Source organism: Bidens hawaiensis, unplaced genomic scaffold (genome assembly GCF_021521415.1).
Source record: "Bidens hawaiensis isolate Kalapana, Puna unplaced genomic scaffold, B.hawaiensis_p1.1 tig00031541_1, whole genome shotgun sequence".
Classification (NCBI taxonomy): Eukaryota; Viridiplantae; Streptophyta; class Magnoliopsida; order Asterales; family Asteraceae; genus Bidens; species Bidens hawaiensis.
This window is the reverse complement of record NW_027495342.1, coordinates 129,120-201,208: the sequence shown is the minus strand read 5'-3', so window position 1 is coordinate 201,208 and position 72,089 is coordinate 129,120. Positions and strand designations below refer to the sequence as shown.

The 72,089-nt window shown below is 39.5% G+C and overlaps 4 protein-coding genes and 1 pseudogene across 4 annotated transcripts; 1 reads left to right on the top strand and 4 right to left on the bottom strand.

The window, feature by feature from the left end:
* Window positions 1-6,922: 6,922 nt before the first annotated feature.
* On the bottom strand, window positions 6,923-15,575 carry LOC143582378 (eukaryotic translation initiation factor 2 subunit gamma-like; annotated as a pseudogene).
* A 9,346-nt stretch (window positions 15,576-24,921) lies between these two features.
* LOC143582382 (beta-fructofuranosidase, soluble isoenzyme I-like) lies at window positions 24,922-33,309 on the top strand (the record flags this gene model as incomplete). Its single annotated transcript, XM_077064965.1, has 5 exons — window positions 24,922-25,326; window positions 25,838-26,002; window positions 32,408-32,640; window positions 32,730-32,817; window positions 32,935-33,309. Coding segments are annotated over 5 exons (1,083 nt in total), but the record flags the coding sequence as incomplete, so codon positions are not given.
* Window positions 33,310-51,242: 17,933 nt separating this feature from the next.
* On the bottom strand, window positions 51,243-52,500 carry LOC143582384 (transcription factor KUA1-like). The gene is made up of 2 exons (XM_077064967.1): window positions 51,759-52,500; window positions 51,243-51,597 (listed from the first exon to the last, which is right to left on the bottom strand). The coding sequence occupies exons 1-2, from the start codon at window positions 52,096-52,098 to the stop codon at window positions 51,311-51,313; spliced, it is 627 nt and encodes a 208-aa protein (XP_076921082.1). The 5' UTR covers window positions 52,099-52,500; the 3' UTR covers window positions 51,243-51,310.
* Window positions 52,501-56,299: 3,799 nt separating this feature from the next.
* LOC143582377 (putative acyl-[acyl-carrier-protein]--UDP-N-acetylglucosamine O-acyltransferase, mitochondrial) lies at window positions 56,300-60,107 on the bottom strand. Its single transcript, XM_077064961.1, has 10 exons — window positions 60,018-60,107; window positions 59,855-59,943; window positions 58,312-58,436; window positions 58,114-58,233; window positions 57,951-58,041; window positions 57,738-57,854; window positions 57,021-57,104; window positions 56,813-56,917; window positions 56,656-56,742; window positions 56,300-56,549 (listed from the first exon to the last, which is right to left on the bottom strand). Exons 1-10 carry the CDS (start codon window positions 60,103-60,105, stop codon window positions 56,424-56,426), a joined length of 1,032 nt encoding a protein of 343 aa, XP_076921076.1. The 5' UTR covers window positions 60,106-60,107; the 3' UTR covers window positions 56,300-56,423.
* A 1,997-nt stretch (window positions 60,108-62,104) lies between these two features.
* Window positions 62,105-66,179, bottom strand: LOC143582381 (inactive protein kinase SELMODRAFT_444075-like). Its single transcript, XM_077064964.1, has 5 exons — window positions 65,918-66,179; window positions 64,955-65,109; window positions 64,772-64,866; window positions 63,662-64,127; window positions 62,105-62,599 (listed from the first exon to the last, which is right to left on the bottom strand). The coding sequence occupies exons 1-5, from the start codon at window positions 66,093-66,095 to the stop codon at window positions 62,105-62,107; spliced, it is 1,389 nt and encodes a 462-aa protein (XP_076921079.1). The 5' UTR covers window positions 66,096-66,179.
* Window positions 66,180-72,089: the final 5,910 nt, after the last annotated feature.

Sequence of the window (72,089 nt, the reverse complement as noted above, 5' to 3'; positions counted from 1 at the left end):
TCTTTCTTTTTAACGAACAACACCGGAGCACCCCAGGGCGAAGAGCTAGGGCGAATGAATCCTTTAGCGGTCAACTCCTGAAGTTGGCTTGCCAATTCTTGCATCTCAGCGGGCGCAAGACGATAAGGAGATTTAGCTACGGGGGAAGCACCAGGGACAAGATCAATGCGGAACTCGACTTCACGAGCGGGAGGGATACCAGGAAGATCATCAGGAAAAACTTCAGGGAAATCACGCACAACAGGGATATCGCGAAGCTTCTTTTCTTCAGCAGGTTTAACCACATGGGCTAAGAATGCAACACACTTCTTCCGCATGAGTCTTTGGGCTTCGGCGCAAGACATAAGTTTAAGACCGCGGGAGGGTTTTTTGCCGTAGATGTGAACACCATTTTCTCGAGGAATGCGAATCAACTTCTTGGCGCAAATAACTTCGGCGCGATTCTTCGAGAGCCAGTCCATACCAATGATAACATCAAAGCTTCCAAGAGGCATGGGGATGAGGTCAATCAGAAAATCGTTTTCGTTAAGGTTAAGCGTGCAATCTTTAATCACTGAGTTTATTAAAACAGTTTCACCGTTAGCCAATTCAACTGAATCTTTTAAATTGTTGCGCGGTCGCGCAAGCTTCTGCTCGAAGGCGCGAGAGATAAAACTTCGATCGGCGCCAGTATCAAAAAGTATAGAGGCATAAAATCCGTTAAGCAAAAATGTACCATTAACTACGTCATTATTCGCTTGCGCTTGGTGCGCGGTTATGTTAAAAGCTCGTCCACGCGTCACTTGGTTTGAAATCTGGTTCACCGGATTCGCTTGTGTGATTTGCACTTGTAGTCTCGGGCACGCGTTCCGGAAATGACTGGGATCACCGCAGTTAAAGCACGATCTGGGTCGTGGGTTTTGGTAGATTGATTGTGGGTTCTGCGGGTAGACTGGTGGTGTTGGCGCAATTGGATTGGCGGGAAGGACTCTACAGTTCTCAGCAGTGTGACCAGTACGGCCACATCGGTTACAAAGTCGACACGGGGTTTGGGTTGGGTGGTGAAATCTACAGGTTGGGCAAAAGGGATGGTTTCCTGTGTAAGGTTTCTTAGTTGGCGGGGCAGGGAGTGCTGGATTGGTTAGGGCATAGTTGTGAACTACAGGGGGAGTTGGGTAAGCTGACAGAGGGTTAGGCGCGTAAACTGGGGGTTGGTATGCGGGTTGCTAGACAATGGGCGGGTTGGTAAGCGCATAGGCCTTGCGCCTGCGCTTGAGGTTGTTACGGTTTGAGGGTTCAGGTTTGGTTTCTGTTGGTTCAGGGACAGTCTTGGTGAGTTTGGTCTTTTCTGTTCCTCGCAGGAACAGGGTTCCTGCTCTGACATGGTTGTCGCTGAGCACAGCGGCCAATTCGATGGCGTCAGAGAGGGTAACTGGGTTTCTGGCCCACACAGAATCTTGAATTTCCATGGGGAGACCCCCAAGGAATTTCTCTATGGCTCGGCGGGAAGGGGTAACAAGGTGAGGGACAAGCAGGCTTAGTTCATGGAAGCGCGTCGCGTACTCGCGCGCTTCACCGCTGTATTGCTTAAGATTCCAAAATTCCTCCTCCAGGCGCTTAACTTCGTTGGGAGGGCAGAATTCTCGCGTAAGAATTTCCTTGAATTCCTCCCATGTCATGCTAGAAGCAGCCTCTGCGCCACGCGCATGAGCTACTCCATTCCACCATGTAAGCGCTCTGGATTCCAGGACACTGGAAGCATATAGGGTTCGTCTGTCTGAGGGGCATTGGGTATGGAGGAAAGTGTTTTCAATCTTTTCGAGCCATTGGAGCATCACGGTGGCTCCTTCAAGACCTGTGAACTTTGGAGGGTTACCCGCGTTAAAGGACTTAATGTTATAACTCGAGGTATTGTTTTGGCTCAAGGCTTGGGCTATCGCGGCGGCCATTTCCTGGGAACGTTGCTGTCTACGCATGCGCGAGGCTTCTCTTCTCTGAAATCGGCGAGATAGCAGAGGCATTCTATAAAAATTTTAATTTTAGTTAATATCTTGGTTTTTATCGCAAAGTTTTAATCTTATAAAGCTTGGTTTCACGGAGTTAGATGCTATCAAAAGTTAAAGTAGATTAAATGACCCTAAATGCAGACTTAATAAAGGTAACAATTTCGAATCAAGAATCGACAATTCATGTATCACCATGACTTTCCGAATTCCCAATTTAAAATATACGAGCAAACGAGTATTGGAGATTGACGATTCATGTATCACCATGACTTTTCAATCCTCAATATAAAACATACAAGAAAATGAGTATTGGAGGTTGACAATTCATGTATCACCATGACTTTTCAAGTCTCCAACCTCAGAACATAATCGTAAATGGAAATTGAAAATCAACTATTCATGTATCACCATGACTTTTCGGATTTTCAATCCCAACAAACGAATATGTAAGTAAAATCAATAAAAATCGAAATTCACAAAAATCGAAATATCGCGGAATAAAACATAAAATCATATACTGCGCAAGCGCGAGCATATTCATAAATAACGAGTAATTAACAATAAGCGCGCAAACATGAGATTTCTCTCATGCGCGAGAAGGGACTCTTAGGTATTCTAGGCCGTTACGTCTAACCACCTATCCTAAAGTCAACGAGCTCTGATACCAATCTGTAACACCCCGGCCCCTCGCACCACCAATATTGTCCGCTCTGCCCACAAAGAGCTCACGGATTTGTTTTTGGTTGCCCAAAACGCGTTGGTGATGTTAAGAGGCAGGACATTACTTATGAACCAAGGATCTCTCTTGTCCACGGCCGATGTGGGATAGCCTAAGAGTGGGACGATGTTGTGTTTGCCAAGAGTGTTACACTCCCCGTGCATGGTACACCAGATTTGCATCATTTATATTATCACAGGGTTTTCGCAGCAGCACTTGTGATAATTCGTTGTTCACTTTTTCACAGGGATCTCAAAGGGCTTATCTTCATTTATATGTTGATGATATTGTGTTGACAGCTTCAACCACTGATCTTTTATTGGATATTATTCGCATGCTCTCACGAGAGTTTGCTATGACAGATTTGGGTCAGTTGCATCATTTTTTGGGCATTAAGGTAACCAAAAAGTCCGACGGGTTATTCTTGGACCAATCGCAGTATGCGAAAGATATCCTTTCCCGTGCATCTATGTCATCTTGCAAACCCTGCACCACCCCAGTTGATTTATCCTCAAAACTTAGTGCTTCGGATGGTCCACTCTTTGCTGATCCTACTCTATATCGTAGTCTTGCTGGTTCCTTACAATATTTGACGTTCACTCGTCCCGACGTTTCTTATGCAGTTCAGCAGGTTTGCTTGTTTATGCATGAACCACGTGACCCACATTTGCGTTTTTGAAACGCATATTATGGTATTTACAAGGCACTATAGACTATGGCATTCGGCTTCGCAGATCGACAACTGATTCTTTGGTTGCTTACTCAGATGCTGATTGGGGTGGTTGTCCCGACTCTCGCCGCTCTACTAGTGGCTACTGTGTTTTTCTTGGGGATAATTTGGTCTCATGGTCCTCCAAGCGTCAACCCACCATCTCACGTTCTAGTGCCGAGGCAGAGTATAGGGGCGTCGCAAATGCTGTGGCAGAAGCTACTTGGCTACGCAATTTATTACTTGAGTTATATCTCCCGCTTCATCGAGCTACAGTGGTCTACTGCGACAACGTCTCAGCGGTATATATGTCGGATAACCCAGTCCAACACCAACGAACAAAGCACATTGAAATTGACATTCATTTTGTTCGCGGAAAAGTTCGTGTTGGGGATATTCGTGTTCTACATGTGCCTTCCTCTTTGCAATATGCCGATATTTTTACCAAAGGACTGTCTCGTCAATTATTTCAGTCTTTTTGGTCCAGCTTGAGCGTTTGTCCACCGCCCGCTCAAACTGCGGGGGAGTCTTAGCTGATATATTTAGAGGATATATATTATTTGTATAGATAGTCGTTATCTTATAAAATTGTATGGTGATTATGTTTCCTAATCAGAGGTAGGTTATGATAGATTATTATCAATAATGAAAGAAGTAAATCATTCACCATAAACTCTTTTAGTTTACTCCTCTTGTGACAGTCTACATAGCGGCTTTCTATACTGGCGTCGTTGGAGCTGCAATCACCGAGCAACTTTACAAGGTAATCTTCAATCTTTATGGGGTGTTTGGTATGCATTTTGAAAATCACTTGCAATTTAAATATGCTAAGTTTTCATTCATTTAATTAACAGGAAAAATACTGGGAAGATCATCCTGGCGAGGCGGTACCGATCATGAGACCAAAATTTTATGGTGGTCCTTGGAAGATTTACAAAGGAACCGTACTTCCACCGAACAGATAAATATCACAAAGTAATGGACTTTTCATACATGATCCTGGTATGTGTATCTAACATAGTTTGTACAATGAGTCAGTAACTACATTCTATTGTTTTCCTTTGTGTTAAAATAATTAAGATATGCATTTTACTTGTAAAACGACGCTTGAAAGTACAATAATGGTAGGATTCAATCCCTCTTTGTGTTATGAAGCTTCATGTTTAGTTTTTGTTTTATGTTTCATAAAATACCTATTATATTCACTTTTGTCCCCCTTCTGTCATTATATTTTGCGCACATTTTGAGTCATTAAATGAATGTTTTTTGTCCCGTTTGGGTAAACAGGATTCGAAGTTCGCATAATGACCGATAGGGGACAAAAAAACTAACTTTTAGCAACTCAAATATACAAAAGAATTACAATGACTAGAACAGGTTAAAAGTGAAAGTACATTGGTATTTTACAACGAAAAAAACCTTAATTAAGATAGATGATGATGTCTAAATGTCACTAGAAACCCTTTTGTGCGAGTTTATAAACACGAGTTATCCTGCTTTTTGCATAGCCGCAAGGGCATCTCCGGTAATCTTCCGTACCCAATCACCTAACTTCTTTACCTCAGCATCACCACCGCAGCCTATCTCATTAAAACAGTCGTTACACGTGTCTACATTGGTGGCAACCGCGCTAACATCAAAGTTGGCTTTTATTAGATTTAGGCTCTTGAGACTATCAAGTGTCTTTTTAATATCAGCAATGGCTGCACCAAACACCTCATCGCATTCTGAAACGCACTCGCGGGTCCTGTGCGATGATTTATGATGGCCCAGCCGTTTCTTGAGCGCTGCATTGAATTCATCGATTTTTTTCTGAACACATTGCATTTGTTTTGCCACCATGTTAGCCACCTCGGCTTTTCCTTTAGGTGGCGCGTCCTTGGCACCAGGAACCGGAAGTTCAGAAGGTTTTTCGGGCTTCGAAGCTTTTTCGGGCTTTGAAGGGTTTTCGGGTTTTTCGGGCTTTGAAGATTTTTCGGGCTTTGAAGTTTTGTCGGGCTTAACAGGTTTGTCGGGCTTAACAGGTTTGTCGGTCTTATTGGGCTTAGATTGTTTTTGTGGCGTCTTGCACGGCTTTGATGATTGTGTAAGATGTTGGTTAGCGTCCGTAAACGTTGAGAAAACGATACAGGTAGCGATTAAGATGAGGGCTATGGTTTGTTTTGCAAGAGCCATTGTGTTCTAAAAGAGGTAGAAGGTGAGGAAGAGCAAAAGAGGATGGTTTTATGCCATTAAGGATTGGTAATGCTTAAACATAGCTAATACTTTCTTAAAGTAGAAAGTTGTGGTTGCCATAAAAGGAAATTGGTTGAAGTTGCACAAAATAATATTAGTGGTTAAATTAAATAGATAAGCTTTCAACTGTATTTTTATCTGTTTAACCTAGAGGTGGGCAAATAAGCCGGTTAACTCGAAAACGAACTGGTTTAGAACCAATTATGTAGAAACCGGTTTGAAACTGATTGAAACCGTAGGTTCAGAACCGGTTTGTAATTTTCTCCACCAAAACCGGCTCCAAACCGAAACTGGCCAAAACCGGTTAAAACCCGAACTGACACCGATCAAAACCTGAACGGAAACCGATCGTAACCTTGTCAAGAAACTGGTTTCAACCTATGCAGTCAATCTCGGTGGTATCTTGGTTATCGGTCCTCATGTGAAATATCGGTCAGAATATCGGTACCGATAATATCGGCGATATTGACCGATATTTCACCGGTATATCACCGATATTCCCGATATCAGTGTTTTAAGTCTTAATTTTCAACTTGTTAGTGTTTAATGTTGGTGTTTTGAGTCTTAATCGGTTCAAATTTGCTACATTTGTTAGTGTTTTGCAAGTTGCCAAAGGATAATTTGTTAATAGTATGAGAGTATACTGAATTGTTAGCGTTAAAGTGCTATATATATGTATATAAATTCTGCATGATATTAAAGTTACCGATATCTCACCACGATAACCGATATCTCAAATATCGGTCCTCGACCGATATCCGATATTTTTCCGCATTAACTGCTTAGGTTTCAACCGATTGTAAACCGGTTTTGACTATTGCTTACTAAACCGAACCAGTTTCAACCCAAACCGCTTTGTACACCTCTTGTTTAACCCCTTGAATATCATCTGTTTAAATATAATTAAACTGGCAAAAACATATATTTAGATGCTCTTCTTATGTTAATCAATGTTATAAAATATTCAATACTGTAAAACATACAGTTTGGGTTATGCTTGAATCTTCATCATATTTAGATATTTGTTCTTATTTTAATAGATCTTATAAAAATATTCCATACTGTAATACATACAGTTTTGGGTTATGCTTGAATCTCCATCTTTGTGAAAATAATCGTGTCTCGCTGCAAGTTTTACAACAATTTTATCAATCTTCGTCTTGTTTGCGAAAATGCGCGTTTTTCTTACGGATAGTTTAACAACAAAAACGAGCGTTTATTTAATTTTTTGCTAGTTAAATAATCAAACAAGACTATAAATAACAAGATTTTGGTATCCAAAACCAAACATTTAATAAAAAGTAACCAAACATTAAAACATTCGTAGACAAAACTTTAGTTAAAAAATGTGTCTAAAACTCTAAACTGGACAGGGTGGGATCTCAAGAGTTAGACCGCCTCGAATCGTTCCCCAACCGATTAACCGCCAATGCCTCTCAACTCTCCTGCTCAGCGCAATCTTTTCGCCTTTCGCCGTGCACACGGGTGATGTCAGCTGCAGTTTCGCTACACCATTCCTTTTTGCTTCATCTTTCTTAACTTTCACTTCCATAACACGAGCCCCTGCGGACATTGATCCTATGTTCACCATCACTATTTCCGCCTTTAACAAGTCTGATATCTTCGCTTGTTGTTCCGTTCCTTCAGTCTTCACGCCCAACAACCGTCTCAAAAGACAAAATTTCACCTACATTTTTTATAAATAACTAACGCGTTAATTAACATTACAAAAACAATATTAAGTTATTAATAACTAAAAAAAAAAATTGTACCTCTAGTTCAACAAAGACATCAGGAAGTGACCCAACCTCCCCAAGAACTTGACCAACCAACCGGTCAGCTCGGGTCAACGTAGGGTCCATTGTCGTTCCAACACCGATAAGACCTCCGGGTACAGCAAACTGAAGCTTATTCTGCTCTGCGAATAGTGACACGATTCTTGAGTAAATCGGGCTGCATTTAACGTTTCCATTCTTATCTTTAACAATAATCCCCGGTCGCACCTCGATATTCTGGTTTACCTTCAACACACCCTACATAAGTACATAACAATTAACAAGCCATGTTAGTTGCATAATTGTTATAAATATATTTTAAATATTATTTAAAAAAATTAATATTAAAACATATTATGTAGAACAAACAAACCTTATGGATACTTCCACCAGCAACACCACCATGAATCTTATCAACTTCAGACCCGGGTTTATTAACATCAAACGAACGGATTATTATCATATTCGGAGGTGAAACGAAGTTCCTTATTGGAATGGGAATCCATTTTATTATGTACTCGCACACCACGTCAATATTATAGCCAAGCTGAGCAGAGACCGGGATCACTGGAGCACCGTCAGCAACTGTGCCTTGCATGAGTTTTTGAACCGCCTCGTATTGGTTAAGGGCTACATTTTCTTGAACTAGATCAACCTTATTTTGAAGGATAATAATATGTTTTAGTCTCATAAGATCAACAGCAGCCAAGTGTTCCTAAAGTTTGAGGTTGGGGACATGGTTCATTTGCGGCTATGAGAAGTAAAGCTCCGTACATTATAGCCGCTCCGTTAAGCATAGTCGCCATCAGAATATCGTGTCCCTGCGAATAGAGTAATAAAAATATTAGGGGTGTGAAACGGGTCTGAAGAAACACCAGTCGAACCCCGGCAGATTACGAGTAACCTGAGGGTTAGATAGACGTTTCCCACGAGGGGTTAATTCCGGCAAGATGGTTCTTCCGATAACCTGCAAAACAGACACCGTGAGCTCGTCACTAAGAAAGGGGGGGGTTCCTCCTTGTGACCACCCTCCGGCGTGAGAATCAGTCTATATTACTCTTTGAATATAAAAGTATATTATTAATACTAGAGCAGTTATCAGGTAAATTATACAAGATATTAGATGATGAAATGATAATACCATTTGATGTCTTTTATAGCCGAATGTGGGTTTCCAATGAGGTTTAGCCGGCCTAGTACTCTGCCAACTGTGGCCTACACACGTGCTCTGCTGGTAATTGGTGGATAGGCAGCGGCTGATAGTGACCAGGCGTGCTGTTCACTTTTCCTTTTCCACCAACTACAGGCTAGGCACGTGGTATGGCAGGAGTTGGTGAGTAGGCGGCGGCTATTGGTCACAGTGCTGTGGCGTGTTGTCTGCCATGCTGCTGTCAGTGAGCTGTCGTATCCTTGGTCAGATCTTTTGTCCATACCTCGTCAGGTATCACACAAAAGATCCTCCATTATTATACGGACTGGCTCATTTAGGCGGGAGTTTTCCCCCTCCCGCCTTTATGCGGGAATGTTCCCGGCTTTGCTCATTCCTTCTTCAGGTGACTACTGAATTATTATGAGTTTGAGCCTTATGCGTGTAGCCATGCTGCGCGGGTGGCCAGTCCCTAATGGCGGGTATCCGTACCTGCGGGAACAGGCGGATACTTGGAAACCATAGGGAGGCATTTCCTGCGAGACCAGCTTGCGTACCGCATGTGAGGTCGTCACAACTCTGAGCGTGGTGGGTCCTGCGGGTTTGGTAGGTCGCGGCGCAGACGTCCCTATGGTGAAGTCTGCGGGTTCAACTGCGCAGACGTCCGTTTAAGGAGTCTTGCGTGTTCAACTGCGCAGACGTCTCCTTTTAAGGGAGTCTTGCGGGTCCTAACCACCTCTGCTGGGACCTACCTCTTCAAGTCCCCCCAGTCCAATGTTCTTCTCATGAATGTTTAATAAAGTGAGGTGAAATTTTGGACTTAAGCAAGGGTTTTTGAAAAGGGTTTAGTTTTATGGGTTTTCCGCGGGAAGTCTTACCCACGGGTTTCCCAATGTCACGCAGAATTTCCCAATGTTCTGCTTGATCTATGGGATGATGCGGATATGTCTGTAACCTCCCCGCAAGTCAGGAGCTTTTAGAACCTTTTGTGTAGATTCTCCATGTGGTCTTGGTGGTTTTGAACATAGTGATCAATCATGTTATAACCACCAATTCCATCCTGAAGTTTCAAACAATCTAGTTCTTGACGTTCCCGCTATGCGGGGATGTTAATCCCGTTTCTGCAAGCATAGCCCAGAAGATCCTTCTTGGTTTCAATTCCCATGGAGTGCTCGGTATGCGAAGGGTTTTGCCTTGACGCTGTACCCGCACTTCGTCTTATTAGTTACTTTACTCCCAAGGTATCCCTGGCGTTAAATCCCTGCAGGGCTAGGTGCGTGAAGGGTTTTGCTTTAACACTGTACACGCACCTGACTTATGGTTGCCGAGGTGTTCCTGGCGTTTAATCCCCTGCGGGCGCTAGGTATGTGAAGGGTTTTGCCTTAACACTGTACCCGCGCCCGACTTACAATTGGGTGCCGAGGTATGACTTTTTACGGGTGTTAGGTATGTGGAGGGTTTTGCCTTAACACTACCTGTGCCCGTTTTGTAGTTGGGTGGAATGCCAAGATTTTCTCGGCTTCACTTCCCTGTGGGTGCTAGGTATGTGAAGGGTTTTGCCTTAACACTGTACCCGCACCCGGCCTTATAGTCGGGTTTTTTCCGGTTTCCGTTCCCTGCGGGTGCTAGGTATGTGAAGGGTTTTGCCTTAACACTGTACCCGCACCCGGCTTCATAATTGGGTTTTTCCGGTTTCCGTTCCCTGCGGGTGCTAGGTATGTGAAGGGTTTTGCCTTAACACTGTACCCGCACCCGACTTCATAGTTGGGTTTTTCCGGTTTCCGTGCCCTGCGGGTGCTAGGTATGTGAAGGGTTTTGCCTTAACACTGTACCCGCACCCGACTTCATAGTTGGGTTTTTCCGGTTTCCGTGCCCTGCGGGTGCTAGGTATGTGAAGGGTTTTGCCTTAACACTGTACCCGCAGCCGTCTTATGGTCAACTGGATAGCCAGGGTAAGGGGTTTTTCCCGCTTACTTTTCGAATCTTTGGGATTTGCGCATGCATATTTAAATTTATTCTAGCGCTTTTCCTCATATTCTAGATAGGTTAACCGTTCATCGCGTGGTTGTCAATATATCTAGGTACCTTTCATGATTTATGCGGTTAAAACCTGCATTTTCATTCAGTAGGGTGACCGACATATAACTATGACTGACCTGCGTGAAGGTTTTCTATTCTTTGGGTTAATGCGGGTTTTGCCGCTTTCCCCATGCAGCGAGTCTGCGTGAAGGTTTACCAATTGTTGGGTTTATGCGGGTTTGACCGCTTTCCCCATGCAACGACTTTTGCACTTAATGCGGTGAATACCGACATTAGTGTTCGAATCGACCGTTCAACGCGTGGTTGTTAATAGGTTAGTGTTCAGCTTCCTCTACCAGGATTCATGCGGATATACCGGCACTTTCACATAGTGGGATGGCTGAACCTTTCCCCTTTAACTAACCTGCGTGAAGGTCTTGTCATTTTCTGGGTTTATGCGGGTTTTGCCGCCTTCCCCACGCAACGATTCTTCACTTGATGCGGTGAATACCGGCATTAGTGTTCGAATCGACCGTTCAACGCGTGGTTGTTAATAGGTTAGTGTTCAGCTTCCTCTACCAGGATTCATGCGGATATACCGGCACTTTCACATAGTGGGATGGCTGAACCTTTCCCCTTTAACTAACCTGCGTGAAGGTCCTGTCGTTTTTTGGGTTTATGCGGGTTTTGCCGCCTTCCCCACGCAACGACTCTTTACTTGATGCGATGACTACCGGCATTAGTGTTCGAATCGACCGTTCAACGCGTGGTTGTTAATAGGTTAGTGTTCAGCTTCCTCTACCAGGATTCATGCGGATATACCGGCACTTTCACATAGTGGGATGGCTGAACCTTTCCCCTTTAACTGACCTGCGTGAAGGTTTGATGCTTTTGGGTTTGTGCGGGTTTTGCCGCCTTCCCTGCGCAACGATTCTTCACTTGATGCGGCGGATACCGGCATCTCCATGTGCAAAGTTCGTAAAATAAAAATGTATAATCATCAGCTTCAATTTGAAGGAGAATCGTTTCCATTAGAAGTGTCTCTAGGCCTTTTCTTTACAAATTTGGAATTGATCTACATAAACTGTATAATTGAGCTCCCATTAGACGTGGCTTGGATGGGAGCACCATCGAGCCGACATGTATCTTGTTCGGGATCTCGTTGTTTACGCAGTATGTAGTCTCCGTTGAAGCTGCGATTTTATTCGTGCGTTTACCCAGCTGGGGTTCACGCATCAGCCTGCTCGACGCTCACTTCGCCACAAGGTGCGCGAGTGTCCCATCCTTGACAAATGCTTCGACCAATTCCTTTACATCTAAGCATTCTTCAGTGTTGTGACCTTTGGTTTTGTGAAAATCACAATACTTTCTCCGGTCAGCATTGTGGCGATGTCGGATGTATGGAGCCTTCGGCCACGGGAGCTCCTCCGTGGCGAATATCTCGGACACACTCTTTGTGAGTGGCGTCCACCTGGAGTTCTTCTCCGGTTTCACGTTATCTCTTCCGCCCAACCGATGTTGGAAGCCGGACGGGGTGTCAAAGTTTACCCTTGACTGCCAAATGCCCAGCTTCCGTTTTTTGTTCAATCGGGCGGTAAGGACGTTGTTTTCCCTCGTCTTCTGGGTGTAGAGGTTCGTGCTCTGCGGAAGATCTCTGCCCAGTTGCCTCTCAGTTTCCGCAAAGCGTTTAGCTGCGGTCATGATGGCATCCCATGTGGATGGCATGCCATCTTTGCCCGTTAGGGTGCGGATAAGTTCCGGATCGTTTGCGCCCTGGATGAAAGCGGCGCGAACGAGATCTTCGCTAACGTTGCCCAGGCTTAGCTTCTTCTAGTTGAAGCGAGTGATGAAGTCAGGCAAAGATTCTTCCTCCTCTCGGACACACTTGAGGATTGTCCACTGCTCCTCAGTGTATTTTCTTTGCTGACTAAAGTGTTGGCTGAACTTCTGTTGGAAGTCTGCCCAATCGTAGATGTGGTGGACCGGCAGACGGTCGAACCACGCTCTAGCTGCCCCGACCAGCGTCATTTGGAACATATAACACCACGTGGGTTCCGTCCAGTTACTGACGGTCGCCCCCGCGATGAATCTGTTCAAGTGATCGTCAGGGTCAGAAATACCATCGTACGTGCCTATGTTGGACATTTGTTTGGCACTTCTTGGGGCGATTGCTTCCGCAATGTCCCTTGCGAATTTGGACGTTCCCGCCCTTGCCGCAGTTGGTGTGAATGTTTTGGAGAAGTCCCGTGGGCTGTTGCCCACGTTTATTGGACTGAATGCTTCTCCAAAACGCCTTCTCGGTTGGGAATCCGTTTCTTTACGCTTCCCTTTCGCCCTATGGCGAGGGTTCGCGTCTTCCTCGGATTCCTCCGAATCATCGTCGTATTCGAATTCTTCCACTTGTTGGAGTGAACGTAAACGTTCATCCAACTCAGCTTGGAACTCTCTTTGACGTGCTTCGGCCCACGCTTTAACCTCATCGAGTGTTTGGCATGGGAGCTTCGTCTGTTGATTTTCTAACTGGGTATCGGTGAATCCCAGTGTCTGATTATTTACTTCACTTGCCCCGGCTTGGGTAGCTGGGGTAGTGTTCGTAAAGTTTGTGTACTCGGTATTCCCCCTTATAGCTGGGGTCGTAATTACCGGAGTCTCTTGGTTACTCGGTTTTGGGACCGGAGTATCCTTAACCATCTTTCCAGAAATTTTGAAAAAACTGGAGAAAAATAAAGTTCTAGCTTTATGCACGGATGGCGCCAATGAAGAAACACCAGTCGAACCCCGACTGATTACGAGTAACCTGAGGGTTAGATAGACGTTTCCCACGAGGGGTTAATTCCGGCAAGATGGTTCTTCCGATAACCTGCAAAACAGACACCGTGAGCTCGTCACTAAGAAAGGGGGGGGGGTTCCTCCTTGTGACCACCCTCCGGCGTGAGAATCAGTCTATATTACTCTTTGAATATAAAAGTATATTATTAATACTAGAGCAGTTATCAGGTAAATTATACAAGATATTAGATGATGAAATGATAATACCATTTGATGTCTTTTATAGCCGAAGGTGGGTTTCCAAGGAGGTTTAGCCGGCCTAGTACTCTGCCAACTGTGGCCTACACACGTGCTCTGCTGGTAATTGGTGGATAGGCAGCGGCTGATAGTGACCAGGCGTGCTGTTCACTTTTCCTTTTCCACCAACTACAGGCTAGGCACGTGGTATGGCAGGAGTTGGTGAGTAGGCGGCGGCTATTGGTCACAGTGCTGTGGCGTGTTGTCTGCCATGCTGCTGTCAGTGAGCTGTCGTATCCTTGGTCAGATCTTTTGTCCATACCTCGTCAGGTATCACACAAAAGATCCTCCATTATTATACGGACTGGCTCATTTAGGCGGGAGTTTTCCCCCTCCCGCCTTTATGCGGGAATGTTCCCGGCTTTGCTCATTCCTTCTTCAGGTGACTACTGAATTATTATGAGTTTGAGCCTTATGCGTGTAGCCATGCTGCGCGGGTGGCCAGTCCCTAATGGCGGGTATCCGTACCTGCGGGAACAGGCGGATACTTGGAAACCATAGGGAGGCATTTCCTGCGAGACCAGCTTGCGTACCGCATGTGAGGTCGTCACAACTCTGAGCGTGGTGGGTCCTGCGGGTTTGGTAGGTCGCGGCGCAGACGTCCCTATGGTGAAGTCTGCGGGTTCAACTGCGCAGACGTCCGTTTAAGGAGTCTTGCGTTTTCAACTGCGCAGACGTCTCCTTTTAAGGGAGTCTTGCGGGTCCTAACCACCTCTGCTGGGACCTACCTCTTCAGGGTCCAACCTGACACAGACTCGAAAATTTGATATGAACCCGAACATGACAAAATCAGATAAAAGACACCTGAACATGACCCATTTGACATGAAAGTTTTTTTTTCTTGTTTTCACATATCAATACTTAAAATTTATATTTTACAACAAAAAAAAAGTACAAATTTATATCTTGGCAACCATTCAACCAATTTAATTTATTACAAAAACACATTTTAGAAACATATAATAAGAAATAATTAAACTAACCCACAAACCCAACGGATTTACCTGAACCCAACCCGTTTAGCTAAACGGGTTCACGAGTTCAACCCAGACCTGACCCGAACCCGTTTATACCAATTCCAAATCTACGTATTTCAAGGGTCATAATGTAAATATTAAACAAGAAAAGATAGATGGTTAATGGTTTATACTAATGGTTTATACTTTATAATACTTACCGGACAGTCGACAAAGGATACATGTCTCATTAACTTCATCTTGCTGTTTTCAAATCCGGGCACGTCACAAGGAGGATTATCTTCTTTTCCGCTTCCATAGGCCCTGCAAAAATTTAAAGAAAATATTATATAGTAAATTAAAGTATTGATCATATATGTACATTTATATAATGATATGTATGCTTACTTGTAACACATGGGTGGAGGGCACCTTTCATCTTCACATTTGTATATCTTTGCATTGGCATACCCGAGTTTAATAGTAATGTTACGCTCTAACTCGTTTTTGAACCGAACAGTCTAGATATAATATATAATAACAACGTCAGGTTATTTAAAGTGACAATTTTAACCAAACCGTTAAAACAAAAGATGCATGATAAAGACAAGAAGACTTACATGTACACCAGATAATGCTTTTACAACTGTTGACTTGCCATGAGCCACGTGACCAATAGAACCTGTTAAGTTAAACACATATAAAACCTTAGTTAGTTCCGGTTAACATAAGAAGTTAGGTTTAAAGGAGAAAATAAATGGAATATAAAATTTTTATTTACCAATATTAATCGTAGCCTGGCGAGATATGACCTCAGGAGCAAGCGGATGTAGCGTTGCTACATCCAACTTGCTCAAATCCTGCTCCATTAGTTTGTTTCGAGCCATATTCACTCTTCTTGACGTATTCGAAATCAGATTGTTGGCAACCAAGTTTTGGAGAAACACTGGTGGTCGATAATATATGTTGAAAAAATTAATCAAATACTTTGCTTTGATTAATTGAGAAATTTTAATTGATTGTGTTGAAACAAAAAATAAACAAGCTTATATAGTTATTGATTTAAATTAGGAAGCGTGATTGACAAAATATTATTACTTGGCAACCAAGTTTTGGAGAAAGACGGTTTATTATTTCTTATTTTTTTTCATACATAATACAAATTATATTAAATTCAATTCCTTTACATCTTAGTATCCGATAGATTTAATATTTGAATATTTTATAGGTATTTAATTCTAAAACATGATCAAATACATTTACTTTTAACATGAAAATAGTAAGGGCTAATTTGCTGTTATTATTAGGTTTATTTTTGTAGGTGTTTGTTGTTAATTTTTTGTTCGTATTTGCTATTTTTAGATTATGAAACTTTAAAAGTATTTGCTGATTTATATTTTATTGTTATTATTATATTCTTTTTCTCTTACTATTATAAGTATTTGCTGATATTTGTTGCTATTATTTTTTTTTATTTTGATTCTTTAGTTGTAATTTTTATGTTTTTTTCTTTATCATTATAAATGAATGTTTATGCAAATTTTTATTGTAGTTGGTTTTGTTTCTTATCTCATTTTTTTTAATTGGTTTTGGTGCCTACGTTCTCATGTTAATATTAAAATGTATATCCTCGTTTAATTATAACCATTTATATTTAAGGCATATATGAATATTCTCAAATACTTAAAATAGATGGATTCTATATAAAGTATCTTATTTTAACTTAATAAGTTACGGATCATGTCATCATGTAAATCATTAAATTAAATAAATATATATGCATGGTACACATGCATCATATGAACGCTTATGGATACACGAGCCGCCTCTAAAGACTAAAGCCTTGCTCTCCAAAAAACATAACAATATATGAAAGTCTGAAAAGTAATAAGTTTAATATATAGTTTCAAGTTTTGTAATAGTTTACTGGCCAACAGAGCCGCAGCGCGCGGATGATAGCCAAATGCCCCCGGTGATGATCGGGATTGAACATAGGATGGCTATGATGTTGTTGTTTACTGCCATTAGTGAACAAGTGGTTGGAAAGTGAGAAGATGGTAGATGGAATAATAAAGTTATGTATATCCGTTAAAAATGTTTGTGTGATAGGGTTATACATTTATCCTGCACACGTGTAGTTATGTAATACGTTAATTTTTTTGAATTAACAAAAGAAAGAAATTGTAGCAATGTGTTACTTATATTAGAAAGAATAAAATGTTGTTTTTTTTATATAGAAAAAGAATAAACTGTTCGTTTTTTATTTAACAAAAGAAAGAACGGCGGATGCGAGCCAAATGCCCATGGTGATGATCGGGATGGAGCATAGGATGGCGTTGAGGGTCGCTAAGACTACTCCCATTAGCAAACTAGTAGGAGTTTGAAACGCTATTTAAAAAAAATAAAGAAAAATGCCTCAAGATTGGGCAAACCACTCGCCAAACCAAGCAAGTTTGCCCATCCACTTGCAGGCCACATGTCACCATATTATTGGTTTCTATTTTAATTTATTTTTCATTTCCATTTCATGCTAATTAATTATAATACTAAAATTGGTTTTCTTTAATAACTTTTAACTAATAAGTTTTTAAAAAAATTCAAAAATACAGTCTTGTTTAGTTTTTTTTTTTGTGAATACACTGGTATAAATTTTATTAAAAAACATTAGATTGCAAAAAAAAATATTTTTATAATAAAATAAATATTAATCATTACTGATTTATATTATCCGACACTTTATATTTAATGCTACGATTGTAATTTTGTTATCTACTTTATTAAGTGTGTTTGGCGAATATAAATTTTTTTTTAAATTTTTTTATATTATATATATATATTGTTTATTTTAAAGAAAGTAATTATTTTTATATTTCTAAACGCGTTTAATAAAAAACAACAATTATTAATAAAAACAATTATAAATTGTATTTATTTAATAAAAAGTAATAAAGTTTGATTTGCTAATAAGTATGGAAAATTTGGTTTGGTTGGATTGGGTATGTGGAAGAGAGAGAAATTAGCTTTATAATAATAGATTGATTTGGGTTGGTTTGTGAATGTTGATGGTCTAACTCGCTATGATATTGTTTACTTACTCCCATTGATGGTTGTAGTTGGGAAAGTGAGAAGGTGGTAGGTGTGTTGTTAAGTTTCTTATACTTAGCTTTTTTTTGTGCTCATAATATATATATTTTTATATATTTTTTCCAACTTATGAAACCACCTTTAATATTTGAGTGAGTCTTATAAGACTAAATGTTAACCGTTTATATTGAGTTTGACACTTCATGTCTCAACCAAAAATATCATCAAGGAAGAAACCTAACACTATGAAAAGCCTCTGTTAAATTACGTTTCGAATCCGAAACCTCAAGGATCCAAATCTTAATAAACATACTCACACTAATAATAATCTCTTAAATTGACACCTCACTCAAAATGCCAGCTTGATATATAGTAGGAAACATATTACGTAACAATTTAGCATGTAAAATAAAACGTAACAATTTAGCATGTAAAATAACTGTTAACGAGAAGAAAAAACACTATATCATTATCATCTTCAAATTAAAGATAATAAAATGTTCGTTTTTATGATATAATTAAAAAAAACGTATGAAAAAGTTATGGTTGTTTAGACGATGCCGATGACGAGAACCGGCCAACGGAGCCAGCGGATGCACTCGCTGTCGGGTTTGGAAGCGAGCCAAATGCCCGCAGTGATGATGAGGAAGGAGCCAGGCTGCTATGGCGTTGCCGGAAACGGGTGCCATGCGGCAAGGGAGAAAAACACTGGAACGCCACCAAATGGAACAACCCGATGGTGGTGAAGCGGTGGTTATGCGTGGTCACAGGGTATGTGATGTCTGCAAGAAGACACGTCATTGAAAACGTGTAAACCAAAGAGAACCATTGCATGCTAACAAGTAAACAGGTTATAAAATAAGTCGACAAGTGGAAACTTATCATCATACACGTGTGCATGTATCCAAAATCGAACATGGATGGATAGATATATAGATGAAGCATGAATAACAACAAAAAAATTATTATTATATAAATTACTCACTTTTATATTGTATATAGAAAATTATTGGTTTAGTCCTCGTAGTTTTTAAGCGGAGTTATTTTTAGTCCTTGAATAAAAAATTGAATTGTTTTAATCCCCGTGGTTTAAAAATCGAATCGTTTTCGTCCCTCCATCAATTCCACGTTAGTTTTTCCATCTTAAAATGTCTGCATTTACAGTTTTACCCCTTATTTATTATATTAGGTGAAAGACACAGCGACGATCATCATATGAACGCTAATTTACGACCCCTTCTTCACTAGATTACACCTCCATGGTAATATAAATAAGTTTTTATCATCTATAATTAACATGAAAAAAATCAATCTTTCATTATAATTTAAACTAATTACAAAAAACAAAAAAGAAGAAAAGCCTTTCCTCCACACTCCACAGGTCATCGAACGAATATGAAATTTCGTCACACATGCGGGCGTCGTGAAGACCAGTTGTAAATTCCGTCAATCCGGCTTAATCCGACGAATTGTGACCGGCGAATGTGAGCCTCATGAAGGCCAATTGTTGTTGCTATAAAATTGATTTCGTCGAGCGCCGTGAAGGCCAAAAAGAGGTAGACGTAGCCGTCGTGAAGGCCAGTAGATTTTTTGTTCTTGCTGGTGGTAAATTGATTGAACGGCTAATAATATTTTCTAGGGTAAAATATGTTTAAGGACCAATATTACACATATACCTTTAATTTTAACCTTCAGGTTAACGGTTGTTTAACGGAGGGACGAAAACGGTTCAATTTTTAAACCACAGGGATTAAAATCTTTTGTTCAGAACTAAAAGTGACTTCGCTTAAAACCACGAAGACTAAAAGAGTAATTTTCTCTATTGTGTATTAAAAATATCTTCCTTTGTTACATACTATACTCACTTTGGAGCCCACATATTCCATGAAAGTCACCAACTTAAGTGATCCTATATTCCTATATATAAAACCCTCATCCAAAACCTTGTAAACATACAATAATATTATTATTGACTGCACCACCATGGCCTTTTCTTGTTGCATGCAAGGAACTTGAAAAACATTCCACTAGTACCCCTCGATCATCCACCCGAAGGGTACTTGCGGGTTTATTGGTATACATTCTAGTTCTTTCATCGTTGACTGCCGTAGTTTACCACCAACTGCTAAAGCCTCATGGTAACCGGCACTCCACTGCCACCATCATAATTAATTCAGCGTTACGGGAGTTTCAAATCAAGCCTACGGCGATAAGAGCGGGTTGGCAGGACAAGGTGGTCGTCGAAGTGGATTATAGCGTTGGATGGCAACGATCTGTTTACCACTTTCAACCTGATAAGAATTTCATCAGTGGTATATATGCGTCAAATTAAATAAATATAAAAACTGTATAAACACATATACATGATATATTATAAGTTAATGATATATTATAAGTTACGTAGCCGTTTTATTTATCATACCTAAAACAATAAAACAAGTGTTTATGCAATCATTATGATTTATATATTTAATAAATATATGTGTTTTAAACTTAAAATTTATTATTCACTAATATATGTTTTTCTTTATCTTATGTGTCATGATTTTGGCTTGATGGATGATTTTTCCCATTTACTCCTCTTCAAGATCCTAATGGTAAGTGTTTTTCTAGTGAGAAACTTTTATTTATATCATAATCTTTTAGATTTTTATGGAATTAGTGTGGATTCAACGTATTTCATTATAGATTTAAATAAATTACTTCATATATATCAAATAAGTATTACAGGTGTAGGAGATAGACCCAGCCACACGTGTACCTGGTTAGCAAGGGACACGTTAATCACCGCACCGAGCACATCCACACTAGACCAAGGAATAGTAAATCAAATACGTCATGAAACAACCAGACCCATCGAACCAGATCCTGATTTCGAATACGTTCATATGTTGTGTACAAAAAAAAAATAATAATAATACTCCCTCCGTTCCATTAAAAGTGTCATATTTTGAAATTTCAAAGTCTTTATTTATAAACTTTGACCTTGATTATATACTTTTTGTGTTATATAAAAAACTTGATAAAAATTATACCGATAAAAACATCTTTTAAAACATACTCAAATCATATAACTTTCCTCAAGTGTTATCTAACGCAAACAAAATTATTTAAGGTCGAAATTTATAAATAAAGACTTTGAAAATTCAAAACACGACACTTTTAATGGGACGGAGGGAGTAGTTATTTTTAGCATGCTTGCAAGTGCGTTTATCACGTTAATTGTTTATGGGTTTAAATTAGCTAGAAAAAAATTCTTATATTATGAGAAAAATAAATATATAAATATATACTAAATCAAAAAGATTTATTTTATTCAATAAATTTTTTTTTCACTATTTTTAATAAAAGATATATTTAAGAAAATTAAGTTTTAATAAAAAGTATAAACTTCGTTTAGTAAAGAATCTAAACTACATAATTGAATTTGGTTTGGATTAATGAATTCAAAGTTTGGTTCGGATACTAACCCGATTTAGTTAGATATTCAAAAACCGAAATCGACCAGTTTGAATTTCAGTTTTCTCAAAATCAATTCGAGTAATAAACACCATATTTTAACTTTTCAAGTTGTGTGTATGTGTGAACACCATTGCATATGAAAACACGGACAAATGAAAATTGACTTAAATATTCTACTTTGGAATAGAATAGTCATATACATAATTCTCTATGTAGTTTATTAATTTTTGTTTTCTTTTTCTCTAAACAATAAATATTAATAATTTGCATGAAATTGAAGTGCAGGTCCGTTATATCATATGGGTTGGTATCACTTATTCTATCAGTATAATCCGCATTCAGCAATATGGGGTAATATCACGTGGGCTCATTCAATCTCTAAAGACCTTATCAACTGGTTACACCTTCCTCTAGCTATGGTTCCAGACCACTGGTACGACCTCAAAGGGGTTATGACCGGGTCCGCCACCATACTACCCAACGGTTAAATCATGATGTACCACACGGGCAATGCACACGACCTCTCTCAGCTCCAATGCCTCGCTAGCCCGGTCAACTCCTCTGATCCCTTATTGACTGGGTCAAACATGAAGCCAACCCGATTCTCGGCCCCCCTCCGGGTGTCGGGTTGAAAGACTTTAGAGACCCATCAACTATGTGGATTGGGTCGGATGGCAAGTATCGAATGGTTATGGGATCAAAGCACAATAATACTATTGGTTGTGCCCTAGTTTACCTGTCACACCCTCAAAATCCACTAACGGAGTTTTACCGTCAGAGGGTGTGAACTAACAGGATCGGAATCATTAGTTATAATCAAACCATAAAACAAAGTTTTAAAACCATGAAAACGTTTACGAGTAATTAAATGCGGAAGCGTAAAACCATAGAAACCAATGTTGCGTCACGCAGGACGACTTAAAACCCAATGATAACAGTTTAAAATAAGTTTGCATAATTAAAAGTGTTTCAAGCAATGCATGATCCTAAACCGCGCGCCCGCCTTGGCTACCTGAGAATAACATACTAAAAGTGTCAACACAGGGTTGGTGAGTTCACGAGTTCAAATAAAATAAAGCGTTAGCGTTTTGCGTTCAGCGTTTTGCGTTACCAGATAGTGTTATGTCAATTATATATCTATAGGTAGCTAGCCTATAAAACAAGTATTACTAAGTGTTCGACACCGAAGCTGACTGTTTATCATTTGTCTTGCCACCAGGTCTATCCCGACCATGATATGTGTTTAGCCAAGATTACACCCACTCGACCTCCAGTCGAGTTTAGCGTTGGGTGGGGTTTGTCAAACCCAGTAGTACTACTCAACAATGACTCGCTATTATCCAATATTAAACGGTTCGATGTGAATGAAGGACTTTAGTTAACTCGTTTGCCACTTAGTCTTTACAAGTGATATATAATCTATATTAACAAAATCTTAAATGCGTTTTCGGAGTATGTTATCTCCCCCAAGAGAAAAGCGTTTGAAAACAGTTTAAAAGGGGTAAGTGAACTTAGAGATGATAAAAAAAACCGGTTCCTGGAACCGAACCGAACCGAACCGGAACCGAACCGGTGGAACCGAACCGGAACCGAACCGGTTCCTACTCAGAAATGCAAGAACCCTATCTGATTCAACCCGATGATCCGTGACCGGTTCTTGCATTTCTGAGTGGGGGCGGGTAGGAACCAGAACCGAACCGGAACCGGTTCTGGAACCGGAACCGGTTCCTAACCGTTTTTTTGGCCGTTTTTTGACCGTTGGGGTCAAAAATAGCCGTTTTTTGACCGGTTACGGTACAGGAACCGGGTTAGGAACCGGTAAGAACCGGTTAGATAGGTTAGGGGTCCGAGGGTGGGAGAACCGGTTCGGTTCCCTAACCAAAGGTGGTTTTGAATATAGGAACCGGTTAGGAACCGGTTCCGGTTCCTAGTCCCAAACCGTTTTGAACATCTCTAAGTGAACTCACTGTTTGCGAAGTATTCCCAAAATAAATCACCAAGATGCGCGTCACAGAAAAACTCTCTCTAGCGTTCTAAAACAACAAAGAGACTTTTTTAAGTGTCGGAATATTATCGAGTCTCTAGACCCGGCACATAATACCTATGCACACAACATGTTTCGTGTTTCGTTTGTGAATCGTGTGTGACCTTAACAAGTACATTTGTGATACGATACGTGTGTGAGCAATTATTTACGTGTCATGTATTAATAATGTACATCACTAGAAATTACTCCCCGTAAGGGCAATTTGATCGCACATAACAATTAACTAGCAATTATTCCCCACGAGGGCAATTTGATCAAATCATGATAATAAATTAGAAATCACGTTGTTTCATGCAACTTTCACAAAATTCAGCAACTAGTTTCATCGAGACAGAAATTCTACTTGAAAGATTGTACTATTCATCACTAAAGCATAGCATCTCAATTAATTTACCAAAAATCATCACTAAAGCATATATGTCTTAGGTTTCCAGAACATATTTTATTATATTTTTATTTCACATAGGTTTCTCACAATAATCAAATCATTACAACAAACTAATAACAGTCAAATTCATGCGCAACAGAATGTTATTTGAAATTCCCGTTAAACGAAAAATCCAATAAATGCAAGACCACTTGGGTTAGGTTCCTAACTTAATAAGTCAACTTCCAGAAGTGGAACCAACTCAATTGGTCTCGTAGTTCATGAGATATAACATTTACAAAACAACCCAACAGCAGGTCTAACAACTCAGCTTTGCACAACGTTTTTGTAAAATCATAAAGGTTAACTTTTACACGTCCAAAAATTGCAAATTTACATTCTTTAGAAACTAGACTCAACCTAGTTTACTGTAGTATCAATTATCTCAAATAAATTTTCACTTTTACACCCCGTTACAGTCAATCAAACATCAACAACACAATCTGTCCAGAAACTGTTTGCATCCAAACTCAACAATTTAACTATCTATGGACCACAAATCATTCATATAACATTCTAGATACCATAACTACTATCCATGCATATCAATTACACCATACATACATATTTAGGGTTTTATTTGATCTCAAACTCAAAGACACAACAATTAACATGCAATAATATCAAAACTAGTTATCAAATCATCATCAATACATCATCAAATCAACAACAATCATATGAACACCATACATACAAAAATCGGCCCCTAGGGTTTTCAATTAACCCTTTAAAAATCGAAATTAAGTATAAAGGATGCAAGGGATAGTCGTTTATACCTTCCTAGCACCTTAATCTCCAATCAAAAGCTTGAATAATTGATTGTATGTGTGTATATGAGGCCGATCGCAAGGGGGGGGGGGTCTAGAATTTCCGTCGGGTTTGGGAGAAGTGGGAGAGGGAGCTAGGGTTTGATAATATTATATAATAATAACATGTTACACTTTAGTCCCTAAACTTCCAAATGTTACATCTCTAGCTTAATTAACTTAGTTTTGCACATTGAGTTAACATTATATAACATGTTATCACATAACACATAATCCTAACACATAATTATCACATAATTATTGTTTTGACGTTTCTCGTTTATTCACCAATCGTTTGCGTCAACTCGTTTGCGTTTCGGTGCAATTCCCGAAAGACTACACATGTAGTAAGTGTCAAGCGTCATTTAAACCCTAGTTTAATTGTAATGAGGTGTGCGTTATAGATTCAGTGATCTAAAGTTTGAATTGACGGAGTTGAGTTAACGGAGTTAACGGAGTTAACCTGAAATTGACGATTGTCACATCACACCACTAATTTCACACATTTTGAATTATTGGATGATGTGCTCCATGCGGTTCCGGGTACGGGTATGTGGGAATGTGTAGATCTTTACCCGGTATCCACCACAAATACATACGGGTTAGATATGTTGAGTTATGAACCAGATGCTAAGTATGTGTTGAAGCAAAGTGGGGATGAAGATAGGCATGATTGGTATGCAATCGGGTCATATGATCCGGTAAAAGATAAATGGTATCCAGATGATCCAGAGATGGATTTGGGTATCGGATTCAGATACGATCATGGAAAGTTTTATACATCAAAGACGTTTTATGACCCGAGTAAGAGGAGACGGGTGTTATGGGGCTACGTTGGTGAAACAGATCTTCCACAAAGTGACATTAAAAAGGGATGGGCAAATATGTTGGTAATAATTAAAATCATTTATCGCTTTATATATATATACTATATATATATATATATATATATATATATATATATATAATAAGTGTCAAATCTATCCTGAAAAAATATTAATATATAAAAAGAAAATATTAAAAATAACTGGTTGTTAAAAGTTTCTTAAAGTTCTTAACTTATTTTTAAGTATTGTAATGAAACTAATACTCTATATATATCATCATATTTTTGATAAATAGCCTCATCAAGCCATAAATAGCCTCATCAAGCCATGTGTAAATAATATTGATTTATTTGTTTTGTTTTAGTAATATTGACATTTACCTTTGATTAAAAATTAATAATTATTAATTATGTGAACAACAATTTTATACTCCATTATTAGTAATTTACTTATTACTTATTTATCTATTTAATATAGAAGAATTAAGTTTTATTGAAAATATTTAATTCTCTTCAAAATAAATAATTAATTATTAGTAGTTTATTTGATTGATTGATTTGTTTATTTATTATAGAATGTTCCAAGAACCGTGGTGTTGGACCTAAAGACACAAACTAACTTGATCCAATGGCCCGTCAAGGAAACAGAGACATTGAGATCAGAAACATATGATGAATTCAAAGAAGTTAAGTTAACGCCCGGATCACTTGTACCGCTTGATATAGGCTCCGCCGCAGAGGTAAATAATATGTCATTGAATAAACACTAACCGGACCCCGGGCAGATTACGGGTAACCTGGGGGTTAGATAGCTGTTTCCCACGAGGGGTTAGACCCGGAGAAGATGGTTCTTCTGATAACCTGCAAAACAGACACCGTGAGCTTGTCACTGAGAAGGGGGGGGTTCCTCCTTGTGACCACCCTCCGGCGTGAGAATCAGACTAGATTGCTCTTTAAATATAAAAGTATATTAAGAGATTGCTAGAGCAGATATCAGGTATAATACGATAAGATATGTTAAGATAAGATAAGATGGTCATACCATTTGTGGTATTTATAGTCGGAGGTAGGTTTCCAAGGAGGTGTGGCCTGCTGAATAGTATTCCTGTTCCACCAACAGTGGCCTACGCACGTGCCATGCTGGTAGTTGGTGAGTAGGCAGCGGCTGATAGTGACCAGGCCTGCTGTGTACTATTCCTTTTTCACCAACTACAGGCTAGGCACGTGGTATGTCAGGAGTTGGGGAGTAGGTAGCGGCTAATAGTGACATACAGTACAGGAGCATGTTGCTCGCCATACTGTTGTCAATGAGCTGTCGTATCTTTGGACAGATCTTTTGCCCATACCTCGTCAGGTACAGTAAAAGATCCTCAGTATCGTACGGACTGGCTCATTTGGGCGGGAGTATTCCCCCTCCCGCCTTTGTGCGGGAATGTTCCCGGCTTGCTCATTCCTTCTTCAGGTGACTGCTAAATTATTATGAGAGTTAAGCCTTGTGCGTGTAGCCATGCTGCGCGGGTGGCCTTTCCTGATGGCCGGTATCCGTAACTGCGGGAACAGGCGGGATACCTGAGAACCATTGGTAGGCGTTTCCTGCGGGGACAGCTTGCGTACCGCACGTGAGGACGTCACGTCTCTGAGCGTGGTGGGTCCTGCTGATCCAGTTGGTTTCTGCGCAGACGTTCCTTTAGTTTAGTCTTGCGGGTTCAACCGCGCAGACGTCCGTTAAGGAGTCTTGCGGGTTGAACTGCGCAGACGTCCCTTTTCAAGGTGAGTCTGTGGGTCCAACTGGGCTCTGCTGGGACCTACCTCTTCAAGTCCCCCCAGTCCAATGTTCTTCTCATGAATGTTTAATAAAGTGAGGTGAACTTTTGGACTTAAGCAAAGGGTTTTTGAAAAGGGTTTAGTTTTAAGGTTTTCCATGGGGATTCCTCCCACGGAAGTCCTAATGTTACGTAGAATTTCCCACTGTTCTGCTTGATCTTTGGGTATGATGCGGGTAGATCTGTAACCTCCTCGCAAGTCAGGAGCGTTGAGTACCTCTTGTGTAGATTCTCCATGAGGTTTTGGTAGTTTTGAACATAGTGATCAATTATGTTAAAACCACCAATTCCATCTTGAAGTTTCAAACAATCTAGTTCTCGACGTTCCCGCTATGCGGGGATGTTATTCCCGTGTGCGCAAGCATGGCCCAGAAGATCCTTCTTGGTTTCATTTCCCTGCGGAGTGCTAGGTATGTGAAGGGTTTCGCCTTGACACTGTACCCGCAACCGTCTTATAGTTACTTTACTCCCAAGGTATTCCTGGCGTCAATTCCCTGCGGGTGCTAGGTATGTGAAGGGTTTTGCCTTAACACTGTACCCGCACCCGTCTTATAGTTACTTGGTTGCCGAGGTATTCCTGGCGTCAATTCCCTGCAGGTGCTAGGTATGTGAAGGGTTTTGCCTTAACACTGTACCCGCACCCGTCTTATAGTTACTTGGTTGCCGAGGTATTTTTGGCTTCAATTCCCTGCGGGTGCTAAGTATGTGAAGGGTTTTGCCTTGACACTGTACCCGCACCCGTCTTATAGTTACTTGGTTGCCAAGGTAAGGGGTATATTCCCGCTTACTTTTGAATCTTTGAGACTTGCGTTATAAACGTTATATGAATTGCGCATGCATATTTTAGTTTATTTTAGCAATTTTCCCAGTGTTTTGGATAAGTTAACCTTTGAACGTGACAGAATAGGTGTGAAGTTTTGCTTCCTTTCGTGATTGTGCGGGTAGGACCGTCACTTGCACTTAGTAGGATGGCTAAACTTTACCTATATCTGACCTGCGTGTAGGTTTTCCTCATCCTTTTTTTTGAAATTTCTAAGTGTTTAGGATAAGTTAACCTTTGAACGTGGTAGATAATAGGTGTGAAGTTTTGCTTCCTCTTTCGTGATTGTGCGGGTAGGACCGTCACTTGCACTTAGTTGGATGGCTAAACTTTACCTATATCTGACCTGCGTGTAGGTTTTCCTCATCCTTTTGTTAGAAATTCTGTTTTGAACCGTTCGACGCGCGGTTGTTAATAGGTTAGTGTTCAGTTTCTTTTATCATGATTCATGCGGATAGACCGGCACTTTCATTTAGTGGGATGACTGAACTTTTCCCCTTCAACTGACCTGCGTGAAGGTTTGCCGTTTTTTGGGTTTATGCGGGTTTTGCCGCCTTCCCCACGCAACGACTTTCCTCGTAATTATGCAATGAAGACCGGCATATCCGTGTGGAAAGTTTACAAGTATAAAATCATCAGCGTCAATGTTCTAAAGAGAATCATTTCCATTAAAAGTAGCTCTGGGCCTTTTACAAATTTGGAATTGATCTACATGTAACACTTGCGTAATTGAGCTCCGTTCCATGTTCTTGGGACGGGAGTGCCATCGAGCCTTTCGAGCCGGTATGCGCCCTTCCCCAGCACTTGTTTGATAATGTACGGACCTTCCCAGACAGGAGTCAGCTTTCCTGGGCGATCTTGGTTCGAAGCCTCGTTGTTACGTAATATGTAGTCTCCTTCATTGAAGTTGCTGTGGGAAATGGGCCTGTCACATCGATGGCCCACTTCTGAAATGGCCACGAAGAAGTGACTGGAACAAGTTCGTTCTTCGGGCGATGCGTGTTGGGTGCGTAAAGCTGGCAAGACCTGCATTTTCTAGTGTATGCCAGTGCATCCATATGCATCCCCGGCCAAAAGTATCCCGCATTGTTCAGCTTAGCCACAACAGCGCGGGGACCTGCGTGAACTCCACAGATGCCCTCGTGTACTTCCCTTAAGAGGTAGTCAGCATCTTGGTTGTCCACGCATCTTAAAAGTGGGCCAAGAAAGTTACGTCTGTAAAGGACGTCATCAATGAGTTGATAGTTCAATGCTTTACAGCGTAGTTTTCTTGCCTGTATTTTTGACTCTGGTAGTATGCCCGCCGCAAGGTAATTTATTATTGGTGTCATCCACGTTTCTGTGCCGGTTTGGATGACACAGATTTCCTTGTGTGGGACTGATGGTGCTCCCAGGAGTTCAATGCGGATGTCCTTTCCCAAGTGAGTGAAAGCTAATGACGCAAGCTTGCTTAACGCATCCGCAGATTTGTTTTCGCTACGCTTGACGTGTATGACTTTACAATCATTAAAATCGCGCATGAGGGTTTTTGCTTGAGCAAGGTACAGGGCCATTGTGTCGTTCACGGCCGTGTACGTCCCGTTTATCTGATTGGCAACTAACATGGAATCCACATGGGCTTCCAAGTTCTTTACTCCCATTTTACGCGCAATCCTTAACCCGGCCAAGAATGCTTCATACTCAGCTTCGTTATTCGTACTTGGAAAGTCCAGTCGAATAGCGTAAGTGTATTCTTGGCCTGTTGGGTTGGTAAGTTTTAACCCTGCGCCTGAGCCCTCGCTGCTGGCCGCTCCATCGGTGTAAAGTAGCCAGACTTCATCGATGTCTAGTGCTGGAGAGGGCTGAGCCTCGTCCTGGCACTCTTTCTCCCGCGATGCGGGGACTTCGGCAATAAAGTCGGCCAAGACCTGGCCTTTTATAGCTGGCCTTGGCCTGTATTTTATCGCGTATTCTCCCAATTCTATTGCCCATTTGGCTAGGCGTCCCGAAAGTTCGGGTTTGCCTAAAACGTTTGCAAGTTTGAAGTTGGTGAGAATAGTAATTGGGTGACCTTGGAAATATCGTCTTAGCCTGCGTGAAGCCTGTACAAGTGCTAAGACTAATTTTTCCAGGGTAGAGTACCGAGTTTCGACGTCTGTTAGGAGACGGCTAACATAGTAGATTGGCATCTGGATGCCTTTTCGCTCGACTAACAGGACGGCCCCGGTCGCTCTATCTGTGGCGGAGAGGTATAGGATTAATTCCTCTCCCGCTTCTGGTGCTGTGAGCGTTGGGAGTTCGATCAAACGTGACCGAATTTCCTGAAAAGCTGCTTCCGCTTCTGGTGTCCAGCGGAAGTGCGTTTTCTTTAGACAGTTTCTCAGCGTTGACACGAATGGGAACGACCTATCCGCATGATTTGCCAAGAAGCGGTTAAGTGCAACTAGGCGTCCGTTCAGTGTCTGAGCTTGTTTGATGGTGGTAGGTGATTCCATTTTAATAATGGCTTCGACCTTTTCAGGGTTCGCTCTGAAGCCATCTTTTGTAACGATGATTCCTAAGAACTTCCCTTCTTCCATCCCAAAGGAACACTTGCTCGGGTTGAGCTTCATGTTTATCCTTCTGAGTGTGTTGAATGTTTCTTCGATGTCTTTCAAACTCGCTTCTGGGTTAAGGCTTTTAATGACCAGGTCATCCATGTATACTTCCAAGTTTCTCCCAATTTGGGCATGAAACTCTTTGTCCATCAGGCGCTGGTATGTGGACCCGGCATTCTTAAGTCCGAATGGCATCATTTGATAACAGAATGTGCCATCGGGCGTCCGAAATGCGGTTTTGTCCTGATCGTCAACGGCCATGTGGATTTGATGGTATCCTTTATACGCATCAAGGAAGCATTTAAGGCGAAACGGTGATAACGAATCTACCTTAAGATCAATTTCGGGTAACGGGTAACAATCTTTGGGGCATGCTTTGTTCAAGTCTTTGAAATCTATGCACATGCGCCATTGCTTGTTAGACTTTGGTACCATAACGGGATTTGCAACCCAAGTTTGATATCTGCTAACGCGTACGATGCCCGCGTCAAGGAGTTCCTTGACTTGGGTTCTACACGCGTTAGCTTGTTCCGCCCCCATTACTCTACGCTTTTGTATGACCGGCGTAAAAGCCTGGTCACACTTGAGCTTATGCTCTGCTTTACTTCGAGGTACACCAGTCATGTCTGCTGGTTTCCATGCGAAGATGTCAGCGTTTTTTTGTAGTAAGCGTTTAAGTAATGTGCGCGTAGGATCAGTTATTGTTGGGCCAATGGTAACCGCCTGGTCGGGGTATTTTCCATTAAAAGCCCATTCTTCTGGTTCGGTGATGGTGGGTTTAGCCATCTTTGGTTTGGGTGTTGATGAGACAGATGCGATGCATACCTGGGGAATACCGGTGACCATCGCCACGCCCTCAGCTGTTGGCCATCCCATCATGCCGTGGACTGAAGATACTATGGCGTTGAATCTTGCCATCCCGTCTCTCCCGAAGAGAATGTCGTACGTGTGGTGTGGCTTCCTCATTACGACAAAGTCTACATCCTCTGTGCGGGAGAGTTTTCCGTCTGTGAGAGTGACGGGGAAAGATAGGATGCCCAGAGGGGTGTTTGTGCTGCCGTCGAACCCTTCCATCGAGGCGTAGACCGTTTCCAAGCGTTCCTTGTCTTCATCATCTAACTTGTCGAAGAACTGCCTGTACATAACTGTTGATGAGGCACCGTTGTCAACAAGAGTGCGGGAAGTGATGTAGTGTCCCAGCTGGCTTTTGATGACGATAGGGCCCTCTTTGCTGGGTCCTCCTGGCACTCGCGGGAAGCGCACCTCAGCTTCTTTCCATGCGCATGGTTCTGTCGTCTGTCTTTTTCTTCCTCTGATGTTACCACGAACCATGTGAATGCTGATGTCAACGGGCTTTCGTCCGTTGCTTTTGTATCGGTTGTCATTCTGCCCTCTATTCCTGATTGATGCCACCAGGTGTGTAAGTTTGCCTTCCTTGACGAATGTTTCGATAATATTCCTCGGAGATAAACACTTCTCAGTGGTGTGACCCGTCGAGGAAACAGAGACATTGAGATCAGAAACATATGATGAATTCAAAGAAGTTGAGTTAACGCCCGGATCACTTGTACCGCTTGATATAGGCTCCGCCGCAGAGGTAAATAATATGTCATAGACTTGTATAATATTTCACATAGGTCTTTTACAATTTAACTTAACTATAAGTTAATGTAAATAATTTACCCAGTCTAATTAACATGTTAGTTAATATATATATATATATATATATATATAGGGAGAGCAAAGTTAAAATAAGAAGTAGTTTTTTCCTAAGAAGTATAGAAAATATGTTTTCACCCTAATAAAACACACCACACAATAAACACATTGCAGCTAAAATAAAACACATTGCACAATAAACACACACATATATATACCGACACCCTAGTAGTCATTAACTTACATTTGATATGACAATGTTTATAGTTGGACATAAGTGCCTCATTTGAGGTAGATGAAGCTTCGTTAGATGCAACCGTAGAAGCAGATGTGTTCAACTTCACCACGAGTGAGGGTTCAGCCATGAGGGGTGTTTTGGGACCATTTGGGGTCGTGGTTCTAGCCGATGCAACGCTTTCAGAACAAACTCCTATATATTTCTATATTGCAAAAAATACTGATGGCACCTCAAGAACATATTTTTGTGCCGATGAATCAAGGTTCGTGTTAGATACTGTAATTTTTTTTTCGTTATTAATTTGATTCATTTATATTAAACTAAATAACTATTTTTATGGAATTTATGTAGATCATCAAAGCTTTTAGATGTGGGAAAAATTGTATATGGAAGTACTGTTCCTGTCCTCCATGGTGAAAACTACAACATGAGGTTATTGGTATGTGAAAATAAAAATTGTGACACTAAATAAAAAACAAAATTTGAATATTATTACGACATGCATAAGCGCGCGCATACTTAAGTTATGTATATAACCAACTATAAATGTGTGTAGGTGGACCATTCAATCATCGAAAGCTTTGCGCAAGGAGGAAGAACAGTGATCACATCAAGGGTGTATCCTACAAAGGCGATATATGACGCAGCGAAAGTGTTTTTGTTCAACAATGGTACTGGCATCACTGTTAAGGCATCTCTCAAGATATGGAAGATGGGTGGAGCAAAACTAAACCAGTTCCGCCTTTAGTTTGTTTTTTGTGTTTGGTAATTTTCTAAGCTTGTTTTTATTTGGGTTATATATCCTTGTAACTGTAAATAACCGTATTCTCAACTACGGAATAAGCTTATGGAAATTAATGTTTGAAATAACTTTGAATCGAAATCTTATATTGTTAACTATGCTACTTGTATCTTTAAACTTCAGATAATTTTTCTTAATAAAATTACAACAATTTTGTATCCATGACAAAATACATTAATAAGAAATGGGCTGTGAGAGTGAACTCGGCCCATTAGAAAGCATACATATAGATAAACTAGTTAGATTTAAAAGTAAATTGCCTCGGGTGGGCAAAAGTAATCTCGTAAAAATGTATATATATGTGAACACTCGGGTGGGTAAAAGTAAAATTGTACTAATTTTGACGTTATTTTACTAATCTCGTGAAAATAACGTTAAAAGTGATGGAAGGTTAATCAGGCATCATGTAGTGGCGTTGATAGCCGAAAGACAAGGGTACATGCACCAATCAGCCGGCGTCCCGATGATTGAGTGCTATGTGCCTTATGTCCAAGGCTTGATGCAAAACTATTATCGAGCCGGGGGTCTCACCGGAAGCAGCCTCTCTGTCCCTATGGGGTAGAGGTAAGGCTGTCAACATCTTACCCTCCTCAGACCCTACCATAGCTTTGCTATTGGTGGGATATACTGAGTACGATGATGATGAAGAGGAGGAGTTAGATTTAAATTTATAAACCAAAAACCATCTTTTCTTTATTCAAAGACCAAAGCATACATAAGAACAAGACCACGAAATTGACAGAACCAAGCCAAAACCTAATGATGATCTCTTCGGAAGTCTCCACTCGGCAACTAAATTAAAATCATAAGCTCGGTGTTAGAAAAACGGACAATATTGATATGTACGAGAGCTAAGTAGATGTTACACCTAGCTTGATGCCTTTATCAATATTAATTATGATAAAATATTTGTGTTTAAGTAGTCTATACTTTATAGAATTAATAATTAGTAGTATTGTAGAAAGTTATAAAACCACTAGCAATAATTAAATTTAAAGTCATATACCACACGAACATCAAAGAACCGAGGGTTTTATAAAAATGTATCCCTTCTTAAAGTGTTGATGAAATATGTAGATTTAGAAGTAAGATTAATGGTTGCTGTTTTTTTTAAGATTAACACGCGAATAAAAAAACTTTGTTTTTAAATTTTTTAAGGATTCTAATTAAGCTAAATGTTAATGTTTTAATAGTATGGATACAATCATACAATGGTTAAAAAATTACTAGGAAAAAGGGACAAAAGATTAAATATGGAATATCGAGACTAAAGAACATTGGTCTCATGAAGTCGGTGCATATTATGCAACATTCAACATTGAATCACACTAATCAACGCCTGTTTTGTAGACAACTCCAAAACAAACATAACACCGACATATTCCTCTATAATAATGCATCAATTTTATATTTCTTTCACTCTTTAGTTTTAAAATTGTTTAGAATTTCTTTTTATAACAGTAACTTACACACTCTTTAAAATGAGTTGAGTTATTTAAACAAGTTAAACAGATGAAATATAGGGATGTCGATGAGATTGAGACGAGTATTAGAATTCCTAGTGCTATACTTGATCACAAAATTGTGTCCAATATCTACAGGTATTGGTTGGGTAATCAGTTAATCACTCATTGGAAATCAAATATAGTCGTTAGTGTGATAAATACCACCTGCTAGGATTTCAAATACATTAAAAAAAACAAAAATATAAAATTACAAACTAGTGAAATAATAGATTATTCTATTACCTAAGGACGAAGAAAGCTAACAACAAAAAGAAATAGTTAATAGATTTTGTTAGAGTAAAATAGGTATATATGTTTTGGCCAATCAGGACGGATCCAAAATCTATAAAAACTGTTACAACTAATTGCATACTCGATTCCATAGCTAAGTGCTTGTCAAATTACCCCTCCCGAATATTTTAGGTTTCAAGTTTGTCAATCGGTTTTGACACCTGGGTTCATTTGTCTATTAGATTCAGATTCGTCTGTCATACTTAGTGAAGTAAAAGAAAAAAACTAGCGGGCTAATTATTCATTTATTTGTAGTGTTAAAAAACTTAAAAATATATATACATATCATTATTTGGTTGTCTACTATTAAAACTATAATTTTCTTTTTTAATTTTTTAAACGGCAAGTCACACTCTTAAATTCTATTCCTAAGATACACATTTGCTAACAAACACAAGACTCGAATCCTCACAATTTATATTTTCTTTTTATATATGTGAAAAAGATAACTCAACAATAATATTGTAAAACTAAATCAAAGCACGTGCCAATAATAATGTGTTTAATTTTTTTTTTAGAAATTCACATTAGAATTTAGTTAATAAAATAAAAAATTGACAATTAAACAAAAAAAAAGAACTGAAAAATGATGTGATTATATAAACTCAAACCCATTGTTAACTTGCTTACTCTCATATACTATAAGAACACAAAAGAAACATACACACCACTAGCTATCATTCTACCACATTAATAATCAAAACATAACTAAACAAACCACTAAACACCTAAAATAAACCGAAAACAACAAATTTAGCAAGTTTTAAAGTCCGTTTGGTACAACTTTTCAAGTCCAACCTTGTTTATACCTTCGGAAAATTTCTCGGTTTGCGCGTTTCTATACGCGCTACAAGCAATAAGATAAAGGCATATGAGAGCCACCACAGCTACGATTAATATCACATTCGCCTTTCTCCATTCTTTCCTTAGGTTCCCTAACAAACCGGCTTTACACGAGTCACAATCATAGCACAAATGGTTCGGGTCATTGTTCCATATAGGACAATCCGTATCGCCTGTTGGGTTACTCAGGTTGATCCACATAATCGGGTTCACGTATTGGTATCCGCACACGGTTGGAGGCTTACAACATCCTGACTGAAACAATGTCAAGAAATAAGATTATATAAAATCTTATTTTGAGTGAACTGCATTTTTTCGTCCCTGTGGTTTGTCCAAATCTGCGGGTTTAGTCTAATAGTTTCAAATTTGCGATTTTCGTTCCTGTGGTTTCATTTCACTTGCAATTAAACCCGAATTCACTAATCCCGTTAAGTTTGGTCGTTATACCTATCAACGTGCCCTTCACGTGAGGGGGATTGCGAATTAGGACTGAGGTTTTTCTGAGGAGAAAAAGGACAAAACTGGCCCTCTCGTGAGGGGTACCTACACTGATGGATTTAACGACAAGACTTAACGGGGTTAATGAAATCAGGTTTAATTGCAAGTGAAATGAAACCACAGAGACGAAATCACAAATTTAAAACTACTTGATTAAAACCGAAAATTTAGACAAATCACAGGAACGATAACCGCTTTTACTTTTTTATTTTTAATAAATATAAAGTATATAATAGGATTATTCATGACCAATCATTAAGGCAGACAGAAAAATAGGATGCCATGTGATGCTTTTTGAAGTGTCTTGAATGAGGCCAAAAAATTGAACCTTAATGGGTTGGGTGCAAGATTTAAAATCATTGCCACATGGAAGTAGGTAGAAAACTCACACATTATACACCTTAGTAAGTCTAAATTAGCACTCATTTAGCTTATCAATTATATTGACTAGGTTGATCATTAAATAATAATAGACAGATTAAGTAGGCCCACTAGCAATTATCTCATAAAAATGTTGTTAAGGGTATGAAAACAATTTTAAGTTAAGTTTTTATCAATATACCAAATAAAAACTTGTATTTATAATTTTATTTCATCATCATCATCATCGTACTCAGTATATCCCACCAATAGCAAAGCTATAGTAGGGTCTGAGGAGGGTAAGATGTAGACAGCCTTACCTCTACCCCATAAGGATAGAGAGGCTGCTTCCGGTGAGAACCCCGGCTCGATAGTAGTTTTGCATCAAGCCTTGGACATAAGGCACATAGCACTCAATCATCGGGACACCGGCTGATCGGTGCATGTACCCTTGTCATTCGGCTATCAACGCCACTACATGATGCCTGATTAACCGTCCGTCACTTTTAACGTTATTTTCACGAGATTAGTAAAATAACGTCAAAATTAGTGCAATTTCACTTTTGCCCACCCTAGGGTTCACACATATATACATCATATGTGCGCACCGCAAGCAGGGCTATATTTATAATTTTATTTAAACATTTAAATTGCTACTTGTGAAAATAGTTTACTTTTTTCAACAGGTCATGAATGAGAGGTAAACCAGAACAATCTATTGTAGAGAAACAAATTCTACAAGACTAGACTGCAATAGAATCGATAAAACACTTGAAATGACCTGAGCTTTTTTCGAGCTTGAGTTGAACCCGAGCTTCGTGTCTAGTCGAAACTTCTATATGCTTAGAATTAAAGGGTGTCCATACTCCATAGGCTTGGGTGAATTAAGGTACAAGATACTAAGACAGGAGATTGGGTTAATGTGAGGATTGCTAGGGGGAAATTGTTTGAGGCCCAAAATATCATCAAGCCCGAACAGGTCATTATCCACCCTGGCTCTTTTCCTAGATCAAGGAGTCAAGGACCAAAGAAAAAATAAAACTTTTGGGCCTAACCAATATTGCATGGGCTACCCATTTTAGAGCTAGTTCTTTTCACTTATTTGAGGGTCGTGATGAGCTCGGATGGTACCGGTACTGATTCCAAAAATCACGATCTCGAACATTTTAAATATTTGGTACCGGTACAGTAACGGCACTTCGTGCAAAATTCGATAAATATCGAAAACGCTCATCCCTATTTAAGGGTCTTATAAGATCTACTTGTCTAGTTACTCTAGTATGAAGAAACCCATTAAATCATTTAAAACATAACTGAAAATATATATTAGATGGACTCATTTTAAAACGTGACTAACAAAGTTTTGGACGTGTTAAAAGTTAAACCCCTCGCGCTAATTTACAAGTCACCTTAGGGAAAAAAGTGTATATCCTTAAATGTGACAAAAAGAATAGAAAAAAAAAGCATGATGTTAAAGTTGTGAGGAACATATCAGAAAAGAGGTAGGTACCCCCTCTTTGAATTCTCTAGCTTTGTTTTTATCTCACGTTTTTATTTTATGGCAATAAATGCAAGTAATTATCAACGTAAATATATATTGCATTTGTACCGAATCAAACGTGTCACGAAGTTTAAAACGAACTCTAATTTACATTTTTTGCCATGCTCGTGTCATTCTCAAAGTGCCACTCAGTTTACCGACCGACAAAAGGAGTAAAATATAATTATAAACAATGAATAGTTATCTACAAGTCTACAACCTTTTGATTATATGTTCGATTCTTGTTCTCGACATAACTTATCAGTTTGACTGATTTAACGATTAATAAAATTCGATGGTTAGGAATTGATATTCTTTTACACAAAATGAGCATTGACAAAAATATTAATAATTTTTAAGTTTTTGTATAGAAGTTTCTCCATATCATTAGGAACAAAGGGATAAGTGTTGGATGAGATTGATGGTGACACTATTGGACACCATATACCATCATATAAATCCATGGTAACTTATAGCGAAGTTATTATTAGTGTCTTTGTAATGTGAGATGTAAACAAACCACATAGATGTAACTTCAGTAAATCCTGTCTAATCTACTCATCCCATTAGTCTAACCTGCCTATAATCTTCTTTAATTATAGAAGCTTTCTCCCGACATAAACATCATCAATGATGCCTTAAACTTGACGGGTAGTGACAATAAGTCAATAAGTTGCATTTCATGTATTTCTTCCACGTGAGCATATGTAGATTACACGTTTCTTTACTTTGTTGGTTTTGTAACATCCACACAAAATATGTGAACATAAATAATGATACCTAGGATGGAAAAATAAACAATAATGATAAAAGACATCTATCCAAGAAAAAGGGTTTTGAAGGATTTGATCCAAACATGTTTTTACACATCAGATTAGGTTTGATGGATCAAGATTTATTAATTAAACCAAATGATTTGGATTATATATAATTAAAATCAAGAAATTTGTCCAACTGTCCAAGTTAAATGCATTTATCATCTGATTTTCAGCAGGTGATAAATGTGCAAAGCTGAGTTCGAGCTTGACTAGTTTTGATTTACTAAAGCTCGAACTTTTTTATTATTTGTTAATTAATTCTAATACATTTTAATTAGTTTTATATAATTATATAAAACTTTAAATGAGATTAAGGTTGGCTCGAGCTCGTGAAGTATCTTAAACTAGCCAAAGCTCGGTTGTGCATTGTGAAATTAACATATAGAATTCCAAAAAAGATAAAGCTTTCAAATACACAAGGCTCAAGCTCGGGCTCGATAACTAATCGACTCCTTTCAAGCTTTTCATCGTTCCGAACTCAAGTAGTGAAGAGGTAGGTCCCAGCAGAGCCCAGTTGGTCCCGCAAGACTCACCTTGAACAGGGACGTCTGCGCAAAGGCCATCTGCTTCCGCAGGACCCACCATGCTCAGAGAACCTTACGCGCAGTACGCAAGCTGTACACGCAGGGAAAGCCTCCCAATGGTGAAGTACCCCGCCTGTTCCCGCAGTTGCGGATACAAGCCATCAGGGAAGGCTACCCGCAGACAGCAGGGCTACACGCACAAGACAATAGATACTTCAGTAGTCACATGAAGGAATGAGCAAGACGGGAACAATCCCGCCAAAATGAGCCAGTCCGTATGATTCTGAAAGATCTTCTGTACTATACCTACCAAGGTATGGATAGGACAGACAATCTGACCAGAACAGCCCATGAGCCAATCACAGGGTGACAGCTCACCGACAACAGTACGAGGAGGAGCACCCTCTAGTACTGTTTGTCACTATTAGCCGCTGCCTACTCACCAACCCTTACTGCAGGGCATGCGCAGCCTACAGTTGGTGAAATAGTGTTACTGTTGGCCGTAACCTATTCACCAACCAGCATGGCCTGCGTATAATCCACAGTAGGTAGGACGTGCATAATCTACAGTTGGAGGAATAGTGCAGCCGACATAGTTACTGTTGGCCGTAACCTATCCACCAACCAGTATGGCCTGTGCATAGTCCACTGTTGGTAGAACAGGAATACTATTCAGCCGGCTATACCTTCTAACCTACCTTCGGCTATAAATACTCCAACATCTTGGAATGGTAAGATCATCTGCTAACCAGTTATCTAGCAATCTCTTAATATACACTTATATTCAGAGCAATCTAGTCTGATTCTCACGCCGGAGGGTGGTCACAAGGAGGAACCCCCCCCCCCTTCTCAGTGACGAGCTTACGGTGTTTGTTTTGCAGGTCTCCTGAAGAACAGCCTTCTCAGTTAGATCTCATCCGTGGGAAACATTACTTAACCCCCAGATTATCTATAATCTGTCCAGATTATCTATAATCTGTCCAGGGTTCACATAGTGTTTCTTCATTGGCGCCATCCGTGCATAAAAGCTAGAACTATTTTAGTTTTTTCACAATTTCTGAAGAAATGGTTAACGTTACCCCGGTCCAAAGGCCAGTAACCGACCAAGAAACCCCGGTAACAACCCCAGCAACTGGGGGGAACACCGGCGGTTATACAATCCTTACGAACACTACTCCGACCACCAAAGCCGGAGCAAGTGCAGTAAATATTCCACTGGGGTTCACCGACACCCAGTTGGAAAAACGAACAAGGGCCCCTCGCCAAACACTAGATCAAGTGAAGGCGTGGGCCGAAGCACGGCAAAGAGAATTCCAAGCCGAATTGGATGAACGCTTGCGTTCAGCTCAACAGGCTGACGAATTCGGCAGTACTCGCCAACACCTCAATATGAGCAGTGACTGCGAGTACTCAGACGAGTTGGAGTCCGATACCGACGCGAACCCTCGCCATAAGGCGAAAGGGAAGCGTAAGGAAACGGACGTCCAACCAAAAAGGAATTTTGGGGAAGCTTTTAAACCAATCGCGGAGAGAAACCCGCGTGACTTCTCCAAAACCTTTAGACCAACTGCTACAAATGCAGGAAAGTCAAAATTCGCAAGGGACATTGCGGAAGCAATCGCCCCGAGAAGTGCCAAACAGATGTCCAACATTGGCACTTATGATGGTCTATCCGACCCAGACGACCATTTGAACAGGTTCATTGCGGGGGCTACCGTCAGCAACTGGACGGAACCCACGTGGTGCTACATGTTCCAGATGACTCTGGTCGGAGCGGCCAGGGCATGGTTCGATCGTTTACCGATCCACCACATATATGACTGGGCGGACTTTCAGAACAAGTTCAGCCAGCACTTTAGCCAACAGAGGAAGTACACTGAAGAGCAGTGGACGATCCTCAACTGCGTGAGAGAGGAGGATGAATCTTTACTAGACTTCATCACCCGCTTCAACTCCAAAAAGCTAAGTCTCGGCAACATAAGTGAGGATCTGGTTCGCGCCGCCTTCATCCAAGGCGCCGAATACCCAGAACTTATCCGCACATTGACGGGTAAGGATGGCATGCCATCAACTTGGGATGCCATCATGACGGCGGCAAAGCGCTTTGCCGAGACGGAAAAGCAACTGGGAAGGGATCTTCCCCAGAGTACACACCTCTACACGCAGAGGACAAGGGAGAACAACGTTAGGACCGCCCGGCAGAACAAAAAGAGGCGGCTAGGTATTTGGCAGTCAAGGGTAAACTTTGACACCTCATCCAGCTCTCGCCCTCTTGTTGGCGGAAGGGACAACACACACCCTTCAAACCGAAAAAAACCGGTGGACGCCACTCACCAAGAGCGTCACGGAGATATTTGCCACGGAAAAATTGCCATGGCCAAAAGCCCCATTGATCCGGCAGAAACCTAATGCGGATCAAAGCAAGTCCTGTGATTTCCACGGGACAAAGGGTCATGGTACTGAAGAGTGCACATCCTTGAAAGACATTGTTGAAGCATTTGTCAAGGATGGAAGACTTGCACATCTCGTGGCATCAATCAGGAAGGGAGGAAGGAGTGACAACCGGTACAGAGGTAACGGACGAAAGCCCGTCGACATCAGCATCAACATGGTTCATGGCAAGGTCGGAGGAAGAAAAAGACGAGCGACAGAACCATGCGCGTGGAAGGAAGCTGAGGTGCGCTTCCCGCGAGTACCAGGAGGCCCCAGCAAAGAAGGCCCCATCGTCATTAAAAGCCAGCTGGGGCATTACATCACTTCCCGCACTCTTGTTGACAACGACGCTTCGTCGACGGTGATGTACAGGCAGTTCTTTGACAAGCTGGATGATGAAGACAAAGAACGCCTGGAAACGGTCTACGCTTCAATGGAAGGGTTTGACGGCAGTACAGAAACCCCCCTGGGTATCCTATCTTTCCCCGTCACTCTTACAGATGGAAAACACTCCCGCACAGAGGATGTGGACTTTGTCGTGATGAGGAAGCCACACCACACGTACGACATCCTCTTCGGGAGAGACGGGATGGCAAGATTCAACGCCGTGGTATCTTCAGTCCACGGCATGATGGGATGGCCAACAGCTGAGGGTGTGGCGATGATCACTGGCATTCCCCAGGTATGCATCGCATCTGTCTCATCTAAACCCCAACCAAAGATGGCTAAACCAACCATCACCGAACCGGAAAAATGGGCCTTCAATGGCAAATACCCCGACCAGGCCGTTACCATTGGACCAACAATCGTTGATCCCACCCGCACCTTACTCAAACGCCTACTGCAGAAAAACGCTGACATCTTTGCGTGGACACCAGCTGACATGACTGGTGTACCCCGAAGTAAGGCGGAGCATAAGCTCAAGTGCGATCCGGCTGTTACGCCAGTCGTACAAAAGCGCAGAGTAATGGGGCCTGAACAAACTAACGCGTGTAGAACCCAAGTCAAGGAACTCCTTGACGCAGGCATCATACGCGTTAGTAGATATCAAACATGGGTTGCAAATCCCGTAATGGTACCGAAGAATGACAAACAATGGCGCATGTGCATAGATTTCAAAGATTTGAACAAAGCATGCCCCAAAGATTGTTATCCGTTACCAGAAATTGATCTTAAGGTGGATTCGTTGGCACCATTTCGCCTTAAATGCTTCTTGGATGCGTATAAGGGGTACCATCAAATCCACATGGCCGTAGATGACCAGGACAAAACCGCGTTTCGGACGCCCGATGGTACATTTTGTTATAAAATGATGCCCTTCGGACTTAAGAATGCAGGGTCCACGTACCAACGCCTGATGGACAAAGAGTTTCATGCCCAAATCTGGAGAAACTTGGAAGTCTATATGGATGATTTGGTCATCAAAAGCCCCGAGCCAGAAGCGATGTTGAAAGACATTGAAGAAACTTTCAACACGCTCAGAAAGATAAACATGAAGCTCAACCCGAGCAAGTGCTCATTTGGGATGGAAGAAGGGAAGTTCTTGGGAGTCATTGTTACTAAAGATGGCTTCAGAGCGAACCCTGAAAAGATCGAAGCCATTGTTAAAATGGAATCACCTACCACCATCAAACAGGCTCAGACACTGAATGGACGACTAGTCGCACTTAATCGCTTTTTGGCAAACCATGCAGATAAGTCGTTTCCTTTCGTGTCAACATTAAGAAACTGCTTAAAGAAAACGCACTTCCGCTGGACACCAGAAGCGGAAGCAGCTTTTCAGGAGATTCGGTCACGCCTGATCGAACTCCCAACACTTACAGCACCACAAGCGGGAGAGGAGTTAATCCTATACCTTTCCGCAACAGATAGAGCAACCGGGGCAGTACTGCTAACAGAACGAAAAGGCATCCAGATGCCAATCTATTATGTTAGCCGTGTACTAACAGACGTAGAAACCCGGTACTCTACCCTCGAAAAATTAGTCTTAGCACTTATACACGCTTCACGCAGGTTAAGACGATATTTCCAGGGCCACCCAATCACCACTCTCACCAACTTCAAACTCTCAAACGTTCTAGGCAAACCCGAATTATCGGGACGTCTAGCCAAATGGGCAATTGAATTGGGAGAATATGCAATTAAGTACAAGCCAAGACCAGCCATAAAAGGCCAGGTCCTGGCCGATTTTATTGCAGAAGTCCCCGCTACGCGGGAGAAAGAGTGCCAGGAGGAGGCTCAACCCTCCCCAGCACAGGACATCAACGATATCTGGCGACTCTATACTGATGGAGCAGCCAACAACGAGGGTTCAGGCGCAGGGTTAAAATTAACCAACCCAGCGGGCCAAGAATATACTTACGCTATTCGGTTGGATTTCCCAAGTACGAATAACGAAGCCGAATACGAAGCATTCTTGGCCGGATTGAGAATTGCGCGTAAAATGGGAGTGAAAAACTTGGAAGCCCACGTGGATTCCATGCTGGTGGCCAACCAAATAAATGGGACGTACACGGCTGTGAACGACATAATGGCCCTGTACCTCGCCCAGGCAAAAACCCTTATGCGTGATTTTAATGATTGTAAAGTCATACACGTTAAGCGCAGCGAAAACAAATCTGCGGATGCGTTAAGCAAGCTTGCATCACTAGCCTTCACCCACTTGGGAAAGGACATCCGCATTGAACTCCTCGAAGCACCATCAGTCCCGCACAAGGAAATTTGTGTCATCCAAACCGGTACAGAAACGTGGATGACACCAATAATAAATTACCTTACAGCAGGAACACTACCAGAATCAAAAACACAGGCAAGAAAACTACGCTGTAAAGCACTAAATTATCAACTCATCAATGACAACCTTTACAGACGTAACTTTCTTGGCCCACTTTTAAGATGCGTGGACAACCAAGATGCTGACTACCTCTTAAGGGAAGTACACGAGGGCATCTGTGGAGTTCACGCAGGTCCCCGCGCTGTTGTGGCTAAGCTGAACAATGCGGGATACTTTTGGCCGGGGATGCATATGGATGCACTGGCATACACTAGAAAATGCAGGTCTTGCCAGCTTTACGCACCCAACACGCATCGCCCGAAGAACGAACTTGTTCCAGTCACTTCTTCGTGGCCATTTCAGAAGTGGGCCATCGATGTGACAGGCCCATTTCCCACAGCAGCAGGAAATGTTCAGTTCCTAGTGGTAGCCATCGATTACTTCACCAAGTGGATAGAAGCAAAACCTTTAGCCCAAACAACCGCAAAACATATCAAAAAATTTATTTGGGAATTTATTATTTGTCGTTTTGGACTTCCACAGAATCTGGTGAGCCATAACGGCACCAACTTTGCTGACAAGAAGCTACAGCAGTGGCTGAAAGAACTTCAAATCACCCACACCTTTACCTCAGTGGCACACCCGCAAGGTAATGGTGAGGTGGAAAGAGCAAACAAGAGCATCGTCGATGGCATAAAGAAAAGACTCTTGAAACACAGATCCGGCTGGGTGGACGAGCTCCCGCACGTCCTTTGGGCAAACAGAACGCTGAAAAAGGCCAGTACGGGGGAAACCCCGTTCAGTCTCACTTATGGCACTGAAGCCATGGTCCCAGTCGAAATTGGTTTACCCTCACCAAGGGTCTTGATCCAGCCAGAAGACAATGATGCGGAAAGACGGTTAGACCTTATGCTAACCGAGGAACGCAGAGACTTAGCCGCAGTGCATGAAGAAAATTACAAACGACAAATGCAAAAGTACTACAACACGCGGGTAAAACTCTGCAATTTCAATGAAGGAGACTACATACTGCGTAACAACGAGGCTTCAAACCAAGAGCGCCCAGGAAAGCTGGCCCCGGTCTGGGAGGGGCCATACATTATCAAAGAAGTCCTGGGAAAAGGCGCATACCGGCTTGAAAGGCTCGATGGCACTCCTATCCCAAGAACATGGAATGGAGCTCAATTACGCAAATGTTATATGTAGATCAATTCCAAACTTGTAAAGAAAAGGCCTAGAGCCACTTCTAATGGAAATGATTCTCCTTACACAATGTGTTGATAGCCTTACCTTTAACTTATGAACTTCCCATGTGCCGGTATTCACCGCACCAATGCGTGAAGAAGTAAGTAGTTGCGTGTGGAAGGCGGCAAAACCCGCATAAACACAACGCTAAAAATGTAAAAAAGTTCTAAGGAAAACCTACACGCAGGTCAGTGGTAAGTAAAGTTTAGCCATCCTTGTAAGTGCAAGTGACGGTCTTACCCGCACAATCACAAGCAAGGAAGCAAAACTTCAACCTATCATCTACCACGTTCAAAGGTTAACTTATTCTGAACACTTAGAAAATTTCAAGGAAAAGATGAGGAAAACTTCCACGCAGGATAAATGTAAGTTTAGCCATCCTACTAAGTGCAAGTGACGGTCCTACCCGCACAATCATGAAAGAGGAAGCAAAAATAAACTTATAATTTACCACGTCAAAAAGTTAACTTATCTAAGTACTAAAGAAATTGCTAAGTGTAAACATGCGTAAAATAAACAAAGGACAAACACATTCTTTATTTCATCAACTTGAATATTACAAACATTGCTGGGTATATACCCGCATACAAAAGAAGTACAAGAGCAAATATCTACGCTAGTGGTGGAAAGGGATCTTTTGGATCATGCTTCAGGACCACTCCCACTTGGACCCGCACCATCGGCAGAGGGTGACGGTTCAAGGAAAGCTCTAAGGACAGCAAGCCCATCATCAGCAGCAGCAATTTCATTCACCTTCTCCACCACCGGATGCGGGAAGGCAGCATACTGGTTCACTGCTTGGTCATAAATAGTTTCGGTATCCGCATTATACAAAGGGAAGTTGGAAGGCGGGACGCCTTTCTCAGCAAACCCTAGACCAAGCAGGAAGCCGGTCCGTTCCCCATCCTCATGAGAAGCGTTGAGGGCTGCGCTCATAGCATCGTCGTAAGATGTCTCTGAAAAGACCCGATGCACAACCTACAAAAAATGTACAAGTATAAGAACTTCTATCCTACAAAGGAAAGCGTGACGACATAAAGCTAAAATACCTGAGGCAACGCTTCTCGAAGAAGCCATTCCTTGACAACCAGAGCTTGGGTGCAGGCGCGTTCAGCTTCGTTCTTATTAAGATTGGCGAGAAGCACATCCTTTGCAGCGGCCTCTTCAACGCCCTTAAGCTTCCGCTCGGTGTGCGCAAGCACACCCCTCTGGTCCAGGATTTCTTGAAGCTTCTTCGCATCCTCCATAGCCAAGGCATCATGAGCCTGTTGAAGAGCCTCTAACTTAGCTTTAAGTTCTTCATTCTCCAGGCGGAGAGGCTCAGCAACAGCTTCAGCCTTGGTGGCCCTCTCGGTCGCGTTCCTCGCAGTCTCCTTAGCTAGCCGAAGCTGTTCGTTAACAGCTTGGGCAGCCTTGGAGCGGGCCTCGAGTCGCGCTTGAACCTCAACCTCGAGGGCCTTGAAGGCCTTCTCCTTCTCCGCAGATGCTGCGGTTAGTTTTTGGTTCTCCTCCCGGAGAGCACGCGCCTGAGATACTTCTTTAACGCGAGCTGCTTTCAACTTGTCGTTTTCACGACAAAGCAGCTCGACGCGTGGCTGCATCCGGGCCAGGAGAACCCGAAGCTCGTTGGTTAGCCTACCCTCCTGGTAGCTAACCATGGTTTCCCCCAACGCACCATGGGGAGCAGCGTGGCGAGCCCAGTCCACGCACTCCACAGGTGTGCGAAGGGTTGTTCCTCGGCGAATGTTCCATCTTGGAACATACACTTCATTGGAATCCGACACTGCAAAAGAAACAAAGCAGTTAGGAAAAGATGATAAAAATTGCATAAAGGACAAAAGAACCCTACGCACCTGTAGGGTCGATCACAGGCCGATAGCCACCGAACCCATCACCTGAACCTAAGGGAAATCCATCCAAAAGGTCAGGCAGATGGGAAGGTAACAAAGATCGGCGAGAAGCCCCGCGCGTACCTGAAGGTCCAGCCGTCGAGGCCGATGGCGGAGGCGGCATGGTTTCCGCCGCAGTCGATGGCGGAGGCATGGTGTCCGCCGCGGACGCCGCCGAGGAATCAGCAGCAACAGTAACCGCCGGCTCGGTGAACGATGCTGTAAAAATTGCACTCACCGCCGGCGGTGACGTCATCTCGGCTGGAACAGTTGGCTCAAAGGATTGAGCAACTGGACCAGCGGAAGCAGGCGAAGGTGCCTGGGTCGACGCCTCAGGTAGGCTGACCGAGCCTACCGTCATTGGCGGAGAGGTACTCCCCTGCGCTCCACCCTGGAATGCGTCAACATCCACGCCTGCAGAAAGAAGACAAGTGTTAATAAATTTATGAAGTATGATAAATCTACAAAAAGAAGAATGTTCATACTTACGGGTTTTCTTGAGCCTGAACGTACGGACGGGCGGGGATGAACCCGATGGAGCCGGTCTCTTGATGCCGGTCACCGTCGTCGTCGGTTCTCCGGAGGTAACAGTCGTAGCCTCCGGAGCAATGGTCTTCTCACCACCGGGGTTCCCCGCCACCTCTTCATTATCTGACTCGGTGTCAGATAGAAGCACCGGATCAGCTGTGGAGGCCACCTTCTCCTTCCCTTTCCCGCCGGCAGCCTTCTTCTTCCGCACTAGCGGAGGACCATCTGCGGATTCCTCAGAAGAAGACAGGATGTAAGGAATTCCAGCAGCGGGTACAGCATTGAGGGGTTGAGGATAGAATATCGCCTTACCTGGCCGCCGGTGGCTCAGGATCTCTTAGCCCGGCGGATAGACCTCCACAAACCGATCCGCCATTTGTTCCAGGATGGGAAACTCGTTCTCGTCTAGAGCACGAGTACCCATCCGCGCGGGACCGTCAGCTTCCCGCGGGTACAGGAGCGACTCCAAGTTGTTCCCCTCTGAAAGAAAATAAACAGTTAGAAGATAAACTCGTATAAGCAAAGAGAAACGGAGCATACCGTAAGGGATAGAGTTCGAACCGTATTCGAGGACGATTGGAACCTTTTGCGCGTCAGCCTCTTTCCACACTCGGCTCATCCCCAACATCACCATCCCGGACTCCGGAAACCGGAAAACCGGAGATTGGACCCGGGATATCTTTGCAAACCATTCCGCCTCCTGGTAGTTTGTGGCGTGGTGGCTCGGAATGGCTTGGCCATTTTTAAACTTCATGGCAATGGGGACGGCGCGAGCAGAAATGTAGAAGAACTCCCGCTTCCACGATCGGAGACTGCGCTCTGTCGCGCAAATCTTCAAACCCTTGATTCGGGTTGTCAGGGTGTACCACCCCTGGATGCACCTCCAAGTATAGAAGGTCATCAGGCGGTCCACGTAGGGCTCAACACCCAATATCCGGCACACCCACTCGAAGTGGCGAATCTTCGCGATCGCCATTGGGTGCAGCTCGGTCAGATGAACACCGTGCCTTTCGAGGACACGGTAAACAAACTTTGTCAATGGGAACCTAAGGTTCCCATAAACAAAGAATGCAGCATATACCCCGATCTTGCCACTGGGGGCATCGTACACGGTCTGATGGGGTTCAGGAAACTCAGGCTCGAGAGGATCGAGCATGAACTTCCTAACAACATACCGGTACTGATCGCCGGGCAGAGCACACTGGCACTCACCAGCAGTACTCTTGTCATCGGCCGAAGACTCAAGATCACGAGAAGACATTGTGCAGAAAAAAGAAAGCGATTTCGGGAAAATGCTAGCCTGAAAAGGGGAGTATTTGCCGGAAATCGCTAAAGAAGAAGAAGAGAAGGGTGAAAGTGTGGATTGCAAACAGCCATCTCCCCCTTTATATACTAATCGCAATTAATGCGATGAATTTAATGCGGAGGAGAGAGAAATCGAAGGTGCAATGAAACTATGACACGTGGCATAAAGCAGGCTGGCAACAACTGGACCAGCGGAAGCTTGCGAGTAGCTTGACTCGTTTGCACCCCTAGTTTTCAGACACATACCTCAAATCCTCCAAAAAGAAAACTTATCTTAAATCTTAATAATATTCATCTTGGTAATGCATGTAAGGTTCAACAGGATCCCTAGAGACAAAAGCTTGACGATTATGAAGGTCTAGACTAATCTAAAAGCATTTCTCAGATTTATTGTATCTTTCTATCTTGTCTTCATCCTATAGAAAGGTCCACATCTTATTAGTTTCTAGTTGCATGATATCGAACAAATTATTAGCAAGGGTTATACTAAACGTACCATCTATTTCTCTCTCGGGTTTAATCTATAAAATTTGTTTCATCTTGGTAGTGCATGTAATTGTTATCATTCAAAAAAAATGATCATGTCCTATTTCCTATACATCAAATAAAATGATCATACTTGTTACACATGCCTCCTAAATGTTGCTAAAGTAATTTAAAGTGAAACTTTATGTTTCATATGTGGAGAGTAATTAGGTATTGATAATGATGGGATCCTTTTCTCAATAATATAATGTGTTTATGATATGGATAACATTATGGAAGATTATTGTTGTCATTTAAAAAAAATGGTCATATTCTATCTCATATACACCAAATTAAATTTTAAAACATTCTTTTAGAAGAAATCACAAATATATATATGATTATGTTAGGACGGTGTCTATATCGGTAATATTGTTTGATTTTTTGCGATACGACTAGCAATGTGATACGAGTAAGTAATGATATAGACATAATTCCGATGCAATAAATATGAAAGGGTCAGCAATAGGAGAAATATTCCGCTCACAATAATATTGAAGCCCTAATTGCGCATGTATATGCATTTGTCCTTACAAAAATATCTTTTAAACAAAGTACTAAACACATGTTAAATGTCTCAAAGTTAAAAGCAAATATCTACAACATTTGATGATCAAACTTTGACCTAAATAACACTAATAATTGGCCCAAGTTGGTGGGAAGTGGTAGATGACTTGTTTTGCTCCATTGGGTTTGGAGCAGCAAGAGTAAGTTCTAAATCAAGAGTACCACTTGTAGAAGCATGAACTTGATTTAGAGAACTGAAATGTACAAGAGAAAGATTGTCATTGTAATCTTGATGTTCATCAAATGAGCTTGTTTGACTCATACCACAATTGTTTTCTTGATTTTGTAGTGCATACTTGATGTTGTTGCCTCTCACCTATGACAAACAAGAAAGTAACTTTTCACTTATTCATTAAGAAATAAACATGGGTTATGTGGAATTTTTATCCAACCCCCCACCCCCCAAAATTTTGGACTTCGGCTTCCTGCATTACAGGGTTGTACCTTGTGCTAAAGTTTTAAACTTCCCCGAATGCGTTGCATGGTTCAATAAAGCAACGGATAACGTATTTGGTGGTACAACCCTTCTAGCATGAAGTGAAGCATTGCAATGTATGACCATGCAATAATACCTACCATGTCAAAGAGGCTGGACCGATGTTTCTTGTTGGCAAGACTCGTGAGCCGGAGGAAGTACTTTTGAGCATGACTTGCAACTTGTGTAGGCGTCCTTGTTATCACAAAGTTTATTGAAATTCCTCTCCAATCACCTTTTCCTAGCTTCTCAAGTCCAGCTAGAAATCGTCGGTGTTCATCTATAGACCAAGGAAGACCTAAAAAATTACCAATTCCAATATGTTATAATTGAAAACACGCATATCCAGCCAAATAATATATATAGTAACATAGCATAGCATAACATATATAAGAACTTTTACTAGCCATTTCATACTTTGATTAGTCATAAATGATTTAAACAATTATTTAAGCCTACCTTTTTTCCTTTCTTGAGCTCGAGTAATGATGTCGTTTGAAAGATAACTATCCGACATGTTCTTGTCAGTTAGGTCATTGAGGGAGAGCCGAGAGGAAGATAAAGAAGAAGATGATGAATTTGAAGTTGAAGTCGATAGGGATAAGGAAGACGACAAACAATCTATGCTAAGACATTTCTTCATGGACATAGAATGTGGTGAGTCAAGTTGAACTCCAAATAGCCTTAGACCACCTCCTCCGCTTGCCAAAAGCGTGTTATTGACATTGCATCTATAGTAACTAGTGCAAGTTCTTGAATTGTGGCCTCTGTTTCCACAATGTGAGCATTTTCTCAACATTTTTGTTCAAATTTTTGCATAAACAAAGAAGCAAAGTATGTTTCACCCAAAAAAAACACACTTTGAGATAGAGAGAATTAGAGGTGTTAGGTTTGGAACTAAGGGAAACAAAGATGATGATATATGTGTGGTGGGAGGTATGGTTTTAAGCAAACAATGGATGCAAAGCTAAAGAATAATTAAGTGGATGTATATTCCCTTTTACCATTTGGGTACTTTCCCAAATAAAATGGATAAAGTTATATACTTATATTATTAGAATCACTTATCTTCATGTATATTTTTGTCTTGTTGGTTTGGGTAGCATCTTTTAATGAATTCCAGGATAATCATGTTTTATACTTTTATATCAAATGTTTATTACGCATATTCGAGTTTGTTTAAGAAAAATAAATTGTGTTGTACCCGTATGGTTGTATTACTATACGAGTTAGCAGATCGATGAGTTTGTTTTTCCTTTCACGTGATAGGCCGGATTCAACATTTTGCAAAATAATACTATACAATTCTACAAACCCAAGTTGTATAATGATGTAACTTGAACAAATAACAAAATAAATAAATAAATTGTTGTACTTGTTTTATAATAAAGTTGGCTGTTTCTTTGATTAAAATGATATTTTTCATGAATCTATAACTTTCAATACGATATATAATTTACCAAAGATGAAGTGTTTGGTAGGAAATTGATACATATATGATTAGTTTTTAACTTATTTATACGGGAAAAATTTAATATATTTCGTCTATTCCAAAGATGAGCTAGGGCATGTTGTTCTGTTATGTTGATAACAAAATAAAAATACTTAAAAAAGGATTTAAAACATTATTAAACGACTTTTACATTTTATATGTCAACTTACACACCATATTCAATTATTCAACCATTGGATCTTTTATATATATTTTTAATTTTCTAAAGTAAGTTTCACAAGATTGGTCTAGACTCATCTCTTCAAGATTAGAGGTCAGCAGAATCAACCAATTAGGTTGGATTGGATCTTATATAAAGATTAAAATGTGTTTATTCTATTATTGTTATTATTATTATTTTTTGAAGAATCTTATCAGATCTAAATTACAATACATGTTTAATTCATAAAACATTGTCTAGTGGTATTCTCTCATGAAACATTGCCTAATGATTTAATTATGTTTTTTCATAACCCAATTCATGTATTATTTGATTTATTTAGGATCTGATGTACTAACTCAAACAAGCTTAAATCAGTCTATACGCTTAGAACCAGCGATTACCATCATCAAACCATACTTTCAGAAACCGAATAGTTAAACCAAATAACAATGAAAATCTAGAAACATAAACATTCGTTTCGACGTGTGTCACATGTCAACATGTTTATGATTCAAACCTGTTTAAACTCATCTCAAAACCTTATCATTTTCAACTCATATCATGAATTGTGAGAACCACTTTAAACTATTCAAATCATTTTTATAATCTAATACACAAATATAGTTGACATATCATATCATTTCTCTCTTTGATTAGCATGTGTGGGGCCACTTGCATTTTCAAATAATTTCCCCAATCATTCAGGTGCATATAGCAATTTATATTCATACATACAAAAATATCACTTCATTGGCTGATCTATTTGAAATCATCTGGCAATTGGCATTACTATAAGAAGGAATATTTTTCAACACCATATTTGTGTAGTGGCCGACTAATATGGGAGACGTATGGAATTTTAGGGCGAGAACACCGCCCCCCCCCCCCCCCGCGCCAATATTGGGGCTATTTGTTGGGGGGGGGGGGCGAGGAATATTTGTCGTCAGTGTATGTTATATTTTTATATGTGTGTGAGATATATATGTATATGTATATTGGGCTACAACACCATTACACCCCTAAAACAAAACTCCACACTTTGCTGATTGGACGTCGCATGGCACAAAACGCCCCATTTTGTAGCCCCTCCATTACACACAGCCTAATAAACCTTCCTTGTCTATGTTTTTATGTGACAATATTTCATATTCTTTTGAGATATCTTGATATCTAAAATACACACACACACACATATATATATAGAGGACCGTTCAATATAGAACTAATTCAAAATAGGAAAATATAGGAACCGAAGGAAAACTTGTATATAGTTTATTGTGTGTGGAAGACAATCACCAATGCAATTGGATAGGGAAAAAATCCATAAAACCGTCTTATTTATCACATTTAAAACAATAGGTATAAATGTCAATATGATTCTTATAGTTCTCTACTAATATCACATTTAAAATATATATTATTGTTCCAAGTGTCCATACTATATAATAATTCTCACCCTAAATCATATTGACCAAACAACATAGTCTCCACTAAGGTTGGCATAATATAAGAACGACATACAATAATAATATAGCAACTTGCAAATTATTGTCTATGCATACGAATACTACAATGCGTGCATCAAGTACAACCCAGAAAATAGATAACTTCATGTTCATGAGCCTATATCCGAAAACCAAAATAGGATATGAAACTCAAATATCACGGATATTGATCCAACACAAGGATTTTAGAGTGTTTGGATGTGACAATTGTGACTTGAAGAATCAAATCTAGATCATATAAGCAAATATATAAACACTCAAAAACAATTATCTGCTTATGAAAACCGCAATAAGTAGCTAAGGTGTTTAAGCTTTATCTTAGCAATCCCAATTTTCAAACACTCACCTAAAGCAAAGGATATATTAATAGGTTTGTAGTAAGTTTTGCAAAAATCCCGACTAGGCGCTGATTGACCCCCGATTAATCGCTAGTCCCCACTTCACTGATTAATTTTTGGCTAATCAGGCAATTAATCGGTCAACGGTAAAATCCGGCCAAAATCAAGATTAATCGGACTTAATCCGCTTTCACAGATGAGGTTCTGGCCAAAATCCACGGTTTCCAACGAGATTCTAGCCAATTTCCGGCCAAAATGTGTTTCTGTATGTGTAAAACTGAAAATTATACATTAAAATCTAATCCGATTAATTCTGATTAATCGCTAGTCCCCACCCCACAGCCCGACTAGCGATTTTTACAACACTGGTTTGTACTCATCTCAATATTAGTATTATTTCAACTTCTCAGTGGATTCTCCTTATAGGGCTATTTTTATCCTAATATGTTATTTAATATGAAAAGGTCAACAGTCTTTTAGCATTAATATTATCATAACATAAAAACCATTTACTAATAGTATGAGTTTTCATGCATATCAGTTGTGGAAAAGCACTAATACTATATCACTATGATCAAATCTAAATGCTTTTTAAATACAAAAGCACTATATCACTAAAATCTAAATGCTTTTTAAATACAAAAGCACTATATCACTAGTATCTATCAAAAAGTCTAAACAAGTACAAAAGAGAGGTTTCAGTACTAAATCAAATTAGATCCTTGTGTAGTTGTAGACATGAATATGATATACTATAATAATCAAGCAATCTAGTACCATTTAACAACCAAACATATCTTTATGAGAAAATCTTCAGAATAATCAAACATGCTTCAGAATGGTACTTAACTTTGTAGGCATGATATACACGAAATTATTTCGTGTATCTTCAATAAGCCCGAGTATCATCATACATGCCTTGGAATGTACAAACCTTGGCCGACTTTTTACCCTTTTCTATTTTTGTTTATATGTGAAAAGTTTGTGTCTACATTATTTTCTTATAAAATATCATGCTTGTACATTGCAAGACCTTTTACGATACACAAAACGTAGACACATGGAACTATTTTGCGTATCACATGGCTAACATGCTTAATGATGTTTAATTTACCAAAAAAAATGTTCATTTTTGTGATTTTGTCTATGTTTATTAATTCTTAATGCACTAAAAAGGTCATTAAAGTAAATCATTAGATCATAGGTTATTAGCACCAAATTGCATGTAAAAAAATAATAAGGTAACATTTAACGAAAATCTTGGTAAGTTGTCTAGATGAACCAGAAATACTTACCAGTTACTTATCATTTCATAGAACAAAACTTTTCCGTCTGCGTATATCTTTCTAAAATTCATCAACATCTTGACAACGCAGCCTCAAATTTAACAAAGTTGAAGCAAAATCTGTTAACTTGTGACTGGTGACAGTAATTTATGCACATGAAGACCACCGACTTGAGATAAATAGAGTTGTTAACGGTAAAAGACATCTGCAAGACACTGGAAAATAGAGTTGTTAACGGTAAGAATTAGTTTCTAATGTTTGGATACAGCGAAACAGATAATTTGATCATCAGTTGCAACAAAACTTACCACAAAATTATAGAGATACAAACACATATACACTACAGTAAACTAAAACTCCAAGATCTGAATTTGCAAATTCCACGACGGTCTTCTTTAAGCGATTCACGTATTGATTGCACCAACGAAAGCACAGCAGGGACACGTGACAAGTCTTCATGACATTCCTAACATCATTCATATCATCTTTTTCTTAAGTAATTTAACAGACATCAACGATACTTGACAAAAGTTTCAAAATAAATAAACAAATAAATAAATAAATCATATTACCACATCAGCAAGACGGTCTTCAATGCCTCCAACGATAACATCAGTAGGCATGAATATCTTCCGGTAAGCAGTTCTCAAGCTCCTGATCTATATTAAAAATAATCAGATTATTAGCGAAATAATATAACTTATGTTATGATATTAACAAACAACTAACCTCAGTAACTGAGAACCCGCCTCTTCTAAGACCTTCTAGATTCAAACCACGAAGCTCTGCTCGGTCTCCAGCCACCATTGTGTACTTGGGGACATCTTGTGAAACCTTATTATGTTGCACCAATAAAAAAATCAGATTTCATATATAAAAAATATTCAATTTGGTTTCGTAAAAAAGCAATTTGATATAATATAACAAAGAATCTTACCACGGAACCGCCACCAATGAAACAGTAAGAACCAATATTGCAGAACTGGTGAACAACAATGGCCCCAGCAGTGTGTGCATGGTCCTACAAGAATACTTGTAAAACCAAACTTTGACTTGACCACATACAAAAATTCTGAGCCAAAATAACCGAACCCAAACAAAAACAGACGATTCTATTGTATGTTTATGTGAAAACCGAACTTTCAATTTTGTTTCGGTTTTTCATGTAATTAAAACCAAAAAACCGAACCAAACCAAATTTATGGATTTTCATTTATTATTTTGAATGTTAAGTAAGTTATAAGAATTTAATAAATAGTTTAACCCAATAATTTAGGGCAAAATGTATTATAACCGATTAATAATAAACTAACAAAAAGATCTAGGTCCAAATTCATTATTTTGTGCCAACTTTTCCATGCCCAAAACTTTCAAGCCCAAATTGTTAAAAAAAAAAAACTGAAATAACCGAAAAGAATGATTTTCAAAAATACAAAAACGGAATTTCATTTTTGGTTCGGTTGACATGGAAACTTTTTGACATCTTCTCCATGAAATTTGTGTAACCAGTGAAGTAACCAAAACTATTTTAATAAAGAAATGTATAAAAGGTTTTAAGAAATAGAAGAACACTTTGGGTCTCTTTCCCATTTGACAAGTTCCAGTTGTAACTACTGGTTTGACCCACTAGATATAAACTGATCAAAGGACTAACCTCCACCAATACATGGCCTGCTAAGAGGGTGCTGTTTGCAAAAAAGTTGTTGCTACCCACTTTGCAATCATGGGCTTTATGACAAGATCCCATGATAAGATTGTTATCACCAATAACCTAAATTATAAAATTCTTCAGTTAACTTTTTTTCAGTGGTAAAAGGAGTTTTTAGTCAAGTTAATGAATACCAAAAGGGGAAAAACATTCACATACTGTTTTGTCACAAGGTTTTGAAGATCGATGAATAGAAACATGTTCTCTAATCTCATTATTATCGCCAACTTGAAGAAAACATTCTACCAGCCTGAAAACTATCGCAACTAAGTGTCCATACAAATAGGAAAAACTGGATAAAGATTGATTCAAGATGATCTACAATTCAAAAACCTTATACTTCATATCTTGACATTTGATGCCAACAACAGCATGATGACCAATAACATTGTTGCAACCGATGATTGTCTTTCCGGGAATGTTATCTCCAACAACCGCCCCACTGTTTGTCAATAGCATACAAGTAAGAATCTAGGGTTAGCAATACTGCAATAACAATAACTAAATGATTCGAATTAACCTCATCAAGATGCATTTATCTCCCAATTTTGTGTTTCCGAAAACATGACTTCCGGGATGTAGTTTGCAATCATTTCCCAACACTACTGATGATCCCACAGTGCAAAAGGGTCCAATAGATACACCCTGCAAACTAAATGAGTTGTATCATTATATAATTTACTAGACAACTTATGAGAAGCAGATCCAAAAGTTAGCAAACTCTTATATGGACCAACTCAAAAAGGACCAAAACTTAAAAAGGGCATAACTTGAGTTACGAGTGAAATTATGGGCCCGTAACCGATCAATGGAAAGGACTCGACGAGCCGGACCTTGTGGCAAACAACTGTAGGTGGTTGGCCTAGCTGACCTGTCAGGCCCAAACTTCATCATTTCAGCCCTCAATTCCACGAGGAAATATTTTTACCCAAATTACGCAACATTAAAACCTATGTGATTTAGGCTTTTTATATTTAATGTATAATTTCATTTTTCCATTTTTATTAATATATCAAATACATATTTATATTAATGATTTTTATACATAAAAGTAAGATAAAAATAACTAAGAAACATAAATTATGTATATATAACAATTATAATAAAAATATATATAAAGAATAGTTAAAAATGTTTATAAAATAATTAATAAAGAAAAACAAGTCAATCTTGAGCCAATCTCGATCTTAATAAAACGTCACACGAGCCAAGCTCAGGCTGGGCTAGTTTTCACTTGTAATATAAATCAACAAAAGTGATCGGTAGGGGAGCAAACGAGACAAGCTGCTTGCGAGCTACTCAAGCTTGGAACGATAAAAAGCTCGTAACAAGCCGAGCTTTTTCGAGTTCTAGCCGAGTGGAGCCCGGTCCACAGAGAAAGCTTGTTTAGTTATCGTCTTATCGAGCCCGAACTCAAGCCTTGTTTGGGAAGCTCGTTGAGCCTTACCGAGCCTTGTGTACTTTTAAGTTTGACCTCTTTTGGACTTCTATGTATTAATGTCACACTGCACATATGAGCTCGAGCCAAGCTTAGACTAATTTAAGTTTTTTTTTCTCAAATATATAAAAATAGTTATAAACGTATATAAATCAAGTAATAAATAATAAACAATCCGACTTTAAAAAAAACAACTCAAAACGAGCCGAGCTCAGCCCTAGGCGAGCTCGGTCTCGGCTAAGCTCGTTTGCACCCCTAAGCTCGAATGCTTGAGCCCAAGCCTCATATAACGCTTGTTAAGTTATTGAACCCGATCTCAAGCCTTGTATGGGAAGCTTGTTTAAGCTCGTTGAGCCTTACCGAGCCAAGCATAGACTAGTTTAAGGTTTTTCTCAAATATATAAAAATAATTAAAAAGGTATATAATTTAAATAACTAATAATATACAATCCGAGCTCGAGCTTTAGAAAAACAACTCGAAACGAGCTGAGCTCGAGCTCTCGTAAGTCAAAACGAACCTAGCCCGAGCCTAGTTTGTATAACATTTCATCAAAATTGTCATCAGTAAGTAAGCAACATATATAACATTTCAATATTTCATAATTAACACCTAATAATCATATACCTGGCCTATAACCGCATTAGGATGAACAACAGACGTAGGATGTATGAAGCTAGGGTTTGTTCCGTCATCATTAACGGCGTTACAAGCATCTGTTAATAAATTACAACAGTTAGTTAACGTAAACATATAGATAATGAGAGAGTGAGCACAGAAGGTGGCTTACGGCTGAGAGTTGAGAGCCGTTGACGGTAAAGTGACCGGAGAAGACCACCGGCGAGCTGCCGCCGGGTTCTGAGGGTTGAAATTGCCATTTTTTTTTTTTTTTTTGAAATTGTGTGACTGTCGACACCCCCGGTCCCTCTCATCCTACGCCCTTGTGTATAACCTTATAAACCGGTCAAATCAATAGGGGTTGATTAGTAGCGTGAAATGGTTTCTTTATTGTTGGGTATCAAAATAGTAGGAGGACTGGATTGTAATAGTTGAATAGTATAGGGTGTCACTGCTTAGTTGTTAACCTGATTGTACTTAAGCAGAAAGAACCCGATCTTATAGGTATCGTTGAATTTTATATTATTCTTCTCCTCTTAGTTTTCTTCTTCTCTTTATCAATCTTGTGCTTGAATACCAAATTGTTTCGTAACATTTATCCCGACCCATTGCTAATCCACTTGAAATGTAAAAAATCGCGAATAATCATATTTTGATTTGGTCAATTAATGTTTGTGTTGCACTCTCAAGTCTCAAATATAAGTTTAACAACATATTGTATAATTTATAGGTATAATATTAAACTAAAAGAATATGATTTCTAAGTTGATCCCATATATAAGTTATGACACGCTTAATCATTTATTGGCTTACAACTTTACTACAACTTGTTAACAAATTTATTCAACTCGTTTTACTTTATTACAATAAGATAACATGTTTTGCAACTCGTTTATGACTCGATTACAATGTGGCAAATACTTGGGTTACAAGTTTTGCGACTAGTATATAATTTCCATCCGTATTGACATGTTTAGATAAATAAACTACATATTCAGATTACATGCTTTTAAGTGTGTCAATGTAAGGATTAATATTCTTTGCACGAATAAAGATATGAGTTATGTTAAGGTTTAACAACTTTAACCCGTAAAAAAACCATAATTAGTGTAAACATTTATATATATTGGTTATGCTTAAAAGAATAAAAAAAATTATTTTATAGTTACAACTTTTTTTATGTAGTTGGCAATAAAAGGTTGCAAATTCAAACTTTATAAATTATAACCTCAGCTTTTTTTACTCGGGTTATCGCTTTGATAGGCTGATCTGGCATTAGTAAGGATGTAAACGAGCCAAGTTTAACCCGAGCTTGCTTAAACTCGAACTCAGCTTATTTCGAGCTCTTTATATCTAAAGCTCGGCTTGAGCTTGGCTCTTTTATTATATACTAACTAGCATTTTACCCGGCGCATTGCGCTGGGGCAGGTTGGTAAAATCCGGGTAATGGTAAAAGCCACGAGTTATCGGTCGCAAGGGTTGAGGCGGTAAGTCGACATGAAATCGTTCGGTTTCAGTCACGTGTGTTATTGTACCGGAACTAAAGCCAAAATAAATAAAAACAAAAAATAATAAAATTTGGGATGGACCAAGTGACGTCGGCCGGTAAAACTCGGTCGTTGGTAAAACCATACTGTTGTCTATCCCGGGCGTTGAGACGGTGAGTCTAAGCAAATTCGCTTGGTTTCTGTCACGTTCGTTACAATATCGGAACAAAAACAAAAACAAAATTGGCATTCGGTCGGTTTTAGCTATGTTTATTACGGTATTGGAACTAAAACAAAACGTAATTGGCTTTCGGTCGGTTTTCGTTAAGTGTTACAGACCGAAACTAAAACAAACCAAAAAAGCCCACTATATGTTCGACCGGTTTTCGTTACGTTTGTTACGGACCGAAATTAAAGCAACTAAAAAGGACCAATAAGGTGCCGCAAAGTTGCACAGTCGGGACTTTGCAGCACCAAACTTTGTAATTGTATTATTAATTGTATTATATAATAATTAGTTTATATACATTATTAATCTGGATGAAAGTGGCAAAAGTAACCAAATCACATGTACGAAAATGGCATGTATTCTAATTATTTTTTTATGTATTTACGATTAAAATTTATTTATAGCATAATATATGCTATTTAGTTATTTAGTTATATCATAACGTTGCATATAATAATAATAATAATCATATTATATATGCAATATAAAAAGTATATAAATAATAGGCTCACGAGTCAGCTGGAGTTCAATAAGAGAACTCATTTAACTCCAGCTTAATTCAGGCTCTCGTTTAACAAAAAAAAATGAGAGAGAATGCGTACTGTAAAGGGGAGAATCTAAAGACCCGTTACATAAAAACTCGTAAACAAGCAACCGTCGACGATCCTCCACACAAAACCCGATCAACATCACAACATTCCTATGTTGTGCACAGCTTAAAACATCAACTTCTGAATAAAACTCATTGTCACCTTGTGAACTAGCCACTTTATGTTGTTTGACCGCAACCATTCGACCATCTTTTAAAACCCCTCGGTGCACGCACCCGAACCCACCTTCGGCTAAAAAGTTAGACCCCGAGAACCCATTTGTAGCCTCTTCGAGCTCAGTAAAAGCAAACTGTCTTGGTGGTTTACCAAAGACTGGAGCTTTGTGCTGACAGATTGAACATAACGAAGGAGGTTCGTGTGGTCGGTGTCTCGTTAATGGGACTAGTTTCGTCTCCGTCTCCATTGACTTTTCGGGCCGGTGGTCAATCTTGGAGAATATCACACGTGGCGCGTTTTTAATAAGTGGCGGACCTACAATGAAAGAAGGCGGGGGCGGGGGGGGGGGGGAGACCCGCCCACCATAAAAAAAAAGTTTAGTGTTATATACTCGTTAAAATCCTAGGAGTGAAAACTAGTCGAGGTTTTCGATATTGAGTCAGACCCGAGCTTCAAATGAATCTCGTTTAGTTATTGAGCTCGAGCTGGAGCCTTGTATGGGAAGCTCATTTAGGCTCACGAGTCGTGCCTTAACGAGCTTTGTATATTTTTAAGTTTGACCTCTTTTGGACTTCTATGTATTAGTTTCACACTGCACAGCTGAGCTCGAGTCGAGCTTTGGCTTGTTTAAGGTACGACACGAGCTCGAACCGAGCTTAGGCTCGTTTAAGGTTTTTTTAGAATATATAAAATAGTTTAAAATGTGTATACGTTAATTAATTAATAAATAAATCTGGCTCGTTTAAGGTACGACACAAGCTCAAACCGAGCTTAGGCTCGTTTAAGGTTTTTCTTAAAATATATAAAATAGTTTAAAATGCGTGTACGTTAATTAATAAATAAATCTGGCTCGTTTAAGGTACGACACGAGCTCGAACCGAGCTTAGGCTCATTTAAGGTTTTTCTCAAAAAAATTTAAAATAGTTTAAAATGTGTATAAGTTAATTAATAAATAAAAAAGCAAGCCAAGCCCGAGCTTTAAAAACAACTCGCAAGCTCGAGCTTTTAAAAAAAAGGCTCGAAACGAGCTTAGGCTCGTTTAAGGTTTTTCTTAAAATATTTAAAATATTTTAAAATGCGTATACGTTAATTAATAAATAAATCTGACTCGTTTAAGGTACGACACGAGCTCGAACTGAGCTTAGGCTCATTTAAGGTTTTTCTCAAAATATTTAAAATAGTTAAAAAAGTTAAAAATGTGTATAAGTAATTAATAAATAAAAAACAAGCCAAGCCCGAGCTTTAAAAACAACTCGCAAGCTCGAGCTTTTAAAAAAAGGGCTCGAGAAAAAAGTACTGTATAGCGATATTCAACCGACCCAAAAATTTCCTACCCTCGTGAAAAAAATTTCTGGGTACTGTCAGTAATCGGATTGACTTGCCCAAACTCGCCAGAGGAACTAAGAACATCGGTATTCGAGGGCGACGAGCTCAAGTTTTCGTTATCGGAATCAGATTCCTCGTCTTTTTGTGTATCCCAAACATGATCCACTACCAAAAATGGGGAACACTCTAGATCTAAACTTGATAATGAAGAGGTGTTGCGGTCATTCGTGGTGAAGGACGAGTGTTCGGGACTACTAGCAGGGGTTACATTTGGGACTTTGGTTGTGTTCCAAATGGTTTCGGTTTGGTTTAGGGAAACTGCAGGAGTTTGTGAACAAGAACTAGTGTTTTCGGGTTCTTTTGTTGGTGATCCGATTAAGTTTAAGCGAAGGACTTTCGGTCGAGTGTTTTTCATCATGACTATGTTGCATTCTAGCTCTTCCATGCATGCTTTCGCCTCTTTTTTCAGGTTCCTGTGACAAGAAGTCAAGAAAACAGGAAACCAAATAAGCGGATTGGGTTAATGTAAAATATATCAACTTTAACTCGGACACATTTTTTCAGTTTGTTTAATTATACGGGTTAAACATATTAAAATGAATGCATCCCGTTTAATGAAGTCGGGTAAACAAGTCAACCTAAATATGACTTGCTTATTGAATATGTTATGAATCACAACTTAAAACCTGATTATTTTCATATAGCGTCACAGATCACGTCTGGAACTGCCATCTTAGTTTTATTAATAAAGTTAATATTGTGATAAATACTAATTATGCTTACATATATACAAGTCAAGCGTGTCGATGGGCGCAAATTATAAATAGGTTGTGACAAATGGGTTAAACATATTGTTTAATTAAACAGGTTAAACAAATTAACCTGAACACCAGCCATTTAACGAAACTAGTTAAACATGTCAGCCCAAATATGACTTATTTATTAAGCATGGTCTGTATGACAAGTCAAATAATATTATGTTCATATCGTATTACAGGTCGTGTCTGGAATTCTCACCCCTAGTTTTGTTAATAAACATATATTATTATTATTATTATTATTATTATTATTATTATGTGTTTATTTTATACAGTTTGTAATAAAGATATGCACTCACCTATCCAAAACAACCCACTGTGTGTGAGTTTTCTTTGCTTCAGCAGCCACCTCTCCACACAGGGTACCAGAAATAACCTTAATCTTCATCTTAACCTATCAAAAAACATCAAACATTATTAATTTTTTTTAAAAAAAATCTCAAAAATAACAAAAAAAAGTAAAAACACTCAACAAGGCTTACTTTGTCAGAATCATATATGTTATGTAACTGAAGCAGCATTTGAGTGCATGATTCAGTGATATCTTCCTTGTGATCCTTAAAATCACCCGAAAGATTTTTCCATTTCCCCGTCGAACAATCGCTGTTGAACTTCGAAAATTTCCATAATTTACGACCTAAACAATTTCAAGAATAGCATTTAGTTCATAGATTTTGGTCAATGTTAAGAAAAAAAAAACTATATATTACGAATAAAGAACTACAAGAACCACATAAACACATGTAACCTGTCGCTTTAAATGTGATACATTATGCAGTTATGTAACACTATATAGAAATGCTCATGCAGTTTCTCTACTTAAAATTTGTTCGGTAATAACCAAAAGACAAAAGGAAATCTTTTGACCCGTCCGCCCATCCGACCTATATATATATATTAAAACCGTAAACACGCATCGTTTTAATTGCAAAATAGTAATATAATTTCTGAACTCAAGCTCACATGCATGGTAGATGAACTCAAGCAGTTAATGCGGAAAAATATCGGATATCGGTTGATCGATATTTGAGTTATCGGTTATCGTGGTGGGATATCGGTGATTTTAGTATCATGCAAAATTTATATATATAGCAGTTTAACACTAACAATTCAGTATACTCTCCTTATCTCCTACTATTACAAAATTATCCTCTGGCAACTTGCAAAACGCTAACAGTTGTAGCAAGTAGGAACTGATTAAGACTCAAAACACTAAAGTTGAAATTTAAAACTTAAAACATTGATATCAGGATATTATTTGTACCGATATTCTGACTGATATTTCGCATGAGAACCGATAGCCGAGAAATTACCGATATTGACTGCATAGATTTCAGCTCAATAAACTTACACTTTTGCAAGATGATAAAAAGAACTTATAAACTCTAATATTAAACAAAAACAAAGATACATATTAATGTGCTTAAAGTTAAAAAATATATTACTTGAATTGGGAGCAGGGATGACCACCAGCAATTTAGCACAATCACCAGGTTGAACCACATGAGTCAAAGCCCAAATCAAAGCATTTCTTGATATTTCTCTTGATGCTTTCACAACAATAAGCACAACTCTCTCTCCTACATCATCTCTATCTCCACCACTCCTTTGCCTTTTCATCATTTCCAAGAAAACCAACAAAAGTTTACCAAAAAAATATTAAAAAAAACACACAGTACACTTTCACTGTGTGCCCCTTAAAACATCAAGATTTGCCCAATTTTTTTTTCCAAAGCTTAAAAATCTAATGACTAGTCGATCCAAGGCAGGTAAGCAGGCAACAAGCTACGTCCAAAATGAACAAACCCCGATTCTTCAAATCATTAAACACCCACCAAAAGATACAATCTTTTTCATCATTTTTCAAGAAAACCAAAAAAATATTAAAAAAACACAGTACCTTTTGACTGTGTGTGCCTTAAAACATCAAGATTTGCCCAAAAAAAATTATCTTTTTTTTTCAAAGCTTAAAAATCTAATAACCAATCGAGGCAGGTAAGCAGACAAGTAGCTTCGCCCGACATGAACAAACCCCACTTCACAATTCTCTTAATTCTTCAAATCACTAAACACACACACCGAAAGATACAATCTTTTTCATCATTTTTCAAGAAAGCTTTTGACTTTCACTATTTATGCAACAAAAAACATCAAGATTTACCAAACAAAAACACACCCACTTTCCAAAAATGTCTTTTTAACCAAACCATCAAACACCCATCAACAAATATTACTTCTTGATTCTAAAAAACACAAAAAGGTCATAACTTTTTACAAAACCAGAGCTAAAAAAGGTATCTTGAAGCCACTTTTTTGTCAAGATTTCACAACAAATGCATGAACAAAAGGCTGCAAACTTTTTAAGGCAATAGAGGCATGTAATTCTGTGTAAAGAAGTATCAGAAAACAGAAATGAGTGAGCAGATATAATAAAGACAAAACCTTTGAAACGGATATGATGTTTAAAGTAGAGACAAGGGTGTCCCACAGTTGTGTAAAATGCCAAAAATAATGAGTCAATGATAGGATAAAATTGGGAGCTTGGTTAATTGTTTACTCTATTTGATTGGTGCATATTTATACACACATTTATTAAGCTACATTACCTAGAAGAACACTTTATGTTATAATTAATGAGAGCATATTCTTTCAGGTATGATGTTAGTTAAGTGAAGTTAAGTCTGATTAGAATAATGAACACCCGTGATTCAAAATTTGAATTATGAGGTCGGGTAGGGTAGTTGGTAAGGTGGAGTAAAAAGGAGTCGCGAGTGAGCCCTTTTTGTTAGACTGTTGGAGAAATGAGCGTAAACAAGTAAAGTTGTTTGTCAGTTATTTGAAATTGGCTAACTAGAAGCTCGAATTAATGTGTCCGAGTCCAAGTTTTAGCCTAAATAAGTTTATTTAATATTATTTAATAAATTATCTTGACTTTCACCTATCGAGCAAATTTAACTTATCGAGCTCTCGTAAGTTAAACGAGTTAGAGCTTGAGATTAGCTCGGCTCGAGTAATTTATGCCCTAGTTGGAGATGGTCTTACCACACAAAAAGTTAAAAATGCTAATATATTAATATTGACAATAATTAATTTGGTGATGGAGATAGAAGAAGGGAATTTTGTCATTTGATGTTATGAACAATCTAATTCCATCGACTAATTTACAAACTAATGGAATTAATTTCAATCATTCACATTTTAATAAAAATAAAATATTTATATATGTGTTCTATAAATAATTTTGGATTTGTGTTGTAATTTGGGAAAGCATCACAACAAACCAAACGACTTTCAAAATTGAGCTAAGAAAAATGAAATATCAATGATTGAAATTGAGTGATTGAAATGACTTATGAGAATTTACCATACCACTACTTGTGTGTGAGTCACTACTCTAAATTAATATCTAATGCATGAGCCATTATGGTTAGTGGTCTTAAACTAGTGTTGGACCATGTCAATATCCGATCAATGATCTTTAATTAGTGCTGAGTAGTGTTTATTTCACATTAAGTTTTGTAATTATTACACATCGTACACACCAAAAACATACCCAAAACGTAGAGAGGATAACACTAATTGATCACACCAACATTTTCTTGTTGCCAAATCAATTATGCAATTTGAATATGTGAGACATTTTTCATATCTTGTGCTTTATTAGTAAAGTCATGACTATGATTTAAATACCATTTTTGGTGAGGGGTGAGCACAAACTCGGTAAGATTCAAAAAACTCGATCCAAATCAGACCCTGTGACATTCGTCAATTTCGGGTCACTTTTGTTATGTAAACCCGACCCGTTTGTAACCCGAACATTTCAAATATATAAAATATTGGATCTTGTCATTTAAAATATATAAAATATATATTTTTTTATATTATGCATTGTTTGACCATTTAAACATACCCATTTTTATGCAAACCATAAAAGAATCTTTATACCCAACCCTTCACTCCTTCCCTATATATACACACCCATCTTCTTCATTTTACTCTTGCTACATCTCCAAAAACTCTCTCAAACTCCATAGATTCAAGGTTGTTATTTCTTATGTATTCTTGAAGTTTTGACTTCTCAAGTCAAACTAACTATAGTCTTTCATTCTAACTTGTTCATCTAACATTACTAACTCTTGAATATGGTGGTACAACATATATATAATACACACCCCTTGTTTCCTTTATTTGTTACTTCACCGACTTTGGTTGGTTAAGTTTCGAATGTCATAAGGCAAGGCTTCATGGAGGACTTCGTGTTCTTGATATATATTTACACACACATAACTTATTATACATATCACTTATGACTAACTTCTAACCCTTTAGTTTGTTCATCTTATTTACAAGTTCCATGGTGTGGGTTTGTATAAGACTAACCTCGGTTTAACCGAAACTAGTCCAAACCGGAAACCGAACTTTTGTTTACTAGTTTTGTTAAAATAGTTGTTTAAACATGTTTATTGCTAGATTTGAGTTTCAAAAATCATTTTTACAAGTTCTTTGATATTAAGCATATTGAATCCATCTATGAACTCGTTGGGAGATGGAAACCGAACTAAACCGAAACTTTTGCTTAAAAGACTTGTAGTTAACTTTTTTTGTTGTAAAATTTAAGTTTTCATCATTTATAAACCAATATACAAGTTCTATGATATTTGGGCATGTAGAAACCATCTATGAACTATTTGTGAGATGGAGACCGAACTATACCGACTTTTACTCGCTTAAGACACACAAGTGTGTTTTTAGTTATCAAGACTTGTATATTTCTTTAAAAAAAATAGTTTACAAACTGATTTTAATTATTTTCTTAAGTACTTGGAATAGTTGGATCCAACTTGATCTCATAACATAGCTTGGACCGACAAAACCGAACACTCGCTTAACGTGCGTTGTTAGTTCTAAACAATAGATCTACATACTTGGTTAAGTGTTAGTATGTTTTAATGAGTTATCTCATAACAATTAATATTTTGGAAAGTTGACTTTGGGTTTGACCATTTTTCAAGACCCGAACCGACAACCCGAACACTCGATAAAAACCCGTTTTAGTATCTTTAGCCTAATGGAACATGCATTTTAGCATTTTCCCCACCTTATTACTTAACATTGGTTAAGTAAATATTAAGGTTAGATACTTTAACCCGGTTTTGAGCAAACTTACATTTTTTTAAAAGGGTTATTATTATAAATTCTTAAATAGTTACATTTTAAACCTTGAACTTTAATTGATTAGTTTTTGCAACAATTATTTTATTTAAAGATCTTCAAGACAACCTTTCTAAATCCAAGACTTTCTTATATTTAGGCTTCATACGTTAAACTCGTCGTTCCGGCAAATCTCCAAATAATCAATCTTTCAAGTTTATTACTTGAATGTGAGTAACTTCATACCCCGTTTTCTATCTTTTATTTTGGGGGTGACATTTCAACTTATCTAAACTAAATGTTTTATACTTGGGTCTTAAACCACAAACGTTGTTGTATACCTTACTTGAATAATTGCTCGATTTGGTGTTCTATGCTTATTTGACTATGTGTTTATCGCTTTTGGATGGTGGAACTATAAATCCTAGACCATTTGGCAACCCCTCATGGCAAGGTGTCGTTAACGTAATGCAATTAACGATAACTATAAAATCCTAAACTATTTGGCAACCCCTTATAGTTGGGTGTCGCTAACTTGTTAGCGATAACTATTTATCCAAGTTTATAGCTATTATTTATGGTTTTGTATACTAGTTTTGTGGCTTTTCATACTATATATCTATTGTTCAAACTTATGAATTGCTCACCAACCTTTGTGTTGATAAACATTATTTTATGAAATGTTACAGGTTTGCATCTAGGTTGATTATGGAGTTCGGTGAAGAAAACGTCACAAATACCGTTAGGATATTAGCAAAACTGAACAATATTTGATTTGCTATATTTTGTTATATTTTGTTGTATTTGAGTTATGAATATTTGGTTATGTGACATTTTCGATGATGTGAAATGAAATGAGTTTGTTAAATATTGTCGCTTTAAATAGTGTCATGCGCTTATGAGCAATCGTTGCACCCCGGCATGTTCCGCCGCCTTTGGTTGGGGTGTGACAGTTGTAATGAGGAAGCCACACCACACATACGACATTCTCTTCGGGAGAGATGGGATGGCAAGATTTAATGCCGTGGTGTCTTCGGTCCATGGTATGATGGGATGGCCAACAGCTGAGGGCGTTGCTATGATCACGGGCATTCCCCAGGTATGCATCGCATCTGTCTCATCTAAACCCAAACCAAAGATGGCTAAACCAACCACCTCTGAGCCAGAAGAATGGGACTTCAATGGCAAATACCCTGACCAGGCCGTTACCATTGGCCCAACGATCACTAATCCCACACGCACCTTACTCAAACGCTTGTTGCAAAAAAATGCCAACATCTTCGCGTGGACACCAGCTGACATGACTGGAGTACCTCGAAGTAAGGCTGAGCATAAGCTCAAGTGTGACCCGGCGTTTGCGCCGGTCATACAAAAGCGTCACGTAATGGGTGCTGAGCAGGCTAACGCGTGTAAAACCCAAGTCAAGGAACTCCTTGGCGCAGGCATCGTACGCGTTAGTAAATATCAAACATGGGTTGCAAATCCCATCATGGTACCAAAATCCAACAAACAATGGCGCATGTGCATAGATTTTAAAGACCTAAACAAAGCATGCCCCAAGGACTGTTACCCGTTACCCGAAATTGACCTTAAGGTAGATTCATTAGCACCGTTTCACCTTAAATGCTTCCTTGATGCGTATAAAGGGTACCATCAAATCCACATGGCTGTTGACGATCAGGATAAAATCGCATTTCGGACGCCCGATGGCACATTTCGGACGCCCGATGGCACAGTTTGTTACCCACGGATGGCGCCAATGAAGAAACACTAAGTGACCCCGACAGATTAAGATAATCTTAGGGTTAAGTAGATGTTTCCCACGAGGGTTAGGTCCGGCAAAGATGGTTATTCTTCTCGACCTGCAAAACAGACACCGTAAGCTCGTCACTGAGAAGGGGGGGGGGGTTCCTCCTTGTGACCACCCTCCGGCGTGAGAATCAGACTAGATTGCTCTGAATATAAGTGTATATAGAGAGAAATAGCTAGAGAGAAGATGATGATACCGTTTCAAGGCGTTGGAGTATTTATAGCCGAAGGTAGGTTTCCAAGCAGGTACGGCCAGCTGTATATAATATTCCTTTTCCACCAACTATGGGCTACGTTCGTGCCATGATATGAGTTGGTGGGTAGGCAGCGGCTGATAGCGACATTTTGTACTGGAGCGTGGTCCTCCTCGTACTATTGTCAGTGAGCTGTCACCCTGTGATTGGTTCATGGGTTGCTTTTGTCAGATCTTGTCTATTTGTCCATACCTTGGTAGGTATAGTACAAAAGATCTTCTAGAAGCGTACGGACTGGCTCTTTTGGGCGGGAATATTCCCGCCCTGCTCATTCCTTCTTCAGGTGACATTGCTGAAGTATAAGAGTTAATGCCTTATGCGTGTAGCCTTACTGTTAGTGCGGGTAGCCTTCCTTCTTGGCTTGTACCCACAGCTGCGGGGACAGGCAGGGTACTGTACCAGG

Coding starts and splice junctions, on each gene's coding strand:
- LOC143582384 (XM_077064967.1), bottom strand. CDS start 52,098: ATGTTGAGAAAATGCTCACATTGTGGAAACAGAGGCCACAATTCAAGA. Junction 51,598..51,758: donor AGCTCAAGAAAGGAAAAAAG/GTAGGCTTAAAT, acceptor GTAATTTTTTAG/GTCTTCCTTGGTCTATAGAT.
- LOC143582377 (XM_077064961.1), bottom strand. CDS start 60,105: ATGGCAATTTCAACCCTCAGAACCCGGCGGCAGCTCGCCGGTGGTCTT. Junction 59,944..60,017: donor ACGGCTCTCAACTCTCAGCC/GTAAGCCACCTT, acceptor ATTTATTAACAG/ATGCTTGTAACGCCGTTAAT. Junction 58,042..58,113: donor AAGTATAAGGTTTTTGAATT/GTAGATCATCTT, acceptor GATAGTTTTCAG/GCTGGTAGAATGTTTTCTTC.
- LOC143582381 (XM_077064964.1), bottom strand. CDS start 66,095: ATGATGAAAAGGCAAAGGAGTGGTGGAGATAGAGATGATGTAGGAGAG. Junction 65,110..65,917: donor CATCCCTGCTCCCAATTCAA/GTAATATATTTT, acceptor GAAATTGTTTAG/GTCGTAAATTATGGAAATTT. Junction 64,867..64,954: donor ACATATATGATTCTGACAAA/GTAAGCCTTGTT, acceptor GTTTTTTGATAG/GTTAAGATGAAGATTAAGGT.